This window comes from Bactrocera neohumeralis, chromosome 5, assembly GCF_024586455.1.
Source record: "Bactrocera neohumeralis isolate Rockhampton chromosome 5, APGP_CSIRO_Bneo_wtdbg2-racon-allhic-juicebox.fasta_v2, whole genome shotgun sequence".
Lineage (NCBI taxonomy): Eukaryota > Metazoa > Arthropoda > Insecta > Diptera > Tephritidae > Bactrocera > Bactrocera neohumeralis.
Genome location: NC_065922.1, coordinates 61,355,192 through 61,426,146, shown reverse-complemented (window position 1 = coordinate 61,426,146; position 70,955 = coordinate 61,355,192). Strand labels below are relative to the sequence as shown.

At 36.2% G+C, this 70,955-nt stretch overlaps 6 protein-coding genes and 1 long non-coding RNA gene across 9 annotated transcripts in view; 5 read left to right on the top strand and 2 right to left on the bottom strand.

Moving 5' to 3' along the window:
• The first annotated feature begins 11,825 nt into the window (after nucleotides 1-11,825).
• LOC126759397 (hypoxia up-regulated protein 1) lies at nucleotides 11,826-15,568 on the top strand. Its single transcript, XM_050474172.1, has 3 exons — nucleotides 11,826-11,972; nucleotides 12,094-12,563; nucleotides 12,664-15,568. The coding sequence occupies exons 2-3, from the start codon at nucleotides 12,172-12,174 to the stop codon at nucleotides 15,143-15,145; spliced, it is 2,874 nt and encodes a 957-aa protein (XP_050330129.1). The 5' UTR covers nucleotides 11,826-11,972; nucleotides 12,094-12,171; the 3' UTR covers nucleotides 15,146-15,568.
• A 490-nt stretch (nucleotides 15,569-16,058) lies between these two features.
• LOC126759513 (uncharacterized) lies at nucleotides 16,059-16,887 on the bottom strand. Its single transcript, XR_007667016.1, has 2 exons — nucleotides 16,798-16,887; nucleotides 16,059-16,643 (listed from the first exon to the last, which is right to left on the bottom strand). It is a non-coding gene; the product is annotated as an uncharacterized LOC126759513 (long non-coding RNA).
• A 104-nt stretch (nucleotides 16,888-16,991) lies between these two features.
• On the top strand, nucleotides 16,992-46,475 carry LOC126759442 (ubiquitin-conjugating enzyme E2 Q2). Of its 2 annotated transcripts, XM_050474256.1 has the most exons (10): nucleotides 16,992-17,259; nucleotides 17,546-17,910; nucleotides 18,005-18,358; nucleotides 39,058-39,174; nucleotides 39,499-39,762; nucleotides 39,830-39,904; nucleotides 43,503-43,794; nucleotides 43,863-44,011; nucleotides 44,091-44,169; nucleotides 44,238-46,475. In XM_050474256.1, the coding sequence occupies exons 3-10, from the start codon at nucleotides 18,197-18,199 to the stop codon at nucleotides 44,267-44,269; spliced, it is 1,170 nt and encodes a 389-aa protein (XP_050330213.1). In that variant the 5' UTR covers nucleotides 16,992-17,259; nucleotides 17,546-17,910; nucleotides 18,005-18,196; the 3' UTR covers nucleotides 44,270-46,475. The 2 variants fall into 2 exon arrangements, with proteins under 2 accessions (XP_050330213.1, XP_050330212.1); XM_050474255.1 differs by having other exon boundaries at nucleotides 16,992-17,195; nucleotides 17,546-18,358.
• A 1,527-nt stretch (nucleotides 46,476-48,002) lies between these two features.
• On the bottom strand, nucleotides 48,003-49,853 carry LOC126759425 (U3 small nucleolar RNA-associated protein 15 homolog). Its single transcript, XM_050474216.1, has 2 exons — nucleotides 49,645-49,853; nucleotides 48,003-49,580 (listed from the first exon to the last, which is right to left on the bottom strand). Exons 1-2 carry the CDS (start codon nucleotides 49,732-49,734, stop codon nucleotides 48,099-48,101), a joined length of 1,572 nt encoding a protein of 523 aa, XP_050330173.1. The 5' UTR covers nucleotides 49,735-49,853; the 3' UTR covers nucleotides 48,003-48,098.
• Nucleotides 49,854-51,728: 1,875 nt separating this feature from the next.
• On the top strand, nucleotides 51,729-52,271 carry LOC126759495 (protein kish-A). The gene is made up of 3 exons (XM_050474331.1): nucleotides 51,729-51,846; nucleotides 51,908-52,017; nucleotides 52,079-52,271. Exons 1-3 carry the CDS (start codon nucleotides 51,844-51,846, stop codon nucleotides 52,182-52,184), a joined length of 219 nt encoding a protein of 72 aa, XP_050330288.1. The 5' UTR covers nucleotides 51,729-51,843; the 3' UTR covers nucleotides 52,185-52,271.
• Nucleotides 52,272-64,693: 12,422 nt separating this feature from the next.
• LOC126759389 (uncharacterized) overlaps nucleotides 64,694-70,955 on the top strand; it is a 71,259-nt gene continuing 64,997 nt past the window's right edge. The window contains exons 1-2 of the mRNA XM_050474137.1: nucleotides 64,694-65,229; nucleotides 65,313-65,710. The gene's annotated coding sequence lies outside the window, so the exon portion shown is untranslated. The remainder of the gene's footprint in view (nucleotides 65,230-65,312; nucleotides 65,711-70,955) is intronic.
• LOC126759404 (6-phosphofructo-2-kinase/fructose-2,6-bisphosphatase 1) overlaps nucleotides 66,366-70,955 on the top strand; it is a 42,262-nt gene continuing 37,672 nt past the window's right edge. Inside the window, exon 1 of one of the 2 annotated variants that reach the window (XM_050474182.1) lies at nucleotides 66,366-66,505. The gene's annotated coding sequence lies outside the window, so the exon portion shown is untranslated. The remainder of the gene's footprint in view (nucleotides 66,506-70,955) is intronic. The other variant, XM_050474187.1, reaches the window with a different exon arrangement.

Below are 70,955 nucleotides of genomic sequence, written 5' to 3'. Positions count from 1 at the left end.
AGCTCGGATTACAGTCACTTAAAACTTATAAAGAATATGATATCAAATAAAGTTGAAGTTGTGGACAAGGGTCAAGTCCAGCACTTTTTAAGCATGGAGGTTGAGAGAGATGGTGAAACTGGAGCTATTGCCATTAGTCAGAAGGGACATATTAAAAGGTTATTGCGCCAGTACCAAATGGAAAATTGTCGACCGATCGCCATCCCTTTAGATCCAGGACACCAAGTTGTGTGTAATGACCAAAATTGTAAAAAAGCAGATCAGGTGCAGTATCAATCACTCATTGGGTCACTTATGTATCTAGTGTGCACGCGACCTGATATCTTGCACTCGGTTTGTAAGCTAGCACAGCGTAACAATGATCCACATGTAGAACACTTATCAGCGCGCAAAGCGCATTTTAAGGTTTTGCACCACACAAGATATGCAACTGAGGTATAACAAAACCGGTAAACCAATTGAGTGTTTTGTGGATTCCGACTGGGGTGGCGACACGGGTGATCGGAAATCGTATACTGGGTATGCAGTTATGTTAGCCGGAGGAGTGTTTTCATACGAATGTAAAAAGCAGACGACGGTTGCACTTAGCAGCACAGAAGCCGAATACATGGCGCTAGCATGCGTTGTTAAAGAAGCTGTTTACTTGAAGCAGCTATTAACTGAAATGGAACTCGAATGCCCGGATGCGATGATAGTGAACGGAGATAATTTAAGCGCGATGAATTTAGTCAAGAACCCCGTATACCACGCTCGAAGTAAACACATTGATATTAAATATCATTTTATAAGAAATATCTATCGAGGTGGCGAAATCAAACTTAATTACTGCAGCACTAGTAATATGATTGCAGACATATTTACTAAGAACCTAGCCAGACCTAATCATGAAAAATTTACTAAAATGTTGAACTTGAGTTAAATATATTTACTTGTAATGCTCAAATATGTTCGTTGAGGTGGCGTGTTGAAATGCAACCCTTTAGCAACTTACATTTTTGAGTAACCCTGATTTTTAGTTTTGTAAGAAACCCAAAAACCAGAACATTCTTTCACTTGCATTTTAACTTTTGAATAAACTACATCTTTTTGTCTTTTTGAGTTGAACATTCCATAGCGTTTTTTTTTTGGATTCGTACAGTGCAAAAAGTAAGATATCCAACAGACGAGCATAGCAATTTACAAAATATATCCTCTGTATATTCGCCCATTTAAAACAGTTTCTCTGGAGCTGGTATTAAAAGGTTGTCCTTTGCAGGACCATTTTGCTGCCTTGCCGTTTTTGCCTGTAATCCATGTGCTTTCCGGACGCTGGAGTTGCTCACTTAGTAGGGCGACATCAATGTACTCTTCTGTAATTGTCTGATCTGGCAAATCCTTTGCTGCTGCGCAATGATTTAAGTTTAACTGTTATCCTCATTTTCTTAGAGACTTCATCATCTCCAGGTACTTGGGGCAAGTCATGCTCAATACTGAGTGTTCCCATTGCAGAGCATGCAGCTCGGAACGTTTGTGCATACCTTTGTTAAATGTCCCGCTGCTCCACAACGTGTGCTTTGAGAAGATCTGTCTGTCGAACTTCAGCAATTACGCGCCACGTGACCCAGATGGAAACACTTATAGCATCTGGAAATAGGCGAATATTCTCGAAGGCGACAGATTGACCGCCCAATTTTTATTTTTCCCAGTTTGAGTGCGGCCTTGGCATCTTGTCCTATTTGTGTGCCACTATGAGTTTTTCGCAGACCTTTTACATTACAAGGGAAGCGGTGACAATCGGCGTTCGTTTGTTTGTGTCTTTCGGCACAGCTCGGATTTTCTACCAACAACACAAAGTTGTGACGCTTTGTTGTCGCGTCAGTCCTTTGACACATTGAAGTGCTGAACACATAGAGTGCGACAGACTGCAAGCGACATCTTTCAAATATTAAAATACACATGTTCTTAAGGACACAGTTATTTAGACAGCTGCACGACTACACGACTGCAGGCCGTCAGTTGTCGCTCTCGCTAACTTCAATATATTTTTATATTTGCCGGTGACAGTAGAGACAGTAGAGTTGACAGTAGAGAGGAGTGATGCCACTTATATGTAACATGTAAAATTATTCAAAGCTCTAACAAACCTGACGTTATTTTACAAATAAAAGCATAATATAGCTCTGTTATGTCATTTGTAATAACAATTGATAATTTAAAACAAATAAATTTACCTATTTACTTATTTTTTGCATAAAAAATTTCACTTTGAACAAAATATTAAAATTTCATTCAAGTGAAAGGTATTAGTATGGTCACAACGAAATTGTGTACATGCAAAATGGACAGCTATTACCCGAAACAGCCAAAAACGCTACTCCCTTCCTTCCTTTGCCTTCCTTAGCGAGCCAAATGTGTCAAAAGTTGAGCCCGTGACCCCCTGAAAACAAACTATTAAAAATAGTTTATATTTTTATAAATAATAGCATTCGACTCTGATTTTGAGTCAGTTTAAGAAAATTTCAAACATATTGAAGACAACTTTTATAATTACTACAGTATATCGAAATTGACAACCCTGCGTTGTGAGAGAGCTGACACGTTTCTACGGCAAAAATCCAAATGCCGTGGATTCCTACATTCCTACATTGCACTCCCATAAGATAGGTCGTATCAGCTGACATGGGCCACGGGTTTACGTTTTTGGCTGTTTCGGCTATTATGTCGCTTTACAGTTCACTGTCGTGCTGCCATGTCATGTCGCGCTCTATGTGTTCAGCACTAGACTCTTTGACGAAACGAGAGCTTCGGCCATTGGTTGTCCGTGACAATGGAGATTTCGCATGAAACAATAAAAGTACATGTTTACATACAAAGTTGTGTGTAGACAAATTTACAAACATCATGCGGATCGCTGTTTCAAATTTATTTACAAGCACACACAATTCCATTCAGACGTGAATATGCGTGACAGCTTGGTCTGTTAATATGTTATCAAAATTTTTAATTCCCAGCAAATAAATACATACATATATAAGTATATAACTTATCCAACCTAAATTAATTAATCATTTAGGTAATAATACAAACATGTTTTTATTATATGATTCAAAAGATGTTAAGAAATTCGTCAAGAAATAATTTAATTTGTAGGTATGTATATATGAAGTGCTATCTATAAATTATATGGAGAGTCGTTTGCGCATTTTAAATATAGGAATTTGTAAGCGTACATATCTAAACATTGAAATTAGCATAATCGTTCTCATTTTACACTGAAAATGTTTAATTCCGTTATTTTCGTGCCCCGATGTAAACTTTGGGGAAAGCAGCTAGTAATTTTCTGTGGTGAAACACGCTCATCCAAAACAGTACCCCTTCGAAAAATAAAATATCGTAAAACTGGCCCAGAGAAAGGTTATCATAGAGAAGGTTCACGGCGCGGAGAACGTAAAAATATTTTTGGCTAACTCGGTCGAGATGAGGGAGTTTAACCATTGCCAGCTCAGCAGGAGAAATCTTAACAGTTGCGCTTGAACAGAGCTGAGCATGGAATAAAAATTATGCTCAGAACTATATATTGCTATTACAGTCGTATATTAGCTCTTTTGCTTACATTTTTATACTTTTAATACATTTGAATTAAATTAATTTTCCAAAGCAATATTCGTAGTTAATCTGAACATAAGACCTATTTTTAATTATTTCTTGTATTTGATATATTCATACTTATGTGTATACTTCTTTACATATGTACAAACTATAATAATATATTAAAGAAATTAAATATATTACAATAGTGATAAATGTACATAAATATGTGCGTATGACATTCGCACACAAATAATGCATACACAACACACAAACTGATATGCGTTCACATGTAGATATGTCACCCGCAAAAATTACAAATATTGTTCTACAAAAACACCAATGGTTTCAAATAGCATCAGCGGCGTCACAAGTCAATAGGCACGGCAGCCAAATAGTCGATGCCAAAATTTTTAGAAAAACACTTAACTTCAACATTTTCATTCTTGAACGCAAGCGCACTTTCAACCGGCAAACTCGCTTCATTCATAAAAGCACATGGTGCCATCTCCCCGAGCATGCCCTTGCCTTGTCTTTTCGCGACGATGGCAAAGGCTAAAAATCATAAATTGAACAATTTCTGATATTTTTCTGGAAGGGAAAAGTGTCAATCGCGCAAACCCGCAAAACACAGAAGAAGTGACAAAAGTGGCAACATAGCAGTTGTCGATTTATAATATATGTCTGCTTCGATATGTATGCAGGCTCATACGTATATATTCATACATATTTACGCGAGTTTGTTGGCGAAGCTGTTAGAGCAGAGAACTTTAAACATACAGAAGGTGCAAATTGAATCAGAGAACTTAAAGCAGTGGCGTAGCCACTGTCTTATATCTTTCTTAAAAATAGTGATAGAATGCATAAAGATGCAATTTTCTAGCTTTGTCTAGCGACGTGTCACTCTCACAGTTACCCTATGCTTTGAATTTAACAAATACTTTTATTTCTCCAAATTTTCAAAAATGGTATTTAAAAACTCCAATTCAGGCAAAAATTCCTGCAAATTGTGTCAAAAATGTACAAGATATAGGGCGAAAATGGGTTTTTTCTATGGCTTTTTATAAGATGTCTTGTATATTTACTATCAATTTCCTCAAAAACCGTATCGTGAGAATTTTAGAACTTCCGAATTTGCGTGGCTTCTAGTTCCTAAATTTTATATACTTAATATCGAAGATATTTTGTAAAAATTCACTTTTGTTCGAACCACCTCATGAAACGTGTAGGTAGGTAGATAAAGGGGGCGGCAAAACATCCTTGGCACCGGGCGCCCGAAGTTGTAGCTACGCCACTGACTTAAACCATAGAGAAAGTGCAAATTCAGCAGCTAATAGAGCTGATAGAATTGTAGTTAAGGAATTCACCATTCTCGCTGCTATTTAGCAGAAATGAGCACGTTCAATGGCAAAAATATATGTAAAACGACAGAATTCATGCGAGAATGAGTAAAGAAAAATGCTTTGAAGAAAAATATACAAATTACACAGAGAATGTAAAAAAGCATTATCTGTGTCACATATGCGTGATTATTATGTATCATATGAACCATTTTTTCCGAAAAATGGTATAAATTTTATTTTTTTTTACAAATTCGGGAAAAATTAAATAAAAAATAATTTTAAATAAATTATTATTTCAAAAATTATATTAATTTCGACATTACAAAATGAAGATGTGCCAAATGTACTCAAATGTGCTCATTTAAACACGTCTTGGGTCATTCTTTTTATTTCTACAAAAAAAATTGATGACCTTCACATATGCCTATTCCCACTATTCCCTTATCATATCTACATTTGTACCAATAGAATTTCTATGGCATATACATATATTATTTCTTTGGCACATTTGTCTGTATGTTTACGAAGCAAATACGAGCCACATATGTACATATGTACAAACATTCATAAGGGAATAACAAATGCCGCACGCATTTCCGTTGTCACGGTCAACCAATGGCCGAAACTGACGTTTTATCAAAGAGTCAATCTGTCGAAGCACTGACGCGACGACAAAGCGTCACAACATTGTGTTGCTGGTAGAAAATCCAAGCTGTGCCGAAAAAAATAAACGAATGGCCGCCGATTGTTACCGCTTCCCTTGCTGCTCGAACAGCTTCGCCTACAAGCTAACGTAAATATGTATGTTTTTGTATGAGCTTGCATACACCTCGACGCTGATTTTTGCGAGCCACGGAAAAATATTTTAGAATTGACAAATATTATAAATCGACAACAGCTATGTTGCCATTTTTCTCACTTCTTTCTTAGAACAAACACCAGAAAGTTGTTCAATTTATGATTTTTAGCTTTTGCCATCACCGCGAAAAGTCGCTTATAGGCAAATGCATGCTCGGCGAGATGTTACGGCGTCTGTTTTTATGAATGAAGCGCGGTCGCTTGTGGAATATGCGCCTGCGTTTTTGAATGAAATCGTTTTTGTTGCAAAATTTACTATTCGTCAATTTCGCTGCCATATTGACTTGTGATGCTTCTGCTATTTGAGACAATTGTTGTTTTTGTAGAACAATCCTCCAATTTTTGTTGGTGACATATTCACATGTGTACGCATATGTACATATGTTTGTATGCTTATGCATTATTTGTGCTGTAATGTATACAAATATCTTCTTCTTCTTCTTAATTGGCGTAGACACCGCTTACGCGATTATAGCCGAGTTAACAACAGCGCGCCAGTCGTTTCTTCTTTTCGCTACGTGGTGCCAATTGGATATTCCAAGCGAAGTCAGGTCCTTCTCCACTTGGCCCTTCCAACGGAGTGGTGGTCTTCCTCTTCCTCTGCTTCCCCCGGCGGGTACTGCGTCGAATACTTGCAGAGCTGGAGTATTTTCGTCCATACGGACAACATGACCTAGCCAGCGTAGCTGCTGTCTTTTAATTCGCTGAACTATGTCAATGTCGTCGTATATCTCGTACAGCTCATCGTTCCATCAAATGCGATATTCGCCGTGGCCAATGCGCAAAGGACCATAAATCTTTCGCAGAACCTTTCTCTTGAAAACTCGTAACGTCGACTCATCAGTTGCTATCATCGTCCAAGCCTCTGCACCATACAGCAGGGCGGGAATTATGAGCGACTTAGAGAGTTTAGCTTTTGTTCGTCGAGAGAGGACTTTACTTTTCAATTGACTACTCAGTCCGAAGTAGCACCTCCAGCAGCACGTTGAAGAAGTCGCACAATAGGGAGTAGCCTTGTTGGAAATCTCGTTTGGTATCGAATGGCTCGGAGGGGTCCTTCCCGATCCTGACAGAGCTTTTGGTGTTGCTTAACGTCAGCTTACACAGCCGTATTAGTTTTGCGGGGATACCAAATTCGCGGCATAAAGGCAGCTCCTTTTCGTGCTGTCGAAAGCAGCTTTGAAATCGACGAAGAGGTGGTATGTGTCGATTCTCCTTTCACGGCTCTTTTCCAAGATTTGGCGCATGGGGAATATCTGGTCGGTTGTTGATTTGTCAGGTCTAAAGCCACACTGATAAGGTCCAATCAGTTTGTTGACGGTGGGCTTTAATCTTTCACACAATACGCTCGATAGAACCTTATATGCGATGTTGAGGAGGCTTATCCCACGGTAGTTGGCGCAGATTGTGGGGTCTCCTTTTTTATGGATTAGGCAGAGCACACTTAAATTCCAATCGTTGGGCATGCTTTCGTCCGACCATATTTTACAAAGAAGCTGATGCATACTCCTTATCAGTTCTTCGCCGCCGTGTTTGAATAGCTCGGTCGGTAATCCATCGGCCCCCGCCGCTTTGTTGTTCTTCAGGCGGGTAATTGCTATTCGAACTTCTTCGTGGTCGGGCAATGGAACGTCTGCTCCATCGTCATCGATTGGGGAATCGGGTTCGCCTTCTCCCGGCGTTGTGCGTTCACTGCCATTCAGCAGGCTGGAGAAGTGTTCCCTCCATAATTTAAGTATGCTCTGGGCATCGGTGACTAGATCACCTTTGGGGGTTCTACGTGTCGGGTCCCAAAACCAGCGCACAACCCTATGTAGGGGATGTTTCGCCTTCTCACTTTAGCTCGCCTTCAAACGGATGTTCTTAAGCTACCCAGACGATACTTGGTCAAAGACCGGAAGTTGTGAGCTGCTTGAGCCATGTGCAAAAGAATCGTTTCTGGCCACTCCCAAGTGAATGGCGATTAGAGAACCTTCCTCACTTGCGTGAACTTCTACACATGACTCTATCCTCCTACATATCGTCACCTAAAATGCAAATTAACGTATCATCAAAAAAATCGAAATTGAGTATCCTATTGATTACGATTCACTACTTCAAATTACATACATAATATTACATATGTCCAACATTTTCAGGTTCTGCGGTCATATATGAACCAGTTTAAACCAATATTAAATTTTTTTCACTCTTGTTCCGTTTTGTTTCGTGTTTCATTCACGCCACTGTAAATTTTCGAAAATGTTGTTACGTTATTTTGCATTTTAGGTGACGATATACAAATATATGTACATATAAGTATATATGAATGTATGAACATACAGATCAATGCGCGCACATGTAATACTATGTTGTGACCGACATTGAAAACATTTTGAGAATACATTTGTATGCCGTGGAATCTAAGTCGTTCGGACCGACAATGTGTGTTTTCGATGAGTTTTCACTGACAACTATCAATATCGACATTCTCTTGCTCTTGCAAGATTGCACGATGACACAAAATGCAAAATTCCTATACCGAAATATCCAAGGCCAAGAGAGCACCCATTGCAGAATCTAGTGATATATGGCGGCACGAAAATAAACGTGGGTTTTGGTCCGACATATTTATAGCCATTGCAAATAATTTTTTGCGTGCGTTTGTTGTTGTGCCGTTGCACCAAGAGGAAAATTCTGCAATTTCTGCACCGTGCAAGGTTTTGCAAGAGCAAGAGAATGCCCCTAATATGAGAATATGAAAGTGTAAACACAATGACTGCGACAGACTGCAGCAGCACGACAGTGAACTGAAAACGTCGTTGTTCATCTTACTACATGTACATTTTGAGAAGCAACAACAACACAATGGCCGGCATGTACACAAAACAACGCAGTTGTCCATTTTGTATGTACACAATTTCGTTGTGGCCATACTAATTCCTTTCACTTCATGGAAATTTTAATATTTTGTTCAAAATGAAATTTTTTATGCAAAAATAAGTAAATAGGTAAATATTTTTGCTTTAAATTATCAATTGTTATTACAAATGATATAATAGAGCTATAATATAGCTATTTTATGCTTTTATTTGTAAAATAACGTCAAGTTTGTTAGAGCTGTGAATAATTTTATATTTTACATATTAGTGGCATCACCACTCTACCTCCTCTTTCTATCTTCCATTCTACTGTCAACTCTACTGTCGTCCTACTGTCGTTGGCAAAAATAGGAGGATATTGAAGTTAGCGAGAACGACAACTGTCGGCCTGCAGTCGTGTAGTCGTGCAGCTGTCAAAATAACACTGCCCTTAAGAACGTGTGTATTTTAATATTTGACAGATGTAGTTTGCAGTCTGTCGCCCTCTATGTGTTCACCACATCAAGCGACAGCTGTTTTTGTATATGGAATGTAAACAAATATCAAGTGACCCTGCAAGACGGAGGTAACAGATTGCACAAACACATTGAAACATTTTTAGCTGTTCACTAACACTGTTACATTTTCTGGAATTTTCAATTGAATGGGAAAATACATAGTAAGATAGAGAAAAACTATCGACATTCTAAACATATTGTAATATTAACTTGCCCTTGCCCAATTTTTCAAGAAGAAGAAAACGAAAAGCGCAGTTTATTTTGGTTTTTAAAGAGGTAAGTTCGTTATTTCATTATTTGATATTTTATAATTAATTTCTTATATCCATTTATACTATATATGTTATTAATTTCTTTTATATAGAGTAAACGAAAAAGATTCTTCTTCTTAATTGGCGTAGACACCGCTTACGCGATTATAGCCGAGCTAACAACAGCGCGCCAGTCGTTTCTCCTTTTGGATATTCCAAGCGTAGCCAGGTCCTTCTCCACTTGGTCCTTCCAACGGAGTGGAGGTCTTCCTCTTCCTCCGCTTCCCCCGGCGGGTACAGCGTCGAATACTTTCAGAGCTGGAGCGAGTTCACTGTTTGTTTGATGACCATTATCGTCTTGCCCTCGTTCACTACTAGACCCATTTTCTGTGCTTCCTTGTCCAGCCTGGAGAAAGCAGAACTAACGGCGCGGATGTTGAGGCCGATGATATCAATATCGTCGGCGTACGCCAGCAGCAGCGTGTGTGTAATTAAAATTTTTAATATTACGGAAATCAGTTGGAGCGTTTGGATGCGTATAACAAAGACGCACCATTCAATTAGCCGCATCATCGGTGACTTGGAGGACGAGCATTACGTGGAGCTCGCTATTAGTTTAAGTAAATATTTGATTATTTTGATGTTATTATTAAATAAAGCGAAATAATAAAAAAACTGAATTTTATTTAAAAGAATTGAATTTGCTAGAAGTAACAAATGGGTAACAGATAATCTTGTTACTGCTTGTTCTTGCTAACATGCTTATATGTTACAGGTAACAAACTGATAACGAAAATAATAACACTAACAGATATTCGGGTAACAAATACTTTTTGTTATCCATAACACATAAAGCAATGCGCTAACAAAGAATTTGTTACCCGTAACATACTGTGAAGAGATTTGCTAACAAATGCATGTATTCTGTTAGAACAAGGCAGCATGCGATATTTGCCATTGGTTAGAGCGAGATAACCATTGAACATCAAATAGTGTTACTTTCGTTTGCTAACAGCTACCCGTCTTGCAGGGGACAATTTAGGGCCGGCAAAATATGTCTTCCAAAAACAGGGCAGGCACCGATTATAATGAGTGGAATGTAAGTTTTCAAGTAGTTTTCAGCGAAAACTGTGTTTTCGTTTGACAGATTTTAGATGGACGAAAACACAAGTTTTCGTGCGAAAACCAGTTTTTCCCACGAAAACATGTTTTCGTTGTCGGTCCGAACATAGTATATAATAAGGTATATTGATAAGTGATAAAATTGCGATTTGAATTTCTGAACGCGCACATGTTTATACATACATTCATATGAGCAGGTGCAGAGACATAAGATTAATATAATAGAAGATGTACATATGTACATACATGTGTATATATTGTTGTGATAAATTTAATTTATATTAGTAAGAAATATAATACAAAAATGTTTATTAGTATGGTATATTATGTAAAAATCAAAGAAAGTTATTAAATATGCAAGTCCAAATTGACTGTAAATATTACTATGCATGCATTCATACACAATTATACTCATATTATAATTATTTTTACATGCCAATATGGAAATGCCGACGGCAAAACGCAAAAGCATACATATTTACTTACATTGCGATTCCCTGGTTGAAAGGAAAAATTTAAGCATGAAAATATCACAATGCTGTTGTTGGGGGTATGTATGTCTCTTCATATTCTTGAGTATGTGAGAGAGCTGTATTTGTACACATTTTTCGCTGTTAAAAATGGAATATCAAAGAACTTATTTTTCTTCAATATTCCCTGATTGCGCATATATGCTATGGCATCATTTGCCGTACATAAGTATATTTTCTTTCTCTTCATAGTCACTGGTTGAATATGTCAGAGAACTGTAAACAATGTTAACATTTCACAGCGTAAATTCTGTGATTGTGAGGTGAATTCCTTACTTCAATTCTAACAAATGTTCGCTGTCGAACCTGCACCTTCTCTATGTTTTAAGTTCTCTGCATAAACCTTCTCTATAATACACGTTCTCTCGTGTAAGTGTATAAAAAGTGCATAATGATAATTCTTTCTTTCATAATTACTAGAAATCGAGAATTTTCATAATAAAATTTGCAAAATTTTTAACTTTAAATGAAAATATCTCGAAAATTAAAAGTTTGCGTCGGTTATAATTATATATTTTTTTAATCTCAGCCCTATCTAACCATACCACTTTTAACCCTGAAATCGTGGGATGGTATACTAAAGTTTCCCTAATATTATAATTTTTTTAATTCTCAAATATTTTTTTTACAATAAAAGAAAAAAGTTAAATACTACCTAATCTAATAAACCCAAAGTGAAATGAACAAATTTATTGTGAAAACCCATATTGCCAAATAAACTCTATTATCTGAAAAAAAACGATAGCAACTCTGCTTTTATAGAAAGCGGTAAACTCAGCTGAAAATACAACTGCTTTGGAACACGTCAGATATTTCAGCCGCTGTCATTTTGCTCAGAGATATCAGTTGGTATAAAAGTTGTGAAAGTTCTAGGATTTATTAGTATAAACTTCTTTATTTTGAGATTTTCAGTATTGAATATTTCAATAAAAAAAATAAAAAGGTAGCTTCAATAAAACCAATTAAATATTTTATCGTTTTTTTAATCTAACCTTACTTGTTTTTTATATCCTGCTCCTGCCAAAAAAATACTTATTGTAAATTTTGGTAAATCAACGAGATAGTTAGCCAGCTGGTGGAGAACTTAAGAATATACAGAATTTTTCCTACTAAGTATACGTAAACACCGGCAAGAAGACAACATGTTAGCCGACACAAGTATCAAAAATGATACTGCAAACCGACAGCGGAGTACCACGTCATTAACATGTATTTTACACTTATTTTTAACCGCCTGCCTGCTGGTATTGGCTAGCAGCCACATATCTGGCATCAATGCTGCGGCTGTAATGTCTGTTGATCTAGGAACAGAATGGATGAAAGTTGGTGTAGTTTCTGCCGGCGTACCAATGGAAATAGCGCTTAATAAGGAATCGAAACGTAAAACACCCGCTTTATTAGCATTTCGTGATGGTGTGCGCACATTTGGTGAAGATGGTATGACTGTCGGCATACGTGAACCTGCTGCAGCTTATGGCTATTTACTCGATTTGTTAGGCAAGACAATAGACAATCCAATTGTTGATTTGTACAGGTGGGTAAATTATGAAGTAAAGTAAATAAAATTATGGATATTCTATTAGAAGATTATTTTAAATTATATTTTTAATATTTCTATTATTATCAATTTATAGGAAACGTTTCCCTTATTATGAAATTATTGGGGATCCCGAGCGCAACACGGTAATTTTTAGAAAAAGTGATTCGGAGCAATTTTCTGTTGAAGAATTAATTGCGCAAATACTTGTTAAAGCTAAGGAGTTCGCACAGGAATCCACTTCTCAGGTTATAACTGAATGCGTTCTTACGGTTCCCGGGTATTTTGGACAGGCAGAACGTGAAGCTTTGTTGACTGCTGCTGAATTGGCTAATCTAAAAGTTTTGCAACTGATCAATGACTATACTGCAGTAGCCCTTAACTATGGAGTATTTCACCGGACAGAAATTAATGAGACTGCCCAATACTTTATTTTCTACGACATGGGGGCGTACAAAACATCGGCAGCCGTGGTCAGTTATCAGTTAATGAAGGACAAAGTAACAAAAGAAACGAATCCGGTTATACAGGTGTTAGGTGTGGGTTACGATCGCACTTTGGGTGGACTAGAGCTACAACTTCGTCTTCGTGACTATTTAGCTGCTGAATTCAATGCCATGAAGAAAACAGAGACTGATGTAACAACTAGCCCACGTGCACTTGCCAAACTATTCAAAGAGGCGGGCCGTGTTAAGAATGTTCTTTCAGCGAATAATGATCATTTTGCTCAAATAGAGAATTTACTAGAAGATATAGATTTTAAACTGCAAGTAACTCGTGAAAAATTAGAGGAACTCGGTGCAGATTTATGGCCAAGAGTTGTGAAACCACTTGAACAAGCTCTCTCCGCCTCAGGACTTTCCTTGGATACTATTTCTCAAGTTATAATTTTTGGTGGTGGTACACGTGTACCTAAAGTTCAAGAAATCCTAAAGCAAGCCATTAACCAAGATTTGGGTAAGAGCTTGAATGCTGACGAGGCCGCAACAATGGGAGCAGTATACAAAGCAGCAGATTTAGCTACTGGATTCAAAGTAAAAAAATTCATTGTAAAGGACGCTGTCATATTCCCAATTCAAGTTACTTTCGAACGCGATCCTGGTGATGGCAGTGCAGTGCGCCAAGTAAAGCGTGTACTCTTTAGCCAAATGAACTCTTATCCGCAGAAAAAAGTTATTACTTTCAACAAGCATACCGAAGACTTTGACTTTAATGTTCATTATGGCGACTTAAGTCATTTATCTGCCCAAGAAATTTCCTATATTGGTTCATTGAACATATCTCGCGTGGAATTGTTAAAAGTGAAGGAACTGATTGAGAAACACCAAAATGATGTAATTGAATCTAAGGGTATTAAGGCTTACTTTACCTTGGATGATTCAGGCATATTTCATTGTGCTGGTGTGGAATATGTTTATGAAAAACAAAAGGAAGACGAAGGAACATTAGCTAAGCTTGGCAGCACCATAAGCAAACTTTTCTCAAAAGATGATGCAAAAGACACCGAAAATAGTGAGGGCGAAGATGCTGAAAAGCTAGATCCTAAAAAAACTAAAGATGAAACAGCTGAAAAGAAGGATGAAAAAGATTCTAAAAGCGCCAATAAAACTGAGGAAACTAAATCAGACGACGAAAAAGACAAAAGTGTTAAAAATGCCACTATTAAATTAGTTACGATTAAAGAGCCTGTGGAACATAAAATAACACAACTCGTCACCATCCCCCTAACAGGTGACTCATATGAAAAATCTGTAGAAAAATTGTCGTCCATCAATGCTGCTGAATCCATCCGCAACCGCTTAGAGTCGGCTTTGAATGCACTTGAATCACATGTAATTGAAACACAACAAAAATTAGACGAAGAAGAGTATGCTTCTTGTGCTTCGTCAGAAGAAAAAGAAAAAATTCTTGAATTGTGCTCGACAATATCCGATTGGCTTTATGAGGATCATGAAAATCCTACTCCGGAAATGTATGAGGAACGTTTTAAAGAGTTGAAAAAACTTACAAATGTCTTTTTTTCACGTCATTGGGAACACTCAGAACGTCCAGAAGCATTAAAGGCACTGGATGGTATGATTGATGGCGCAAAGAAATTTCTTGACAGTGCTAAAAATTTAACCAAAGAATCAAATCCTGAGAAAGATGTATTCACACAAGTCGAAATCGAAACACTCAGCAAAGTGATAGGCGAAACCAGTGACTGGAAGAAGTCTGAAAACAAGGCTCAAGAGCAACTACAACGCCATGATGAAGTTCGCTTGACAGTTAAAGACATTACCGATAAAATGTCACTACTTGACCGCGAGGTAAAATATATGGTTAATAAACTAAAAATCTGGAAGCCGAAAGTAAAGCCAACTAAAAAAACTAAAAAAGACAACAAAACTGAAACCACCGAGAAAAATGGTGAAGAGGAGAGTACGTCTGGTGCCAATAATGAGGAACAAACAAAAGAGGAAGAACCTGAATCTGAAAACACAGTAAATGAGAAAGTAGATCAGACCGGAGATAAGGAAGATAAGACAACAGAAAAACCGCCAAATGCGGAAGAACACACTCCGCGCTCCGATTTGTAAGAGTTTGAGAGCTGAACAGTATGTGATAGTTCATATATAGTCCACTCATAACAGTAAGTTCACCTCGGAATTCGATATACCCATTTATATGTCTGTAAATACTTGTATATTGACACCCTAAAGTTGTCTCAAAACCTACATATGGCAGGTATACCCTACAATACAATATACAAGTATTTACAGACATATAAATGGGTATATCGAATTCCGAGATTCTTACCTAATTTAAGCTTAAATGACTGGACTAATATATATAGACACCAATTGCAGGTCTAATAGTGCTAAGTGAATGACTGCATCAAACTCAACAACTTTTTAGTATACAGCACTTTACAATTTATTATAAAAAAAAACAAAGTAAGCATTTTCCATTCCACCCCAAATCCGTTTAAAATGTCAAAATAGACGTATCTCTACAACTAAGCCAGATTGTTTACGTATTTCTAAAATGTATCTTAAATATCTTCTTAAACTCACCTGTCACTACAGATAACATTAAAAGATAGTTATCTGTGCTATTTTATAGACAGAAAGGGTTTGTGCACTATAAAACATAAAAAGCACATTTAGTTTAATTTTTATATTCTCCAATAGACATTGTACGTGCTATGTATCTAATTTATTATAAAATTAATGTTCAGAAAGAGAAAAATATATGTCTGGATAGTTATAAATACTTTTAGACCATTCTGTAATTTGAATTACAATAATTTATTTTGAATTATATGTTTATAGCAACAAATTTAAAAATATGTGTACATACAAAAAGATAAATCTGCAATTTTAATTGAGTTGGAAGGTCTTAAAATATATAAATATTAAAGTTCAATTTCATACTTGGGTTAGAAAGCTTCCAGGTCAATAGTGACGGATTGTATGTCCCAATATTTATTTATGGAAAACACTTTCAATATATACTTATTACCGAATTTATTATGTATTTAATATTTTCAAAAGTACAATAGATCTTAATTTTTTAATTAAAAATTGTCAGCTTTTGAAATAATTTGGGCGGAATTTAAAAGTTTTTCGCAGTGGTAACCCTATCGGCAGGTTTAAAAATTATATATTAATATAACAATTAAATAAAGTTTCGTGATAATTAACAGTTTAATCCAGACATGTTAATATAATTTTTAAGTCGCCATTCTATTACACATAATGTTATAAACTATTTATAATGGAATTGTCAGAATTAATAAAACTGTAGGTGTTATTCACTGCTTTACATACATTGTTGAAAAAGTCATAAAATATCACCAATGAAAAAATAATTCATCAATGTTGCCGTATTACTAATGCAACATGACTTTCCCAGGAGGCCAATCCATTGAAAAAATAGCACTCGTACACACCGTGCAATTCATAAAACCTTTGGCATGAACGATCGCTCGAACACAAGAGTTTCGTTTATAATTGTCAATTGAACCTTAAGCACCTCATAGAAACTTTAACTGGAATCTGTGGTAGAGCTACATGGTGGATCATAGTCATAGCACTGCAAAATATTTTTAATTATAATGAACAGTACATCATATAACATATTGATCTAGTAAAAAAATATTTCATATGTAAAATTATTATAAAAATATAATGTATTTCAAACTATTTTTTTTAGTAATAAGCTTTAAAAGGCAAAAAAACCAATGTACTTTTTCTTTTAAAGAAGGGAAATAGTAATTCTTCAATATGGTAAGGCCGAAGTTGCGTCGCAATTGTCGTCTCCGTATTCTCCTTTTGGTAATTTTTTGTCTTCCTTCTTTCACTTTGCTTCTTGTATTTGTTGGCGAAAGTGATTTTTCGGTTTGGTTAATTTTCACAGCTTTGTGAATCTTATGTGCTCTTATAAATAGAAACTTTGTTTGCGTGTGCGGATAATTGACTATGAAAAGCTTTTTCAGAAAAATATGTTAATTTAATTATAATAGAACTTTGAATTTCAATTGGTGAAGAAATATAGAAAAAAAAGATATAAAAAGTGTACGAACAATGGAAATAGGATCCCGTACGATGTGAGGGATAGATGTTGGGAGTCTGGTTAAGAGACATCGTAAGCGGTATTGCAGTGCGAAGGGATTGGTAGACCAATGTGGCCAATTCCAAGTTAATGCTCAGTAATTTCCTTCGATTCACTTCGATTTCTTCATTGCAATTTTCCCCTCTTGTCACAATGTACATTTCATGTCGTCGTTTATCGTTTCTTATACTTTCGTACTCTGGTGGTCGATTTTGAGTTCTTGTTTTATTAAATTCGCTTCATACAATTTTATGGCCAGAAAAAGTCGAATGTGCTTGTATTATCAAAATTACTAAATGGAACTATAAGTGAATTAAAAATTATTCTAGAAAAAGAGGAAAATTTATAATTTACGAAAAGTGTTAAATATTTGTAAATTTTAGTGTTTTCATGTGATTAGAATAAAAAAGTATTGAAAAAAAATTACATTTAAAAGTGAAATCCGCCCCAATTTTACCTGAAACAACGATTTCAAACGACTCTTACTGCGCAGTCGACAGAGATACAAGCGCTAAGGTTGACGCTGACGTTGCTTGTGACGACAGTTACGGTTTTGGTGAAAAAGTGCAGTGTACCTGAATGCCCTTTACACCCGTATTTTCAGTGGATCCCGCTGCTGCGTTCCTTCTTGCTTGAATTTGGCAACAGATTTGTGCTTTCGTTTCGTCGGCGCAAATCGAATCGTCAAAGGTACACTGCGTAATACTCGAGAAGCGAACATACACGAGCTTCCCAGCATCAGTAGTCAGTGCGTTTACAATTTAGAAGAAAATATAAAGCAAACATTAAATTTAAAACACCAATTAAAAGCGATGAAACAAAAGCAAACTAACTGTCTATAGTTTCAGCATCAGCTGAAATAACATCATCCAGATTCAAGACAACACCAATAAACAGTAGACGAAGAGTTTTAGCGGAAAGGAGTGTCTCCGACACCCCCCTTTGTGGTGTATTTCAAAGTCTATAGTTGGTATATCCAACTGAATTGCACAACGCGAGGTAAACGTGCACACGCTGACGCTGACAGTTTCGAGATGGCTTGTTTGAACACATTAAAATTGGAAATAAAAACACTGGAAAAAATATTTAACAAAAACCACGAGCGCTTTCAGATACTGAATTCCAGTGTCGACGAATTGACATGTCGCTTCATTGGCAAAAATGGCAAGCGATATGATATTCACGCAAATATTACGGTAAGTAATGTTCATCAATATAAGAATATACTTGGATAAACATACATACATAAGTGAATAAAAACGGTTGGGTTTTAGAATATGTAGCATCGCTCGGCACAATTCCTATTTCTTTGGCGCCGCGATTTGAAGGTACCGTTGGAAAGAGGAAGTCCTCCTGATTAAAAAATATGGGTTATAAGTACCGCAAACGCTTAGTTTACGAGATATTCGACCTTAAAGTTCAAAAATTCCCAAAATTCGAACATTTCAACAAGCTATTTTACCACATTACACACTTTACTCACGTTTTTCACTTCAAATAAATTAAAATAAACTATAAACTTTTAAATAAATCCACATTTTACACAGTTTTTTTACCAAAGAAATCTTTATTTTAACAATTACATTTTACACTCGTAGTGAACATCATGTTTGTGCTAAAAATTACGACGAAATGGAGCGCTGCCATGTGATAATAAGGAAATTCGCTGAAATTCCTTTTTTCCCAAAAAATTCCTCTATCCATTCATGTGGATATGTTCTTTATTTAATTTAATAAACAAATAAGTAATATTATATAAAAATATTATATATATATTGTCACCTAATATACAAAACAACGTATTATCAAAAATAAATGGAAAGCGCTGACAGATATAATCAAAATTTAACTATTTTATAACGAAAACTCAAATTTTGTTTCAATATCAGTGCAAGATATCCAAAAAATATAACCACTCTATAACGAAACTCAATATATAAAAAAAAGTAAAAGTTCAAAAATTCGCACTAATAACACATGGTATTTCTCTATGTTTCACTAAATGTTTTCACGTTTTTCCCTCTGTATATTTAATTATACACTCTAAACATTTCACTTTTATTGATTGTTTACAATTGTGAGGAAAACAAGCCTTGCCACATCTTAAACAGCAAATATGTAGGATTTTTAACAATTTTTCTTTGTTTGTTTTTTCGCGTGATTCTTTTTTCTATATCAACTATAAAAAAGTACTTTCTACATATGTATGTATATGTGTAATATGTGATTTAACCGTGGCCGAACGAATACCCGGGGTGACTGAAGTACTTTCGCATAGTACTCCTTTCTGCGTTAAAATAAAAAAAAATATATTGAGTTTTGTTATAAAGTGGTTATATTTTTTGGTTATCTTGAACTGATATTGAAACAAAATTTGAGTTTTCGTTATAAAATGGTTAAATTTTTGTTATTATATCTGTCAGCGCTTTCCATCTATTTTTGATAATACGTTTTTTTGTATATTAGGTGACAATATACATATGTAATATTATTATATAATATTACTATATAATATTACTTATTTGTTTATTAAATTAAATAAAGAACATATTCACATGAATGGATAGAGGAATTTTTGGGAAAAAAGGCATTTAGCGAATTTCCTTATTATCACATGGCAGCGCTCCATTTCGTCGTAATTTTTAGCACACACATGATGTTCACTACGAGAGTAAAATGTTATTTTTAAAATAAAGATTTCTTCGGTAAAAAGACTGTTAAAAGTGTAAAGTGTGGATTTATTTAAAAATTTATAGTTTAATTTAATTAATTTGAAATTAAAAATGTGAGTAAAGTGTGTTTAATGTGGTAAAATAGCTTGTTGAAATGTTCGAATTTTGGGAATTTTTGAACTTTAAGGTCGAATATCTCGTAAACTAAGCGTTTGCGGTACCTATAACCCCATATATTTTTTAATCAGGAGGACTTCCTCTTTCCAACGGTACCTTCAAATCGCGGCGCCAAAGAAATCGGAATTGTGCCGTGAAACTATTTTTAATTATCGAAACTATGCAAAAACTTTCGAAAATTCATACTCTGTTATTCCAAAGGTTTAACGTGGCGATCATCCCGCTGCTGTAATGGTTTGGTGTGGAGTCTCTTTGAAAGCTCTACATCTTTTCACTTCTGCTTTAGGAGGCGGGGTTAAAGAGTTAAACAATACTTTCTTCGATTGAGAGCATTGAATTTTCCAGCAAGATTCTGCTCCATCACATTTCTTCAAAGAAGAATTCCTGGTCTCAAAGCTGTAGATTAGTCGTCTGGAAGACCATATTTTCATCCACCGGATTACAGTTGGGGCCAGAGGCCTCACGAATACCTAACAGAAATTTGCAGAGTCTCAAAAAATGTTTGGATCGAGCAACGGCGTCAATGCTAGTAGAAAATAGACAGTTATGCGGAAGCAAAATAAGAATTTCGAATAAATTTATACATCGCACATTTAATGCATAATTAAATAAAATTAACTCTATTAAAAAATGTATTATATTTTCACTTTTATAACGGCCTGAAATAAGATTTTGCAAAATCTAAAAATATATCCCCGTTTGATCCTTGCAAATTGCAATAACTTGTTATAGCATCAACATCTTGGAATGTTGGAGCTTAAAATTGAATTATTTTTTTTTTATATTATTAATTCAGTTTGAACTCATATTATATTGGACTAAAGAGAATTTTCGTATTTAATGAAATAAAAATGAAAATTAGTTGCGTTTTGCTTTAAAATTAATATCACAAATCTTTTCCTCGATTTTAAAAAAATTTGCAGACGAATTAGTTAAAAGTATGTGGTGTAATTTTATATTCGAACAAAAACTCCAAATTTAGAACACAACGTTTATTTATTTAATTTTCAACCTAATTTTTAAATTTTCTAATAAGCAAATATACATTTTTTATAATCTCACCTTTTATTTAAAATTAAATTGTTGAAATAGACTAGTTCCCGAGATATTGCATTTTTAGTAGGAGGGTGTCGCGGAATTATACTCCTCCCGAAGCGGAGAAACATGAAAAAATTTACAAAGGCCATTCAATTAATTTTTAATTTTCACGGGAAAAAGTTAATATGAGAACTGTTATTTGATTGTAATATATTATTCTATATTGCGTCAGCCCTTTTTTCTGTCTATTGTAAAGTGTTGTATATTGAAAATATAAATACCCTATTGCAAAGTGTTGAATGTTGAAAATATAAATATAAATATTTTTCTGGAATTACGCTGTCGGCCGGATTAGCGGGCCTCTACTGTACTGGAATTACACTGTCGGCGAGACTTGTATTTGTAGTTTTTCTATGTGCTCATACCTGCAAAGAGGTTTAAGAATGGGAGAACCACTGAAGGAGAAAGGAGTGAGCTTTCTTACGGGTTAGCTCACGGAAGTTTGGTGGAGAAGCTATTAAAGTAGCAGTAGAGGCACCTTGATCTTACCTACCGTGCATTCCATATTAGTCTAACCAGACAGATCAAGAAATTGTAAGGTTAAAGAGGTTGAAAGGATGGGGTTTTCCGCTTTGCTATCACTAGCATGGAAATATCTCGCAGGAACAGCAGCTCTATCTCCATGCGATTTTTCTCGACTGTCCCGTCATTGCGAAATCAAAGTTAAATACCTTGGGTCAAAAACCACAATCATGTAGGTGTACCAGCCGGAATTCAAATTACAATCTTAGCAGGTTAGTAATGGGTTCAAGGTGTTTTGTCGCAACTAAACTTTAGGGAGTTTTTCTATGTGACACCAGAATATGAAAAATTAGTCTAATTAGCGAAGCGCTGAACTAAATCAAAATGACATTACATTTCCTTCACAGGAGATCAATCAATACCTTATTGGACTTAATTCCACTGAATGGCCTTCTATAAGTTAAACCAATACCAATAGCAGAGAAAAGGTCGAGTTACCTTTATAAAGCTGAATAAAGCTTGGACATTTGTGTTAATTTTGGATGTGTTAAAAAATCGTTTACATTACCTGTTCACCACATAGATAACAGGTGTGGGGTAACATAGCTTCAGTTTTTGTGATTGCATCTCATTGTTGCTAAGTTTCTCTACAACAATCATTCTCTTGAGTTCTGAAAAATGAAAATGTTACTGGCGGCCAAATTTAGAGAATACGATGGATGGATGCAGAAACAAATTGAAGTCCAATTTAAGAAGTTTTGATGGCGTATTCATTGATTAGTGACACGGTTGGCTTGGTGAAACAGCACTATATTCTTCTTCAAATAAAGCGGTTTTTTCGCAATTGTCCTTCAAGAGCTACAATAATGCTGCATTTTCCCATTAGAAGAAAGTCGATGAATATTATATCAAGCCCCAAAACACTGATGCCATAACCTTGCCAACCGACTTTTATGTCTTTCCACGCTTTGGGGTCGGTTCATCATGCGCAGTCCACTCATTGACTGTTGATTTGACCCCGGTGTGAAATTATCCGTTTATTAAAGCATTATTATTAGAATTATTAATTTACAATATTTTTCCAATACGTTCCTTTAATATCTTTAGAGTCGAAGCTCCCTCGAACAACTTCACTTTACGGGCATCTGAAGTTATTTTGGGAACTTTTTTGATGTTTTTGTCGGCAAAAGCCTCCCGGATTTTATCCTGCCAAAGGCTGTTTTTTCGACGATTTAACCGCGTTTGGATAGGTGAGTATTAAACGTCTTCGGTGGTCATTTCGCTTCGTTCAAATTTAGCAAACCACTTTTCAACGATTGATTTCCCTGGTGCAGAGTTCAAAAAATGTTGATCAACGCAAACCTTGCTTTAACATTATTTTTTTCCAAAAAAGCAATGCACACTAAATTCCTTTTAACCCAATTTTTGTAAAATAATATAAGTAGCTTCATCTAAAATGCTACATCTCATAAACTAATAGTTCGATAGCTGTCAATTTGTACACGGATTCTTCAAAGGTAGGGGCTGACTAAAAATCTTATGGATTTAATATTAGTAGTACAATCTACAGTCATGGACAGAGAGATAACACACTTTCAAAATAAGTTTTCAGATTTATTAAGTAAATCGTAACAATTTTTCTCGTTAGTGTATGGCTGACATCACCGCCGTCCAAGAAATGCCATGGACGGGACAAGGACTGAGACGAGTAGGTCCTTGTGGCATTTACTACAGTCGCCATATAAAGGAGCGCAAGTTTGGTGTGGTATTCGTGGTGGGAGAGAGACTCACTCCGGTGAATGAACGTCTAGTCACAATCCGCATCAAAGCGAGGTTCTTCAACATATCGCTGATTTGCGCCCCGCCCCGACGGAAAAGAAGGATGATGTGACCAAAGATGCCTTCTATGAGCGCTTGGAGCACACCTATGAGCGCTGCCCCCGCCACGGTGTTAAAATCATGCTTGGCGACTTAAACGCCAGGGTAGGCAAAGAAGGTATCTTTGCCACGACGGTCGGTAAATTCAGCCTCCACGAGGAAACATCCCCAAATGGGTTGACGCTGATTGACTTCGCCGGGGCCCGCAATATGGTTATCTGTAGTACTAGATTCCCGCATAATAAGATTCATCAAGCCACCGGGCTGTCTCCGGATCGAAAAACTGCCAACCAGATCGATCATGTTGTGATAGACGGAAGACACGTCTACAGTGTTTTAGATGTGCGTACGCTCCGCGGTCCTAACATCGACTCGGACCACTATCTTGTTGCAGCCAAGATTCACACCCGCCTCTGTGCAGCAAAACACGCACGCCAACAAACACAAGGAAGGTTTGACGTCGAGAAGCTGCAATCACAACAGACAGCCGAACGATTCTCTACTCGACTTGCACTCCTGGTCTCTGAGAGCACTCGTCAACAACTCGGTATAAGAGAACTGTGGGAAGGCATTTCAAGCTCCTTATATAACTTTTGTACAGACTAACAATGTCAAAACCAACAGATCGCAATGCAGTTGCTAATATCTTGAAGTCTTCTGATGAGGGTAAAGACTTTTCGGGCGTGAGTAGTGCTGATAAGCCTACAGATCGTGAGGAGTCTACTACTGAAAGCAGTGATGCTGAGCATATTGATCATCAAGGCGAGGATATAGGAGATAACTTACAAGAAGTAAATTCTGCACACAGTTTTCAGAATACCTCAACTATTTGGTCTGCACCCACCCACTGTGAGTTTTGTTCCAAGAAAACCTGTGAGCAGCCTTCGAATTCCAGATATAGGACAACGTTTTAAAACGATGCGTATTACGCAATGTACCAACGAACGAATAGAAATTTTTCGCAAATCTAAACCGGTGCATAAAAATACAAAGCTTACTGAAAAGCCAGAGGGACCATCTAAACTATTCTATATTGAAGACGTGTTGGATTGCCTGAAATCTCAATTTTTAAATTCAAGGATGGAAAGTGCATACCAGATTTTTTTTTAGACTAGTTATGATGTCTGTTGGAAATTCTTGGATAATTAGTTCTCAACTGGGACGAAGACAAAACCCACTCATTGATTTTATGATAGTTTTGGCTGAAAACATGATTAAAGAGGGAAAGAAGAAGGCATCTGTTCGTCGTAGTGATATATCTGGTCGAAAAAGAAAAATAGTCGCTGGGCACCTACTGGTACAAATTCGCAATCGGAGGCGTTGTGCTAGTTGCGCAGAACAAAAAAAGGAGAGGCGTACAAAAACAATGTGCGAAGAATGTCAGAATCCTCTATGCAAGGATTGTTTTGCACCTTATCATAAATAAATACTAATTTTCAAATACATATTTTCGTTCATTTCAAATTTATTTTATTTTATAGTCTAACATGGGATATGTACTTATTTCACTTGTGTTTACCTAAAATGTTCATTGTATTACAAATAAAACTAGCTTTCATATAAAAACCAGTTGAAATAATATGTAAGCATTGGGAGCATTAAGTACTGATCAGGATAAATGTGTCCCATCCAAAAATGCTGACGGGATATATTTGTCCCAACCCCTCCCTCCGCCCCTGATTCATTGAACTCGTTTTTTTAGCGGAAAATACGTTTTTACTAAGCCTGTTATCTCGATTGATTATGCGAAATATGTTTATTTACTTCAACGGCTTATCGGATCGAAAGGGTTAAAAGTGATCCAAATTTGATCGAAAATAAAAAAATCCGCAAAGCTAATGGAATTGAAACAACGGAAATTATTTATAGAGTTAACATCAGGCAAAGCAAGGCTGATTCTTTTAAATCATCCCGAGAGATTATGGCGAAAATAAACAATGAATTTGGGCTTAACGTATCCAGTAGACTTGTACGAGGACCTCTAAATGATGGTTAGTTGTATGTCCAAAAAAAACATAAGAGCACGGCTGGACTTTCCTAAAGAACATTTAGAAAAGAGCGTCAAATTTTGGAAAAGGGTTCTGTCGAGCAATGAAATTAAGGTGAACCATATCGGATCGGATGGAAAACCATTTGTCCATCGTCCCAGGTGTCAGGCGTAAAACTCCAGATACACTACAAAACTGTTAACCATGGCGGAACGTTTTCCTGTTACGGTGTTTCACCATTAGTAAGGATAGATGGCAGAATGGACCAATTTGCATACCTAAACATTCTCAAAATAACCATGGAACCATTCGATTTGGAATCGATGCCGGTGAATTGGATTTTTATGCCTGACAATGATCCAAAGCACGCAGCTTAAAGTGTGAAGAACTGGCTCCCTGCAGAAAGTATTGACGTCCTTAGCTATCCAGCCTAAAGTCCCGATGCAGACACGATTGAAAATTTATGGAGCGACGTTACGATACAGATTGCCAAGAAAATTTTCAAAAATGCCGAATAACTTTGGACTGGAATCAAGGAGGCATGGTACGCAATTCCACAAAGGAGATGTCAAATATTAGTGGAGAGCTTGCCCCGACGATGCCAGGCAATTTTGAAAAATTATGAGCACACAAAAAAGTATTGACGTTCTAAGTGCTTAAACGCTATAATACTTATTAGATTACTAATAAATTTATTTAATTTCCGCAGAACCGGCCTACCGTGCTATTTCTGTGTCCAGACCTAAACACGCAATGGAAAATTAATCATTTTTTAAAAGATGAAAAAATTGAATGAAACTTTTAAATTTTTTGTAAATAACTCACTTATTACTCACTTTATGTGATGCTATTGATTGTTAATATCAAAAATGTACATGTTTTTATTACATGGATTATGTACTTATACATCAGCCTACGAACTTTTCAGCCCACCTGTTACACGAAATGAGATCTGGACAACTGTAGTCAACATTATAAGTAATGTAAATGTAATATATTAACATAGGCTAAGTGAGCATGGCATGGAAAATACGTACTTTAAGTATATAAGAAGAAGATGGATACTAAGAATAAAATATTTCCAAGGAACCCTCTGTGTTCATGCGTTGTATTAATCTTTATGTATTTATATAGGTAAATCTATCTATATCTATATTTTCCCAATGTCAATTAATTGTAGCAATCATTTTCAAACCTTTGTGCCTCAAGTACAATTCCGACAATACAATTTTTGACTTCATTTGTAAATAATTATTATTTCGCTGTATTGATTACTTTATTGAAATATATTTTTATATAAACTCGTCGCCGGATTTCGCAGTATGGATATATGCATAGTTTCATATACATACATATATGTATGTATGCTAGCATGTACATACATACATATTAATTATATGATGCAGTGATAATAAAACGTCCCACTAAATATTATTTTACGCGTTAATTTCTTGGATTTGCTCTCTAGACTTAATTGTACTCTCTTTCTGCTACATAGCTCTGTTGCTAACGCTCCTTGACATTGCACTTTATTCTTTAGTCGCATGATATCTATACACAACCCATTCAGTCTGACCCGAAACCTCAATCTCTCGCCGCCTCACTGGTTACAGACTTTTGTAGGCTGCTTTTTATTGTTTTTAATTTTTACGACTTCTATTCCAATGCAGGCCTTTACACATCGATTTACACATAAGCAAAAAAAGGTGACATTGTCTACATTTTGGGTTATCCTTTACATGTTCTTGATACTAACTGCAAATCGTACCACCATTTTTAAATATATATTTATTCCAAACGTACATAATCTTTCAACTTACTCTATTTTACCCCTTCCTTGTAGGCCTTTATGGATTGTTTCAATGTATGTGTGCAGCCTTGCTGCTATTTTTTTATTTTGCCTCTACGTTCTTTTTGTGGGTGTTATTTACATGTTGTTTCTCTTAGCATGGTGTTTTTCGCTCGTCTTTTACAGTTAATATTCTCGCCAGATGTGTTATTTTTTTTGCAGCTTCTTACAGCCTTTATTGTTGCAGTGGCTTTTGTTTTTTGCGTTGCGGCGTTTAATAAATTATGATTCGTTGCACTTTCTGCCTCGGTCCGGTTCAATGCTCCAATAAAAGGTTAAATTACTTTGCACGTTTTTTACTTTTGTTTTTCCCTTGGTCTGGTCTGGTTTTGTGTGTGTCCTCATTCCTGCTCCAAAAAACAAAACACCATGTTCCATCTGAATTTTTAGTATATACTTAGACTCGTTTATAAATTTTAACTATAGTTTTTGAACATACATATGTACACACATATTTGCATAATTTAATACTCTTATTCATTCTCGTATACGAAGTATGTGTGTGGTGCTTTTTCAGTTTTTTATAACTGGAATTTTGTAATTTAAGAACAGCGTTTAAGTTATACGGTCAAATATGGTGGAATTCCTTACGCTTAATTAGTATGTTAGCTGAAATCTGAAATAACTGTTTTACTTACGATTAATTTTTAACGTAAGCATTCAGATAATTAAATTAAGAGGAATTTATCAATGCACAGTGATGAAGCAGTGTACAATATTTCCCCGAGTAGTGTACTGTTTGTTAAACAGTAGCTAGATTATTATCGTCAATTTCGCCTGGCCAAGATTAGGTATTTTACAGCACTAGAGCGAAAAGATGATATTGATATCATCGGCCTCAACACCCGCGCCGTTAGTTCTGCTTTCTCCAGACTGGACAAGGAAGCAAAAGAAATGGGTCTGGCAGTGAACGAGGGCAAGACAAAATATCTCCTGTCATCGCACTCGCGACTTGGCACTCACGTCACTGTTGACAGTTATAACTTTGAAGTCGTAGATAATTTCGTCTATCTTGGAACCAGCGTGAACACTACCAACAATGTCAGCCTTGAAATCCAACGCAGGATAACTATTGCCAACAGGTGCTACATCGGACTGAGTAGGCAATTGAGAAGCAAAGTCCTCTCTCGACAAACAAAAACCAAACTCTATAAGTCACTCATAATTCCCATCCTGCTATATGGTGCAGAGGCTTGGACGATGTCAACAACTGATGAGTCGACGTTGCGAGTTTTCGAGAGAAAAGTTCTGCGAAAGATTTATGGTCCTTTGCGCGTTGGCCACGGCGAATATCGCATTCGATGGAACGATGAGCTGTACGAGATATACGACGACATTGACATAGTTCAGCGAATTAAAAGACAGCGGCTACGCTGGCTAGGTCATGTTGTCCGAATGGAGAAAACACTCCAGCTCTGAAAGTATCCGACGCTGCACCCGCCAGGGGAAGCAGAGGAAGAGGAAGACCTCCACTCCGTTGGAAGGACCAAGTGGAAAAGGACCTGGCTACGCTTGGAATATACAATTGGCGCCACGTAGCGAAAAGAAGAAACGACTGGCGCGCTGTTGTTAACTCGGCTATAATCGCGTAAGCGGTGTCTACGCCAATTAAGAGGAAGAGCGAAAAATTATTAGTCAAAGGTTCCCATTGAATACAACATTATGACCGGCGTTCTTAGTGGTAGTTCGTTGTTTTGCTTTGTCACCTGTCCAGTAGCCTATGATCTCTCGGTTGACTTTGGCACTTAAAGTTCATGGGATCTCTCAACAAGCAAAGAGAGCAGTTTCGTATCATGGTATGAATCAAGTAACAGCTTTTAAAAAGACCAACTCCAAAAAAAGTATTGCTTTCTTGAAAACCATATGTCTAAAAAAAAGAGTCTTGATACAAAAATTACGTGCCACGGTTTTTGTCCAGAATATAATCTTAAACCACTGAACCGATTTTTATAATATTTAACACTCTGTGTCCAATATGATCAACTTAATTGATAAGATAATTTATATCTCAATTTATAGTCGAACAATTATATGTAATTGTTTGTTATTTGCTTATTATGTGATATAGGGTTACAGTAACATGCTAACAGTTGACGGTGTGAGGAAATTTATCCGCTATAGTAGACTATATTAAAAGCTTAGCATTTCCTAGGTATATGCTCCGAAAAATCGCATTAATAATTGCATCGCCACGCATTGCGTCTACTTTGCCAAATGATAGGCGAATGATACAACGGCTTTCAAATCGCAATTAAAAATGAATAACGAAATAATTGGAATAATAAATAGCGAAGAAAGCAAATTTTTGTCCGGTGATTTCAGACAGACCTTGTGATAAATCATGTTTGGTCATCAAAAAGATCGCCGAATATATTTTTGAAGTCAAATTTTCGGCTCGAATGTTTAATATAAAAATGGTTCTGTTGCAGCGTGTTTCAATGACGCCGTAAAAATCTATGTTACCATACAGAAGGCTACGATTTTCCATTGTTTTAACATTCGGCAGGTCTGTAAATAAGTCTAAATCTTATCAATCATTTTCAAATTTAGGCCATAAGCTCCGTCTTTTGCAAAGCTGGATTTACACTAGAGGCCTTTAGTGCTCGCGTACTAGACAGGTACGGTTAATATGTGTGTATTTTGATGACATGAGTAATGGGCACAATGATCGCTGAATTCGGCAATTTAAATTCGGAAGAAATTCGTAAAAGTTCAGAACGTTTAAAGAAAATTTACAACTCGTACATCGAGTTTTCATTGATTGACGAGTTGATGCACTTTCACGCCTATTGTTCTGAGAAAAGTTGGAACGAAATTCAACATACGACTGAAACTTTTACGGATGAACGAGTTATACTACTATGAGCAAAAAATAGTACGACTTTGTTTATAATTTTATAATTCTTAATTAATTCTTCAAAATCTATGTCGTCCCCGTCAAAGTAATCCCCTTTGGCTCCAATAAGCTTGTGTCAACGTTTTTTCCAATCATCGAAACAGAAATTAAAGTCAATTTCCGGAATAGCCTTCAATGCGCGTAGCGTTTCACGTTTAATGTATTCAATTGACTGTACTTCAGAAATACGAGCTTAAACTGATAAATATTTTGATGTGACATTTAGCACATAGTCACTGACAGTCATACCAACCTAGAAGATAAATATTTCGTCGAATGGGTTTTCGCACGATTAAGTCGGATTTGCTTGAACCCTTGGATTGAGAAAATAACATCAATCAGTTAGGGAAATCGTCAGCAATGATATATGTAGATGATTTTATTCGTCATTAAATTGTCAAATTTTAATTATTTTACATAATACGGAATGATTCACTACAAAAGTCCAATTCAGTATAATGACTGTGTCTAACAATTACCACGTAACACAGTGGGCGATTGGGCCTCGTTAGCGGCATTTAATTAATAACTTCTAAACGAAAAAAGATATCTTCAGACGGTTTTTTTTTCACAGCTCAGAAAAAAGTCATAGAATTTTTTAAGAAAAAAAAATTTTGTTTAAATTTATTTTTTTAATTTTTAAAATTTTTTTTAGTTTTTTTTATTTTTTTTTGATTAAAAATTATTTTTTACCTTCAATAAACAAATTTTATAAATCAAAATTATCTTCGGAATCAGAATCAGGCATATCTTCATTAAAAGCAAGCTCTTAACATCATCGTCCATAATAATATTTTTTGCAGTCGAAATTGAAGACCCATTTGACAATGAAGATATCAAAGGGTCAGACGAAACTAATAAAGCATTTATGATATCTTCCATTGTATTTTTCCTGGAATTTTTTCTTGTATTGCTCTCGCGTATGTTTCGATAGTCCTTGTTCCTGGCTTCAAGAGCTTCTTCGGACATAATACCAATCGGAAGGGAAAATAGTTTATTATATCTACTCCATGAATTAAAATTCTGTGAACAGACGATGGCATGTAAAACCAGGAGTATGCTTTAACAAAAATTTCGGCAGTTTCCAATGCGTAAGATCCGAATGCGTCGAATTTATGTCGTATCCACAAGCCAATGCTCGTAAGATTACGCTAAATCGATATATTAAATCATAGCTTACTCCTGTTATACGAGCAGCCAAATTTGGTTGTTGGAAAAACCTCCTTGCAGTGTTTCCGTTGTTCGTGCTGCCAGTACCAGCTATTGGTATATCCACCAACAAATGCATTTCTTCCCTTAGCTTCTGCTGAATACTTCTTTTATTTTGTTCAACGAGATCCTTGTCAGCACCACGAGCTTGCCACTTTTGTATTGGTATTCTATGTGGAAAACACACTCGAAAAACCTAATCCATGCGTGGAGACTTGATAAGCCATATTCAAATAGGTTTGCATTAATCGGAAAGCTTTTCACCAAATTTAGATCGTTCATATTTTTGGGAGTCGCGCTACAGATTCCGCATGTTTGCGAAGCCGATTCCGATATGACACTGAACGTTTTGCCATCAAGCATGGTCATATGAAATTGGTGATCAATTCTTAAGGTACTCACAAATGTTGGAAAAATATTTAATATTTGGCTCTTAATGTTTTGAATTTCTCTGCAAGACAAGTCTGAAGATTCTTTCTCGCAAAGTAATTTAATGGGTCGACAATATCGGGTAGAAGAAGGCCGATTGTTTTTCCATAAAACTGTCGATCCTTTCTGCACTATCAATGGTACCATACAAATTGAAAATAAATCTATCATCTCTCCATCGAAGTCATTAAATTTTTGCCTGTAAGTAGAATGGCGCACAACGCAGTTTGTCGTAGCAAGGATATATATCGGCGTTTTGCCCTTTAGCGGCTCTCTTTGATAAATTCCATGTGTACTTAGTATGTCCAATATCTACAAATAGTGCCAGTGCTTTTTCATTTGTAGGTAGCAGTTAATTGGGTGTTATTGTTATTTTCAATATGGTGAAGCTTGCAGCTACCAACAATGCTTCTGATGGCACATCTTCAGTAAGGCCAGATAATTTCATAACTTGCGTTTTTTTTTTGCAACACTCCGAAATATCTTTTTGTGGACGTCCAATAATTTCGGAAGATGATCTTTCAATCAATACTAACGGCGTATCTGGCCATTCCTGGCTTTTGTTTTCAAAAAAACCTTATTTCTTCTACAGTTTTTCCATTTTTCTACAAGCTTACTAGTAAAATTTCGCGGCTTTTTGCCAATCTCGTACTGCTCCTCCTGAGTATATTTAAGGTTTTTGAGAACAGTTCCAAATACAAAATTTTCCATGGTGAGAAACTTCTTGGTTGGAATCGCTTCTTCATGCCATACTAAAAAAAGTACCAGTTTTGCTACCGACATTGTTCCTAAAAAGTGCCATGATTTAAAGGTTAGCAGGTAATAGTAGTTCATATTACACATTTTGGACGTACAATGACTCATGCTTCCAGCTAAAAAAAGAGTTAGACCTAATCCGTGCGAATGTTGTAACTTCTACTCCACGAACGACAGGTGCACGCTAGTGCGGGCTAGTTGTTAATACATTTAATTACCACTACGTTTTATTAACAACACATTTACAGACCGGTCACAAACACTGATTTTTTATGTAATACATACCTTGAAGTTAATAAAAAGCCACACTTTTAATAAAAAAAAAGTAAAAATTGTAAATACTGCGGACAATGTCCTCGGTCTCCATTCTTATGCCTTAATCATTTTCAGCAAATACATTGTTTATATAATTTTTTTTGTTTACTTTTAGTATTATTTTTTTAAGTTGTGTTTTACTATGAAATTAAATATTTTTTCTTTCAAAATTAACTTACGTCTTTCTTAAAACTCCTTCCGTTAAGGCCCCAGCCCCTAAATTCTAGAGGCCTAGGAGTGTATCACCGGTGATACATTGGCACCTGGGAGTAGTTTTTTGCTGTGATCACCGGTGATACATTTGGCAGCCAACGTGTTAATGTTGCTTATGAATGGCTTTTTACGGTTATTACGACCATGGTAACCAGCATCATATAGCACTCGACAAATAGTTTGGGGGTCACAGGTTTTACGAGTCTCATTTTTAATTTCAGTACGCACTTTTGGTGCACTTTTCTTCGGATTAGCCTGAACCTCTGTCTTTTATTATCTTTTAGTCGTCCATCTTTCCTTATTTTTTGTATTCCCCTCTTTTTTGTATTTTTCTACTATTTTTTGTATACAGGGCTGCTCCATGATCAACATGTAATTGCAATTACCGATGAAATTTAATGAAAACTTTGGAAAATTATTATTAAAAAAAAAAAACAAGTACTAATTGTTTCAGAAACGTATAAACACTGTGTATTAATCGAAACTATACTGAAATGATAAATTGCATACATATTTATGTATGTATGTGACGTGATTTTCTCTTTTTACTGAGTAAATCTAACGGTTCCTAATAACCGAATATGTCAATGATATCTATCAGTCTGTCATATTATGTAAAAAACACAAAATATATATTTTTTATTTTGCAAATAATTTGACTTTTTTTAAGCCAATATATAGTGCATACTTATTTCTGTGATACACTATGTTAGTTATAACTTTAACCATTGTACCGAAACCTTTGCAAATAAAAAAGTTTCCGTATGAGAGTTTGATTTTGATCGGTCTGTTTGTACAGTAGTAATATAATATAGTGGTCTGATGTGAACAATTTGTTCGGAGATTATATCGTTGCCTTGAATACTAATACATGGCAAATTTTTTGAATATATCTTGTCAAATAAAAAAATTTTCCATATTTTGATCGATAAGTCTGCATGGCAGCTACACTCGGCGAAAAAAACCCACGCAGTCGACAATTTTCTAATTCCTATTTTGAACTGTCACTATTTGCTCAAAATTCACTATTTGTCTTATTTGGCTTTTTTACTATGTGACTACATTAGTTTACCGTTAGCCTCCGCACGTGTTTGTTTCAGTATTTGCGGTATTTTCATTTGAGTAAGTTGTGAAAATAAGTAAAGTTGAAGATGGTGTTGTCAACAGAAAATAAAGCAGAAATAGTAGCTTTATATAAAAATAAATTATCCAAACGTCAAATAGCTCGTGAAATGGGCATAAGTGATTGGAGAGTGCGCAATATAATTAAAAATTATACGAATTTCCGAAAAAGGTGAAATTTCGTCACGAACGACAAATTAAACGGATGTGCATTAGTGATCGCTTTCAACATGCTGGAACAATCAGTGCAACATTTTACGAAACCACTGGGGTAAAAATAACTACACGTTCAATGCAGAATGTCCTGAATAATCTTGGATTACGAGAGCGACGTCCAGCCAAAAAGCCACTTCTCATTGCACGACTGAAAAAACAGCGACTAGAGTTAGCAAAGTCACACAAAACTTAGACTACATCAGATTGGGGAAATGTTATTTTTTCGACGAATCCAAATTTAATTTATTTGGACCCGACAGAAATGCCGTCGTAGGAAGGGGCGCGTTTTTTGGAAAGCTGTATTTTGCCCACCGTAAAGCATTCGCCCTATTTAATGGTGTGGGGGGCTATAACCAAGTTTGATGTTGGGCAGCTTATTATTCTAAAAGGATCTCTGAATGCCGAAAAATTCATTGGAATTTTGAGAGAAGGCGTTTTGCCAACTATTGAACAGCTGACCGAACACACCCAAAAAGTTTATTTTCAGGATGATTCAGCCCCTTGCCATAGAGCCACAACGGTAACTAAAGCATAAAAATATTGAAATAAATTTTTCAATAATTCATTACAAACACTTAAAGTTTACAAAACAAAAAGATTTTTATGGAATTGAGTCTCTCACGTGGCCAAAAAACAGTCCAGATCTCAATCCAATTGAGAACTGCTGTCATTATATGGGCAAAATGATAAAAGAAAAGCGTCCAAAAAGTCTACAAGAAATGGAAAAAATTATTGAAACTGTGTGGAATGAAGAAATTAACAAAAATATCTCCAATGTTTGTTTGAATCCATGCCTAAACGAATAGCCGAGGTTATTAGGAGGAGGGGGGTCCATAACAAATTTTAGTTGGGGTTTGTTATGTGTGTGTATTTACATTTTTCACTAAAACAAGTTTTAAACTATATATTTTGTTATATATACTTAGTATGTTATGTTTTTTTTTATATAAACTTGAAACATGAACGAAATAAAAGTGGTTGACTCTCAATGAAAAATGTGTAACTTAGGACAACATGTATCTAAGTTTTGAGCTATTTAAAGCCACTCTGTAGAGTGCTTGGTTTTTTTTCTCCGAGTGTACATATGTATGTATGTACATATATGCTAAATCGACTCAGCTCGCCACGCTGCTCATTTATACTCTTACTTCTTTTTAATTGGCGTAGACACCGCTTACGCGATTATAGCCAAGTTAACAGCGCGCCAGTCGTTTCTTCTTTTCGCTACTTGGCGCCAATTGGATATTCCAAGCGAAGCCAGGTCCTTCTCCACTTGGTCCTTCCAACGGAGTGGAGGTCTTCCTCTTTCTCTGCTTCCCCCGTCGAATACTTTCAGAGCTGGAGTATTTTCGTCCATCCGGACAACATGACCTAGCCAGCATAGCCGTTATCTTTTAATTCGCTGAACTAAGTATGTCAATGTCGTCGTATATCTCACACAGCTCATCGTTCCATCGAATGCGATATTCGCCGTGGCCAATGCGCAAAGGACCATAAATCTTTCGCAGAATTTTTCTCTCGAAAACTCTCAACGTCGAATCAGTTTTGTCTCGTTCAAACTCGTAACGTCGGTTTTTGTTTGCCGAGAGAGGAGCTTTATCAGTTGCTGTTATCGTCCAAAGTAGCACCTGTTGGCAAGAGCAATCCTGCGTTGCATTTCCAGGCTGACATTGTTGGTGGTGTTTACGCTGGTTCCAAGATAGACGAAATTATCTACGACTTCAAAGTTATGACTATGAGAGCCACGAGTGCGACGAGTTTGTTTGATGACAGGATATTTCGTCTTTTTTCACTGCCAGGCCCATTTGTTTTACTCTTTGTTCAGCCTGGAGAAAGCAGAACTAACGGCGCGGGTGTTGAGGCCGATGATATCAATATCGTCGGCATACGCCAGCAGCTGTACACTCTTATAAAAGATTGTACCGGCTCGATTAAGTTCTGCTGCTCGAATAATTTTCTCCAGCAGCAGATTGAAGAAGTCGCACGATAGGGAGTCGCCTTGTCTGAAACCTCGTTTGGTATCGAACGGCTCGGAGAGGTCCTTCCCGACCCTGACGGAGCTTTTCGTGTTGCTCAACGTCAGTTTGCTCATTTATACATATTTATTTTTTTTTTTGACCTCACAATTTGCGAATGAATTGTACAATTATAATTCTTTCTCAACCGCATGAGACACCTTGCAAACCAGCATTGATTGTCTAAGTCACAAGTTAAAATTCAAAATTATAATTTGGGACAGGCAATCGAGTTTTGAAATTTTATGCAAAAATAAAATAATTAATTCCCCATTAATGTAAATATTTCAAAAATCACTGCCGCTATATCAGGCGTAGAAATTGATAAAAATCGGCTGATAGCCACGCCCTTTGTCCAAATTACGGCTAATAATGAAATTGGGACAGTATTTTCATGGTTAACTTTATACCATATACTTATGTATAGTATGTATACTGCGCTTCATCAGGACAGCACCCTTCGGCACTAATGAAGCTACAATTCTAAAATATTTGCGATTATTAACGAACAATTTTTATACCAAATAAAACCATAATTAGTACTTTATCTTTTTACCATATTTTTAATAGTACCTTTTCGAAATCAACAAAAAAATGTATAAAGTTAGGTTACATTTCATAGCACATTTTATAATTTGTATAAACTAATTTAAACTTTTGTATATTATTTTAATAATGAGTCAATCCCGCCTTGTTGAGAATGATTTCAAAGATCCGATTGGGTAGCAATTCGTACAATTTTCAATATAATTTATAATTCCTCTTTAGTGAAATACTGCAGGTCAGACTCGAAAACTTTGCGAGCTAACCATCCACACACCTTTTCTATTCCGTTGATGTTAGGTGAGTAAGGTGCCCACTGCATTAAATCGGCTTCTGTTCTTCAATCCTAGGCATAAATATCCGGACAGTGTGAATTTTGCAGTTCGCACGTAATTGCTCCAAATATGCTCACACAGCACATACAACTATGTAGTCGGTCCAACTTGTGTTCCTCCTTCCGAAGATCGTAGAAATAAATCGACTCTTACAAAATTTGTTTGTTCTTCTGAAATTACAACATAGCTCCAATCAGACTTTAAGGCCACATGCTTAGGTGCAAAATGCAATCGTGTTTATTTTCGGTGAACCTGAGGTGGTAGTTTTTTTGTTGAAAAAATGGTTTCAAATATGCAGCATTCGTTAGCACTCTTACTCACAGTAGATAAGCTCACTTAAACACCAATATCTGCGCGGATTTTGGCGGTCTAATCATTGGAGTTCGATGCTTTTGTCAGAGTTCTTGCTTTCTTTTTTCATGAAATATGAAAAAATTAGAAAACAAAAAATTATGTTCCATAACTGTAAGTTCATAATATCATATTTTCACAAATGAGTTATTTTTTAATAATATATAATATATTATAACTGGATTTTCAATAGGTACGGTACAAAAGTAGACCGACAGAGAAAACCAACGACGTCATATTTTTCCGCTCTTTTGACATTTTTCTTAAGTAAGGTTTGTTTGGCATTTCATCATGGAAAGATATACTATCCAATACCGAGTCAAAATTTTTAAAAATGACCAAAATTCGGGGTCAGTGGCCTTACCTTTAAGAGCGGGTTTTTCAATAAGAGCACTACAAAAGTTTTTTTTAATAAAACTAAAACGGTTTGAGATATCAATAAAATTCTTAATTTCTGTGAAAATACATTCATACGTACTAAATGAATCACCATTGCATCCTGAAAAAATTACGGTTTGGTTCGGTTTATGGGCCGGCGTCGTCATTGGGCCGTATTTCTTCCATGATGATCAAGACCGGCACGTTACTGTGAATGGGAATCGCTACCGCTCAATGATAACCGAATATTTTGGCCCGAATTGGATGATATGGACTTGGACAATATGTGGTTCTAACACGTCACAAGCCACACAGCGAATGTCGCAATCGATTTATTGGAAATCAAGTTTGGTGAACGTATTATTTCATGAAATGGCCCAGTCAATTGGCCGCCCCGGTCGTGCGATTTGACGTCGTTAGTCTATTTCCTGTGGGGCTACATCAATTGTATGATCTATGCCAACAAGCCAGCGACGTTTGATGAACTTTGTACGAATATCAAACGTGAAATTGCAGCAGTATCGGCTGATTTATGCTTGAAAATCGTCAAAAATTGGGTTCAGGGACTGGTCTTCTGGCAAGCGTACCCGTGGTGGCCATGCAAAAGAAATCGAGATCCATAAATAATGGAATCGAATGTACTTTCACAGGAATAAAGAATTTCATTGATATCCCAAACCGTTTTTGATCTATTTAAAAAAAAAACTTCTGTAGCGCTCTTATTGAAAAACCCTATATTTATCGTAAATCATAATGCACAATAGATAAAAAATAGGCTATAACACATTTATCAATCTTTTATAAAATACAAAGTGAATACAGTTGGCAAAAAATTCACCTTCTTTTCACACACATTGATAATAACAACTCATAACTTCACACACACGAGCTATTTTTATTATGCTATTCATAGTCGCTATGACTTTTATTTTTCGCTTACCTAATTAATATATAATTTTTTATGATTTATATCCTCTTTTTGCTTATTTTCAGGAAACGTATCCATCCTCGCCGCCCGTTTGGTTTGCAGAGAGTGAAGAGACAAGCGTAACAAATGCCGTACAAATACTTAGCAATACGAATGGACGTGATAATCATGTTATAAATCAGGTGAGTGAACTTTGTAGGGAATTTACACCGACCACCACTATCGCCTAGTTAAACATCATGGTCACAGCTGTACCACCGGCAAAGCAAATGGTTTTACATACACAAACATATAAATATGCTTGTATGTAGTGTGTAGCATATAGAGTAGCGACCATTAGTAATAGTCTAACAGCAAAATCAACACTATTGCGTTGGTGTTTAATCTACTTTTTTATTTAATCCGTGCGTTTGTTTGTTTTATCAGTTTGGCGTACTCTTCGCTTGACGCTTTTGTAATGAATTTATGCACCTGTTGTTTACCCTTGTTTCTTGGTTCGTCCGTAGGTTGGCATATTACTACGTGAACTGTGCCGCCTGCACAATGTCCCACTGCCACCCGATATCGATAACCTCACAATACCGTTTCAATTGCCACCCCCAAGTGCGTCACCATTGCATCAGCAGCCGGCAGCGCAGCATCAGATCGAGGACATCGATTCGGATCAAGATGATGTAGAAGATCTTATATGCGAGAGCGAGCAGGAGAGTGAGGGCGACGAGGATCTACCATTGGAAATGGACGACGGACGCAGCGCGAATAAAGTTGAGGTAATTTTACACAAATACAATAAAATATTTACATGAATGCACTTGACTGATTTTTTTTGTTTCGCAGAAGGATGAAATGGAAGTGGAACATCTGGCCACATTAGAAAGACTACGACAAAGTCAAAGACAAGACTATTTAAAGGTGAGTTGAATATATATGTACGAGTATAAGTATACACATGTATTTCTATACATACATACATATACAATGTTTGTTCCAAAGTAAACCGGACTTTTTGAATCTAGCGCCCCCTGGTGGCGCCATGTATATGTCGACTGGTGCGTTAGAATCTGCTATCTTTATCGATTGTTCAGTGAGATATCATTGATTTCATGACATTTCATTGATTGGAAGTGAAGTTATTGTGTTTTAAGTGTCAGTATGCTTGTATTATCGGTGCGAAAATGAGCTTCGAACAAAGAGCAAACATTAAATTTTGTTTTAAAATTGGTAAACCTTTTACCGAAACGTTTCAATTGATGAAACAAGTTTATGGCGATGATTGCTTATCCCGTAGCATAGTGCACGAGTGGTTTCAACGTTTTCAAAGTGGTCGTGAGGACATAAATGTCGATCAACATCAAAATCCGTGATCACCGGAAATTTCACTGTGCGTGAATTCATCAAAAATCAGCAGAAATCATCATTGAAATTCATGGAAATGGAAGTGAGCATCTCCAAAACATCGATTTATAGCATTTTGACCGAACATTTGGGCTTACAAAAAGTGTGTGCGCGGTTTGTTCCGCAAAAATTGCTCAGAATCCAACATTCGATCGAGGCTTGTGACCGATTATTTGACCAAAAAACACATTTCAACCATTAACTACTCCTCATATTTACCTAATATGGCACCGTGCGACTTCTTGTCCATGAAAGGAAAGCGTTATGCAGACGTAGAGGCCATTCAAAAGGCTTGCACCGGCATACTGGCCAACGACTAAAACACTCGTTCGACAGGCTTTTGGACCGTGCAAAAAGCTGTATTGAAGCAGAAAGAGACTATTTTTAATAAAGTAAATTGATTTTGCCGAAAAACTATTTGTTTTTTTTTTAAGTCCTGTTTACTTTGGAACATACCTTGTATGTACTTTGTTTGTTTAGCAAACCAGCAAATACGAGGATGTCTGCTAACGAATAAGATATAATTAACTATGCTATTAGTGCAGGAGTGCAGGGAAAGGCTGAACAGCCTTGCAGAACGTAACCAGGTACACCTAATTTGGGTGCCTGGTCACAGAGGTATAGCCGGTAATGAACTGGCGGATGAGCTAGCCCGCTCCGCAGCCTCCACCAAGATGGTGGGACCAGAACCCTTTATTGGGGTAGGTCCACACACCATAAAGGAGCTACTTCGCAAGGAAGAAGGAGTGGGCAGGGAGGAGCACTGGCGGCAAACGAGCGGTATGAGACATGCCAAGCTGCTAATGGGAGGATACAATTTGAGTAGGTTCAAGGTTAGAATAAACCTCCCCAGGAACAAACTCAATCTACTGGTCGCATGGTATACCGGCCACTGCAAGTTGAATAGGCACCTGTACAACATGGGCCTATCGTCTTGCGTTAACTGCCGGTTCTGCGACTTGGAGCCTGAAACCCCGGAGCACCTGCTGATTGACTGCACAGCAGTCTGTAGACGCAGGACTAAGGCCCTTGGATCAATGTTTCCAGATAGGGATCGCATAGCCTCACTAGCGCCAGGAAGTTTATTGAACTTCATCAATGCGCTGGGGCTAGGTGAGTCTATGTCAGTTAGGAGAGGGCACAATAGACCAAAGGTCGCGGTGCATTCCTCGTATTAAATCAATCAATCAATCAATGCTAAAAAGTGACTATAAAAGAGATTGAGAATATTTATAGAATAGCAGAGCAGCTTTGCCATATCCCAACGTCTGAATATAAATCGGCCTCCTTCCGTTACTGAAATCGTTTTCTTTTTATCGGTAGGACCTACTATACATTAAAACAACAAGTTTATAATATTTTTATAATTTAAAATGTAATTATAACATAGGTCAGTCAAACAAATTTTCTAAGGGGTTGGTCGCCGTTCACTTTTAGGAGAAGTTTCATATCCACTTTTCTTTTTAGTCGATTTGAAAATAGTTTGGTTTGTACCACTGCATAAATACTATTTACTTCCGATATAACGCCGAAATGAGGAGCTTAAGAATTATTTTATTTTACACTTGTGGTATTCTTCTAAGTAACATTACTTGCAATATAAGTTAAGACGATAGGAAAATGACAGCAATTGGTCCATTTGACTTCTAATATATAAAATATCGCACATACGATTAATTGTTAGAAATTGCGATTGTACATAGCTTAATGATCGACAACAATTAAACTTGTTTTTAGTTTGTTTGTTTCTCTCATCAAAATGCAAATCTGAAGAGTATTTTTCGCTGTCATTACCAGTGCATTATAATTTGCTACAAAGTTGATTCAGTTTGCCAATAAGAACGTTTAGCTATTATATGATATTAAACTTTTTCTAACCCTATTCTTTTTTGTTTTTGTATCAAAAATAATAATAGTTATGTTGTTTTCTAGTGAGTAATATACAACAATTGTTGTCTAATTAGTTACCTTTACAATTTATCCATAATGCGATGAAACAGGATCGTTTTGATTTCATAGACCCAGCTGTTTTAAGAACGGACGTTTTTTTTGTGACTTTTATTAGCTTCACCTGTTATATACATATATGTTTAAGACAGACTCATTTGGACTCGATTTTGACCCACTTTAAATGAACAAATTCAATATAATCTGATCAAGAATACCGGGATTAAACATTTTCCTTACACAATCTTTGTATGAGATCAAATGAGACAATGGTAGCGTATTAATAAATATAGTTTTAAACGCCTAAAAAGTACACTTTTACAAAATATCTAACAAAAGTATCAACCAGTAGAAACTTCTACTCCAGTTATTTTTTTTAAATGGACTTAATGATTACGATGAAAATTATCAGAAATTCAACCATATCAATTACCACATACAGTTGTGTTATTTTTTATCCAAAACGCGAAAATGCTAAAAACTTTTTTACTGGATCAGTAAAATGAAATATGAAATACCTAACAGTAGAGCAAAGCTACTTTATTGAAAACTAGACGTTTAGCCTGCAAGAATTTCTTTATTGGCCGTTAAGGCCATTAAAGTTAATGATTGTTCCGGTGAAACTTGGATACGTTTTGTGTTGGTAGTCGAAAATTTCTTAGGTAAAGGGGAGTTACCACTAAATTCTTGTGCAAAATATGCTGTCAAACTTTAAGGCTGTAAGAGCAAATATGAGTATCAGGTTACCCTATTTCGGATCATTTGGGGAAATTATACTGAGGAACTTGGTTCCACCAAGATTTAAAAGTTATAAAAAAATAACAATTACTGCTGGTCCTTAAACAAAGAAGAAGAGGAGAGGGAAACTCATAAAAGCCGTTGAATTTAATTATACAAAACAAAACTGACATTGGTGTTCATATATGTTATTTTTTTTCATGTTTTTCAATTTTTAATAAATATTTTATCAAACTAAAACGTAAGTTGTTTTTAGTTTTTTTTACTCTATTTATTAATGAGAATAAAGCTACAATAGTTTTTGTTTCTATTCACGTAGATGCTTCCTTGAACACCTCTTAATTTAATATACATACATACCTATAACTGCAAAGCTCTGGCTGCTTATTTCGAAGTACATTATAAGGATTTTTTTATCATTATATTGCAGGGTTCTGTTTCTGGTTCCGTTCAAGCAACCGATCGTCTCATGAAAGAGCTACGTGACATCTACCGTTCCGATTCCTTTAAGAGTAATATGTACTCCATAGAGTTAGTAAACGATTCGATATACGAGTGGAATATACGCCTGAAATCTGTTGATCCTGACAGCCCGCTACACAACGACTTGGTCATGCTCAAAGAGAAGGAAGGAAAAGACAGCATATTGCTGAATATTATTTTCAAAGAAACCTATCCATTTGAGCCGCCATTCGTACGAGTAGTGCATCCTATAATATCGGGTGTGTTGTATATATGAATTTCTAATAAACCATTGAACATTTGTTATTTTCATGTCACGCTTTTTTAGGTGGCTATGTACTCGTGGGCGGTGCCATATGTATGGAACTGCTGACAAAACAGGGCTGGAGCTCCGCTTACACTGTGGAAGCTGTCATCATGCAAATTGCCGCAACCCTCGTGAAGGGTAAAGCCAGAATACAATTTGGCGCTACAAAGGTAGGTTCCATATTATTATTATAAAGATTTCGCTATTTTTTTTTTTTTTTGTTGCGGAATTCCTAAATTCCATCTTTAGGCATTATCGCAGGGTCAGTACAGCTTGGCGCGTGCACAGCAGAGCTTTAAATCCCTGGTGCAAATACACGAGAAAAATGGTGAGCAATTGACATATTTTTTTCACCAACGAACGCGAATATTTAAATTTGACGTTTCTTTTTTGCAGGGTGGTTCACACCGCCAAAAGAAGATGGCTAAAAACGCATTAACGGCATCGTCTCTTTCTCTACCCTAAATAGCGAGTAATTCATGCATATTAATATACGTTTTTATCATTTCCTTCGTTAAAAAAACAAAAAAAAAGCAAAATAATTATATCTTATAAATATACTTAAATTATAGTTGATATAAAACGCAAACAAATCTATCCATGTATACATAAAAGGCACTAAACATATAAGAGAACTAGAAAAAGTTAGTAAAAACTTAAAGTATAAGCAAATAATTATAACAATGATCACATTTGGCAGGAAAGCGCAAATATTACTAGCATAGTTCTAAAACCACTTTGTAAATCAACACAATTGGAACAGTAGCATATTTACTTGGTAAATGACCACATGCGAAGCGTATGAGAATCCAATACTACACATTTGTATATGAACTGAAGGTTTTTGAACACAGGATATATTCGTTCACCATTCGTCAAAAGACCGTATGCTATTAATATATTTTACGTATGTACTTATGTAAATGCATGTCTAAACTAAATGTGTGTCTATTTTGGGTGTAAAAATAAGCGTCTACATTAATGAAAAACAACTATGCTAGGCCTTGTTGCAGTTGTGAAAAGAAAAATTTGAATAAATTAAATATTTAGTTGTATTTATGCAGATGTGTGAGCATATGTTTAGTTCCAATTACACTCAGCTAGAGGAGAGAATTTATGTTCCGCAAAATTTAACGCACTACCGTAGGTTAGGGGATGTATCTTATAATACCAAACGTTTGTGGAAATATTTATTTAAATAGTTGTAAAAATATAATAAATAAAGTAATTACAAAATGCCACATAATTTATATAGAAAATATTGCTTGTGAATAAATTTCGATTAAACGGAGTGACTACAGTTTAATTTACCAGTTGTACTTTTTCAAAACAGTTAATACTGAGCTAAAAAATTACAAAAAAGAAAACTCTAAACTGCTTTTAAACAATCGCATACAATTGAAGAGAACCTTTAAAGTTTTTGTTTTGATAAATTAAAAAGTTTACTTTTGCTATGAAATCGAAAATTGTCGAAAGACTTTTAAAAAATTTGATAGAACCTCAGCACATTCGGCTCCATGGAATTCTAAATGCTTCAAGTTTATATTGAGGCAAGATTAATCCCCTCCGTAGTATTCACTTAAGCTATTTGTGGATTATTACAATAAAAACTAGATACACATTATTGTATTATATTTTCCTTATAAGCAGTATTGCAAATACTCAATAATATTGGCAATAAGAAACAAAATTTAAAGTTTATTAAAATGTTTTTTTTTTTTTTTAGATTTTTGTCAAAATCAGGAGAATTTTATTTATTCGTATGTTATGTTTTCATTTCAATCAGTGGTCTCACATGTGTTATGTGCTATTTATGGTTTTCTCTTTTATGTTTCTTTTCCTACTAAATACAAATATCTCATTCAGAAGTCTAGTAAATAATCATAAATAACGTGTCCATATTAATCAAGTTTTTAAGTTTGCTAAGAACTACAATTAAATACGTACAACAATTGCAATACAAAAACAAGGAAGTTTAATCGTAATTGAAATATTTAATAATGATTAAATTAAAGTGATCCAAATTGCAACAATAAGAAATGTAAAAACCGTATAATCATAAAAAAAACATTATTTAAGTTTGTATTGTATATTCATCAAAATCACATTCATGCCATGTAAACAAACATACATGCTGACAAATGATTATGCGCTAGTAGTTATACTAAGAAGTTCTGTACGTACACCCACAATACATGTTGTTAAAAAGGCTAGTTGTAAGATCGCTATCATTTAAGTATTTATAAATTACTTGAAATGATAAACGAACTTTATATTCAGTTTAGGTTAAATATCAACAAAATAATGGGCTTACAACTACATAGGTAGCTACGTATACTATGTACCATATGCATATGCTAAGAATTTGTAGCGTGTAGTGTATGTTAAGATACACATACATATAGTATATATTGTATTTTAAAATGTCGAAGTAAATATAATAACTACCTATATAATACATTGAATACCCACATATAAATAATATAGCTGCATTATTATTAATATTACAAATATATTTTACAGTATATGATATGTGAATTATTTCATTGATAAAAATATAAATGCAACATTATTTAAGTTAAAGTACATGAACGTGAATAAATTACGGAACGGATTATCCAACTTTCAAACGCATCTATGTATATTTCATTCCTTACCTCTTTCAACACAATGTAAATTCTTCCAACATATTAAAGAGTTTCGCCGGTATTGTAAGGGCAAACGACATCTGTCAAATATTAAAATACACACGTTCTTAAGGACACAGTTATTTTGACAGCTGCACGACTACACGACTGCAGGCCGACAGTTTTCGCTCTCGCTAACTTCAATATATTTTTATACAATATTTGCCAACGACAGTTGAGTTGAAAGTGTAAACACAATGACTGCGACAGACTGCAAACTACATCTGTCAAATATTAAAATACACACGTTCTTAAGGGCAGTGTTATTTTGACAGCTGCACGACTACACGACTGCAGGCCGACAGTTGTCGTTCTCGCTAACTTCAATATCCTCCTATTTTTGCCAACGACAGTAGAGTTGACAGTAGAATGGAAGATAGAAAGAGGAGGTAGAGTGGTGATGCCACTAATATGTAAAATGTAAAATTATTCACAGCTCTAACAAACTTGACGTTATTTTACAAATAAAAGCATAAAATAGCTATATTATAGCTCTATTATATCATTTGTAATAACAATTGATAATTTAAAGCAAAAATATTGACCTATTTACATATTTTTTGCATAAAAAATTTCACTTTGAACAAAATATTAAAATTTCATTGAAGTGAAAGGAATAAGTATGGCCGCAACGAAATTGTGTACATGCAAAATGGAGAGCTGTGTTGTCTTGTGTACATGCCGGCCATTGCTATGTCGCTGCCTTCTTACAAATGTTCATGTAGTAGGATTCACGACGCCATTTTCAGTTCACTGTCGTGCTGCTGTAGTCTGTCGCGCTCATTGTGTTCAGCACCTGAAGGAACAGTTCTATATATATTCTTATGGAAGGCATACACGCACCAATTATTGTACCAATTTGATCGAATTGTACAACTGATTGTTACGTATATGGGGCAATTGTATGAGTTGTACCAACTGATTGGATGGAAATCAAATTTTTTTGATATTTTGTCAAGTTGGTTGTGTTAGTTGGATCGTGTTTGGGTTGGTCGTGCGATTTCAAACGATTTCCCCATGGCCTGCGCCAGCCAAAATTTAAACTGGGAAAATATGAGTTCAACAAGTTTTGACTTATAAATATTAGAGAAAAAATTCACTGCTCCCCGACACCTATACCAAATGGTGATAGCCTCTTCTGCGAATTGTCGGTTCTGGGACATGGACCCGGAAACTACATAGCAACTGCTTCTAAGACTTTCATATTAATGTAAGGAGCACATTGCCTCGTTGGCGCCTAACACAATGCATGAATTTATATTGTTTTAAGAGGAAGTTCCCTCCCTATGGTATTTACAGTTTTCAATTCAATTGAGGTATACAAAATTGGTTTCATAGATTTTCAATAGAGATAGAGAGACATTTTTGGAGCAAAGCATTTTTCTTCGAGAACGACGTTGGTTTAATGTCCTTAATGTTGCTGCCAAGATGCCTTATCAAAGTTCCCCATATTTTTAGAAATAAAACTAATCAATTGTTTTAAAATACTTATCTCTATTTCTAAGTTTGAGTGTCTGTCGGTACTTAATTTACACACAATATATTTACACTATTTGATGACATTCTAATGCTATACTGTCAGAATTGACGACTCCTTTGCTTGAGCAGACTGTTTTAGTTGATCATTATCGGCTTTCACAAAACGTATCATCTCATCAATGCTATCAGAACCTTCTGTAGCAGTTTGAAGTAATTCTAAACACCCCTGTAGTTCTAGTAAATCGTAGGTTAGGTTGACTTCTCGACGTAACACTCCAGCTAATCTTATAAAATCTTTGCCTAATACACCAGTGAATTCATGAAACTTCGATCCATAAACATCCAACAATATCATTGCAACATCAATCATGACGCGCATAAATCGCTGTTCTCCAATGTAATTACATATGAATGATATCATCCGTGAGAGAAATTCATGGCTTCGTCCGGCTAATGCACGATGTAAGCCTTTGCGATGTATGAGCTCTTGCATAACACTAATTGTCACTTCAGGATTACGTCGTACAAAACATGTCTTCATTACAGTGTCCAAACATTTTACATACTCGTACCTTCGCAACAAGTTATCATATCTTTGTAATTTTTGAAAGTCGCCAGTACGGATTTCATGATCTACTTTAACTGAAGTTAAGGGTGGAGGTTTGTTAGTTGACCTCTTAGTTATTTCGTCCTTATTACGATCTATTTCCATATTTTGGATTGAAATTAGACCGTCAACCATGCCAGCAACAACCGTCTGATCCCCCGGTGCTACACCAAGACTCAGTACAGCATTTGGGAAATCAAGCGTATGTACAGTTTGATAAGTGGCAACATCATAGATCTTAACATGGCGATCCAAACTGCCTGATAACAAACGTTTGCCATTGGAACCAAGACGCAGACTTGTTATTGTTTTATGGTGCTGTGAAATTTTCGTGAGTAGTCGACATCCTGCAAAAGCATCCCAAACACACATTTCTGTACCGCCGGCGCTGATAAAAATACCACCCGTAGGGAGAAAAAGCAATGATTCAACAGGACTGCCATGATCGATACTGTATGAAATTTGTTGCGTACGAGTGTCGTACATCTTTATTTTACCATCATAACCACCTGATATTAATGTATCTGGTGACATGGGATTTATTGCTCCGGCTCTTATGTAGTCTTCATGTTCAGCAAACGTCAATGTAGCCTTCTCAGATGCAATATCCCATAACTTTACAGTACGATCATCTGAAAAACTTGCAATATGCAGCAAATCTTGTGTAAACTGCGCGCGATGTACTGGACCTCTGTGTCCCTTAAACAACCGCAAAACATTTTTGCTAGAGGGATCAAAAAGTTTTACCAAACCTTGCTCATCACCTGCCACAAGTAAACGACCATCTTGGCGAAAAGTTCCTCCGTAAGCAGTTTCTTGAAATCGTGATAAATTCTTTACAACCAATTTCGTAATGGGATTGTAAATTTGTACGCGTACAGAACAAGTCACAGCAAAATAATGCGGCTCAATAGGACTGAAGTCTACATAGTCGATCGCACCAAACTCTTTCACAAGTGTAGGCACCTAAGAAAGCAAAAACAACACTCTTGTTTAATATTCGATTGTTTATTGTAAACAGCAATCTTACACTCAATTGTTTCCAGTATATAGTATCAGGCGTGACAATTTTACCAGTTTTGAGGTACTTTTTAGTGTTCAATCGTTTAAACTGAGACATTTTTGATTTTTAATAGATCACTATTAATTCAATTTGTTAATAAATCCACCGAACAAATAAATTAATACAATGTTTTGACTTTTTGCTGCACGTGTAGTCTGTTCACATTTCGCGTTGCCACTTAATAAATATCGGGTGATTTTTTAAGAGCTTGATAACTTTTTTAAAAAAAAAACGCATAAAATTTGCAAAATCTCATCGGTTCTTTATTTGAAACGTTAGATTGGTTCATGACATTTACTTTTTGAAGATAATTTCATTTAAATGTTGACCGCGGCTGCGTCTTAGGTGGTCCATTCGGAAAGTCCAATTTTGGGCAACTTTTTCGAGCATTTCGGCCGGAATAGCCCGAATTTCTTCGGAAATGTTGTCTTCCAAAGCTGGAATAGTTGCTGGCTTATTTCTGTAGACTTTAGACTTGACGTAGCCCCACAAAAAATAGTCTAAAGGCGTTAAATCGCATTGGTGGCCAACTTACGGGTCCATTTCTTGAGATGAATTGTTCTCCGAAGTTTTCCCTCAAAATGGCCATAGAATCGCGAGCTGTGTGGCATGTAGCGCCATCTTGTTGAAACCACATGAGTCAACATTTAAATGAAATTATCTTCAAAAAGTAAATGTCATGAACCACTCTAACGTTTCAAATAAAGAACCGATGAGATTTTGCAAATTTTATGCGTTTTTTTTTTTAAAAAAAGTTATCAAGCTCTTAAAAAATCACCCGATATATAAATAAATAATACCGGGGTAAATGTTCAGGAAAACGGCTTTTCGGAAAACGTGCACCAATTTTCACGGGAAATGTCTAAAAATACTCGTTTTTAGTTCTATTTTACGAATATGTTAGGCGCGTGCTTTTAAAAACAAGATTTTTTTTGTTTTAATAGAAAAACATCGTATTTCCCGAAATGAAAAATTCACTTTTGCACTTTACACGTCTTTAGATGTTAAAAATATGTTTTCTATCAATTATATACACATTATTATTGATGTTGGTTAGTTAATTAATAAGAGAAATTGTTTTTTTTTTTTTTTATTTTCATAAAAAAAAATGAAAAACTTTATAATCACTTTACTTCAACGAAAATGGCAAGGTTATGTTCGAAATTATGGCATCACTGTTGTAAATTCGAATGGGTTCATGAACTGATCGTTTTGAATTATCGATACTCTCGATATTCGAGACTGATCGAGAAATGATAAAAATGAGAAATACATAATAGAAAAATTTATAATTCATTATTATTGCAGAAAGAAGAAAATAATAATGAATTATAAATTGTTCTATTATGTATTTCTCATTTTTACCAATTCTTTTTCAGACTCGAATATTGAGAATATCGATATTTTAATTTCTTTTATATTTCCAATTATTATTATTTTCCTATTATGTATTTCTCATTTTTACCAATTTTCGCTCAGACTCGAATATTGAGAATATCGATATTTTAATTTCTTTTTATTTTTCCAATTATTATTATTTTTCTTTTATGTATTTCTCTCTTTTACCAATTCTCTTTCAGACTCGAATATTGAGAGTATCGATATTTCGAACCCGATCACCGTTTGTATCACTAGTGCTCAATTGAATTTCGAACAGTGATGCCATTTATAGCGTAAATATCGTGCAAAATCGTAATATTTTTTTATTGTTTTTATTGCAAAAAACAGAAAAATACATAACGCGCCATATATATTCGTAAATTGGAATTAAAAACACGAATTTTAAGGCATTTCCCGTGAAAAGTGGTGTACGTTTTCGGAAAAGCCGCTCTCCTGAACCTTTACCAAAACACGAATTTTAAGACATTTCCCGTGAAAATTGGTGCATGTTTTCGGAAAAGCCGCTCTCCTGAACATATACCATTTTTTCACAAGTGAATGCCTAAGGACAAAAAGATTAATAACATTTAAAATATTTTTTTTTACTAACATTGTTTAGACCACGGTACAAGGGTTTAGACATTATTGTGAATGCATTATGCCTCTCTGTTGTGTTTTAATTTGACATTTCGGTAACTAAACAAATGGAATTATTATTGATGCACGTCATCTTTGAGAGAATAATATATTGGTATTACAACGTTTATTAAGAAATATAAAATCAAAATGGTAAGTAAAGAGGAAAATATTTTATTACGTTACTCCGAGTTAATTAAATCTGTTTCCATAGAGTGCATTATTCAACTTTCAAAGTTTGCTATCAGTGATTTTACTTCTCATTTGCACTTGTGCATATTTGCGATCTCTATTTCCTAGCATTATGGACCGCAATAAGACGGGGTAAGTTAAACTCATGCAAAGTTTAAGGAGTAGTAAATGTAAAAAAAATATTTTATTGCAGCTTGCTTGGTGTTTTTTGGAAGTTGGCAAGAATAGGAGAACGAAAGTCGCCTTATGTTGCCGTGGCATGCGTGGTTATGGCAATCTCCATATTGTTTTGGACGTGATACTAGCAATATAATTCTTTTCGTTTAACTGTTGAGTCGAGATTTGTTAGGAATAAAAATAATTTTTTGTAATTTTGTGGCATATAACATGATTTATATTAAATTTGGACTAAGTGTTTGTGTGACAAGGATTAAGATATGTCAATAACTAATTCAGGTTAGGACTATGGTCGGCTGCGATTTAGAATAGCATTTCGAGGTTAAAATGGGTATGTACAGATAGAGGAGTTGCTCCAGATCAGGAATATATATATATATATAGTTGCCGCTGACTTATGGTTTTTGAGATATTTGCATTTAAAGTTCAAAAAATCAACTATTTAAAATGCGTGTTTCTCCGATTTATATCCACTAACACTTCACTAATTCCTTTCTAATCATTTATTTTATTTTAACTATATACATATATAAAAGAAAGTTTTTTTAGTTACACCTTTTATAGCTCAAGAACGGCTAAACCGATTTGGCTGAAAATTGGTGGGGAGGTAGCTTACAACCAGAGTAAGGACATAGGATACTTTTAATATCTTTATGTCAAAATTTAATACAACTCATAAATACAAAAATTATATTTCAAATCATAAGCATTTGTTCAAAATTCATGTTTGTATGAATCATTTGAATATATCCGTACATTTTTAAACAGATTCTTCCTCAAAAATAATAGAATTGCTAAGCATTTGAAATAGTAGGAAAGAACTGCAACCAAATACGCAGTGAAATAGATTATAACTTCCTCAGTAATCAGTCGTTGGAGGATGGAGTCATGTGTAGAAGTTCACGCAAGTGAGGAAAGTTCTCTGATCGCCATTCACTTGGGAGTGGCCAGAAACGATTCTTTTACACATGGCTCAAGCAGCTCACTACTTCCGGTCTTTGACCAAGTATCCTCTGGGTAGCCTAAGAACATCCGTTCGAAGGCGAGCTAAAGTGAGAAGGCGAAACATTCCCTACAAGGGTTGTGCGCTGGGTTTGGGACCCGCCACGTAAAAAACACCCCCAGTGAAGAGCTACAACCAGCCTCGGATGAGAGACCCCCCTTTTGATGACGACCATGGCAAACGAAATAAGGACTACGAATTGAGGGCATGCACCTGGAATGTCCGGTCCCTTAATTGGGAAGGTGCCGCTGCCCAGCTGGTTGATGTCCTCGTAAAGACAAAGGCTGACATCACCGCCGTCCAAGAAATGCGATGGACGGGACAAGGACAGAGACGAGTAGGTCCTTGTGACATTTACTACAGTGGCCATATAAAGGAGCGCAAGTTTGGTGTAGGATTCGTGGTGGGAGAGAGACTCCGTCGCCGAGTACTATCATTCACTGCGGTGAATGAACGTCTAGCCACAATCCGCATCAAAGCGAGGTTCTTCAACATATCGCTGATTTGCGCCCACGCCCCGACGGAAGAGAAGGACGATGTGACCAAAGATGCCTTCTATGAGCGCTTGGAGCGCGCTTATGAGAGCTGCCCCCGCCACGATGTCAAAATCGTGCTTGGCGACCTTAACGCCAGGGTGGGCAAAGAAGGTATATTTGGCACTACGGTCGGTAAATTCAGCCTCCACGACGAAACATCCCCAAATGGGTTGAGGCTGATTGACTTCGCCGGGGCCCGAAATATGGTTATCTGTAGTACTAGATTCCAGCATAAGAAGATTCATCAAGCTACCTGGCTGTCTCCGGATCGAAAAACTACCAACCAGATCGATCATGTTGTGATAGACGGAAGACACGTCTCCAGTGTTTTAGATGTGCGTGCGCTCCGAGGTCCTAACATCGACTCGGACCACTATCTTGTTGCAGCTAAGATCCGCACCCGCCTCTGTGCAGCAAAAAACGCGCGCCACCAAACACAAGGAAGGTTCGACGTCGAGAAGCTGCAATCACAACAGACAGCCGAACGATTTTCTACTCGGCTTGCACTCCTGCTCTCTGAGAGCACTCGTCAACAACTCGGTATAAGGGAACTGTGGGACGGCATTTCAAACTCCTTACGTACAGCTGCAACCGAAACCATTGGTTTTCGGAAAGTGCAAAAGAACAGCTGGTACGACGAGGAGTGCCGTGAGTTGAACGACGATCGGTGCGGGATGGGATAGATACCGAGACGCATTTGTAGACAGAAGAAGAAAGAGGCTGAAATGCGTGAGTACGAAGAGCTTGATAAGCTGGCCGACAGGGGTAATGCTCGAAAATTCTACGAAAAAATGCGGCGGCTTACGGAAGGTTTCAAGACCGGAGCGTATTCCTGTAGAACCCCCAAAGGTGATCTAGTCACTGATGCCCAGAGCATACTTAAATTATGGAGGGAACACTTCTCCAGCCTGCTGAATGGCAGTGAACGCACAACACCAGGAGAAGGAGAACCCGATTCCCCAATCGATGACGATGGAGCAGACGTTCCATTACCCGACCATGAAGAAGTTCGAATAGCAATTGCCCGCCTGAAGAACAACAAAGCGGCAGGGGCCGACGGATTGCCAGCCGAGCTATTCAAACACGGCGGCGAAGAACTGATAAGGAGCATGCATCAGCTTCTTTGTAAAATATGGTCGGACGAAAGCATGCCCAACGATTGGAATTTAAGTGTGCTATGCCCAATCCATAAAAAAGGAGACCCCACAATCTGCGCCAACTACCGTGGGATTAGCCTCCTCAACATCGCATATAAGGTTCTATCGAGCGTATTGTGTGAAAGATTAAAGCCCACCGTCAACAAACTGATTGGACCTTATCAGTGTGGCTTCAGACCTGGCAAATCAACAACCGACCAGATATTCACCATGCGCCAAATCTTGGAAAAGACCCGTGAAAGGAGAATCGACACACACCACCTCTTCGTCGATTTCAAAGCTGCTTTCGACAGCACGAAAAGGAGCTGCCTTTATGCCGCGATGTCTGAATTTGGTATCCCCGCAAAACTAATACGGCTGTGTAAACTGACGTTGAGTAACACCAAAAGCTCCGTCAGGATCGGGAAGGACCTCTCCGAGCCGTTCGATACCAAACGAGGTTTCAGACAAGGCGATTCCCTATCGTGCGACTTTTTCAACCTGCTTTTGGAGAAAATAGTTCGAGCCGCAGAACTAAATTAGAGAAGGTACCATCTTCTATAAGAGTGTACAGCTACTGGCGTATGCCGATGATATTGATATCATCGGCCTCAACACCCGCGCCGTTAGTTCTGCTTTCTCCAGGCTGGACAAGGAAGCACAGAAAATGGGTCTGGCAGTGAACGAGGGCAAGACGAAATATCTCCTGTCATCAAACAAACAGTCGTCGCATTCGCGACTTGGCACTCACGTCACTGTTGACAGTCATAACTTTGAAGTCGTAGATAATTTCGTCTATCTTGGAACCAGCGTAAACACCACCAACAATGTCAGCCTAGAAATCCAACGCAGGATAACTCTTGCCAACAGGTGCTACTTCGGACTGAGTAGGCAATTGAGAAGCAAAGTCCTCTCTCGACAAACAAAAACCAAACTCTATAAGTCACTCATAATTCCCGTCCTGCTGTATGGTGCAGAGTCTTGGACGATGTCAACAACGGATGAGTCGACGTTGCGAGTTTTCGAGAGAAAAGTTCTGCGAAAGATTTATGGTCCTTTGCGCGTTAGCCACGGCGAATACCGCATTCGATGGAACGATGAGCTGTACGAGATATACGACGACATCGACATAGTTCAGCGAATTAAAAGACAGCGGCTACGCTGGCTAGGTCATGTTGTCCGGATGGACGAAAACACTCCAGCTCTGAAAATATTCGACGCAGTACCCGCCGGGGGAAGCAGAGGAAGAGGAAGACCTCCACTCCGTTGGAAGGACCAAGTGGAGAAGGACCTGGCTTCGCTTGGAATATCCAATTGGCGCCACGTAGCGAGAAGAAGAAACGACTGGCGCGCTGTTGTTAACTCGGCTATAATCGCTTAAGCGGTTTCTACGCCAATTAAGAAGAAGAATCAGTCGTTGAGTGTGTATTATACCACGTGCATTTCAAAAGACTGATGTCATAATCTTTCCAGACGACTTTTTCGTCTTTCCTCGCCTGAGAACTGGTTCATCATGTGCAGTCCACTACAATGACTGTCGATTGGACTCCAGTGGGAAATAATAATAATTATTACGATTAAAGAGCAGTTATTCGTTGTTTTTGTTGGCTTATGAACTTGGGAGGCACCCACCTTGCACAGAGCTTTCGCCTCTTTATTCTCTCTTGGTGCTCATTTCGCCTGATTCCCGCTTAGCAAATATCTTTTCAACGGTGGGTTTCCCTGAGCCCAAATTCAACAGTATTTTACCCTAAAAAGCAATGCTTTATTAACACACGAAATGCTTTATGATCAATTTTTTTGTAAACTAACACAAGTTGTTCACAAAAATGCTATAACTCATTAACTAATAGTTATAATCCAACTAATAGAAATCATATAGATGGTAGTAGTAGTATTATCTATGTATCAGCCACAGTGAAACGTGGACGGGTCCTCTAGTAGTTATATATACTTATACATGTATATAGTGATATATATATATATATACATATATGTATATTTTCTTGATCTGGTGTCATGCTGTCTGTAGCTCCTATGACCGTAGGAATCCTTCATTGGCCACTTGTGGCGAAAACGCAACACATTTTAATGTCTTAAGGAACATAACGAACTTTTCTCCAATCAGTTTCTGCTGGGCTATTCTCGGAGCAGCATTTACTGCCTCACCTGATTCGGCTGCTTAGGGAAAGCCTCTCAATGGCGTACATCCCTGAAGTATGGAGGACATCGAAGGTGATCTTCATACCCAAGGTGGGTAGGAAAGACTACTCATTGGCGAAATCCTTCAGGCCAATCAGTCTAACGTCTTTCCTACCAAAAACCATGGAGAAGATCGTGGACCATGAAATAAGGTGGACTGTGCTGAAGAGAGCACCCCTGCATGCGGCTCAGCATGCCTACAGAGCAGGTAGATCCACCAATACTGCTCTGTACCAGATAACCTCTGAAATAGAGAGTTCACTGGAGCATGGAGAGGTGATGCTTTGCGCGTTCTTGGACATCGAAGATGCCTTTTACAACACGTCTCATAAAAGTGTAGCCAAGGCACTGGAGAAAAGAAATGTGGCAGCACCGGTGCGCAGATGATTCGAAGCCGTGTTGCGTACCAGAGTTGCTGAGGTGTGTTTTCACCCCTGCTATGGAGCCTAGTCGTGGACGACCTGTTAGTACTGCTAACGAACAATGGGATTCGCTGCCAAGGGTATGCGGACGACATTGTAATTATAGCAAAGGGCAAATACGAAGACACTCTCTGTGACCTAATACAAAGAGGTCTAAACCTGGTTGTGGTGTAAAGAGGTTGAATTGAGCATCAATCCCTCCAAGACGACCTTAGTCCCGTTTACGAGACGCAGGTCTTTACCCAGTCTCAGGAATCTTACACTTGGGGGGCAGAGAGATAGGAATGACCAGCAGTGTCAAATACCTAGGTTTGATGCTAGATTCTACTTTGCGGTGGAAGCAGCATGTAAACCTGACCCTGGTCAAGGCAACAAAAGCTTTAATGGTGTGCAACCGGCTGGCGGGCAAGTCCTGGGGCTGTAAGCCAAGGATCCTCAGGTGGTTGTACACCATGATAGTGCGACCAATAATCACATACGGGGCGGTGGCCTGGCCTCAATAGCGTCGCAGACTTCGGTTAAGACCAAGCTATCGAAGCTGCAGCGGCTAGCCTGTGTCTGCATGACGGGCGCAATGCGCACCTGTCCAACGGCAGCACTGGAGGTTCTGACGGAGCTTACCCCGCTTCACTTGGTTATTGGTCAGGTAGCCAAGCACACAATTCTGCAAATAACGGCAGAGGGGTGGGGCAAAGGTAGGGTAATCTCGTCCCAGAGGATGGAAAAGATAAGTGGCGATGTACCATCAGCCCTCCTCCTGAGGGACAGCACCACCAAAACAGTTATCTTCAAGAAGAAGTTTAAGGTCACCCTCGGCAGCAAAGACGAGTGGAATGATTCCAATCTCGAACTGATGCTGAGGAAATCGAAAATGTCGGAGGGAATCGGTGCAGGGATCGCGGGTCCACGCTCTAGGCTCTCCATACCCATGGGAGAGTTCCCAAGCATTTTCCAGGCAGAAGTCTTTGCCATAAGTCGGTGTATAGAAATAAACCTCCATCGCAACTATCGTAATGAGAGAATAGCCATTCTCAGCGACAGTCAAGCGGCGCTAAATGCGATCTCTTCTTACGAAATCAAATCGCTATTAGTGCAAGAGTGCAGGGAAAGGCTGAACAGCCTTGCAGAACGTAACCAGGTACACCTAATCTGGGTGCCTGGTCACAGAGGTATAGCCGGTAATGAACTGGCGGATGAGCTAGCCCGCTCCGCAGCCTCCACCAAGATGGTGGGACCAGAGCCCTTTATTGGGGTAGGTCCACATACCATAAAGGAGCTACTTCGAAAGGAAGAAGGAGTGGGCAGGGAGGAGCATTGGCGGCAAACGCGCGGTATGAGACATGCCAAGTTGCTAATGGGAGGATACAATTTGAGTAGGTTCAAGGTTACAATAAACCTCCCCAGGAACAAACTCAGGCTACTGGTCGCATGGTATACCGGCCACTGCAAGCTGAATAGGCACCTGTACAACATGGGCCTATCCTCTAGCGTTAACTGCCGGTTCTGCGACTTGGAGCCTGAAACCCCGGAGCACCTGCTGATTGACTCCGCAGCAGTCTGTAGACGCAGGACTAAGGCCCTAGGATCAATGTTTCCGGATAGGGATCGCATAGCCTCACTAGCGCCCGGAAGTCTATTGAACTTCATCAATGCGCTGGGGCTAGGTGAGTCTATGTAAGTTAGGAGAGGGCACAATAGACCAAAGGTCGCGGTGCATTCCTCATATTGAATCAATCAATCAAGAGGTCTTTCCTTGACTACGTCGACGACATTAGACAGTACGCCGACCAGATTTCGGATGTAACTCACTTCAGTCAGTCACCAACAACCATTCACAGTGGAGCTATTAACACCTTCACTGATTCCCTTTCAGTGAATGACCCCGACATACCGTATACTATGTCCAGCATGCACAGAGTTCCCGCATGACCTTGACCACCTCATTCAGTGGCGTAGCTACAACTTCGGGCGCCCGGGGCCAAGGATGTTCTGTCGCCCCCCTTTATCTACCTACATACCTACAAGTTTCATGAGGTGATTCGAACAAAAGTGAAGTTTTACAAAATATCTTCGATATTAAGTATATAAAATTTAGGAACTAGAAGCCACGCAAATTCTGAAGTTCCAAAATTCTCACAATATGGTTTTTGAGGAAATTGATAGTAAATTTACAAGACATCTTATTAAAAGACATACATAGAAAAAACCCATTTTCGCCCTATATCTTGTACACTTTTGACACAATTTGCAGGAATTTTTGCCCGAATTAATTTTTGAAAATTTGGAGAAATAAAAGTATTTGTTACATTCAAAGCTTAAAGTAACTGTGAGAGTGACACGTCGCTAGACAAAGCTAGAAAAGTGCATCTTTAAATTTTATCACTATTTTTAAGAAAGATGTAAGCCAAAAGATATAAGACAAATTCAAAGACTGAAGAGTATTCGAGTAAAAATTAATATTTTTCATTGTTATTCAGATTATTTCATTGTGAGTGTACAACTCTTTATCTTTTATAATAAATTTTGTAAAAAAATGTGTTGAAGTTTTTTTCTGAATATTAAAAGACAGCGAAGATCGTTTTGCCGCCCCCCAAGACGTTGCGCCCGGGGCAGCTTATAGGGAGATTATTAATACTTCCTATACTAAGGTGATTCGTAGCCTCATCCTGCTTAAAAATGTAAACTCATATGCAGAATTTAAATAAATAATACTTCAATCCCACGAAAAACTTTTACACCCAGGCATACAAAATATGACCAAATTATTTAAAGAAAATCATTATTTCCCAAAGAGCCAGTTATTAATTCAAAGCAATATAAATGAATGCAATGTGTGTAACTTGATCAACACAGAACACAGAGGCACCAAAATGCCATTTAACATAACCCCAGGCCAGAATATTGTCGCGATAAATTCGTAGTAGACATCTATTCGTCTGAAGGAAAACATTACCTTAGCTGCATAGACACCTAGTCGAAATTCGCCACTCTTGAACAAATTAAAACAAAGGATTGGATAGAATGCAAAAATGCACTTATGCGTATTTTTAACCAACTGGGCAAACCCATACTGTTAAAAGCAGATAGGGACGGTGAATTCTCCAGTCTTTCTCTTAAGCGATGGCATTGAATTACAACTAAATACCACAAAGACGGGAGTGGCAGATGTTGAGAGATTAGATTAGAAAATCCATTTAAAGAAAATAAAAATGTTGAACAAACTGACCCTGACCATTACAAAATAACTAACCGAAATATAATAACTAACTATTACAAAACACAGTTTAAAAAACAAGAAAAAAATTGATGAAATCCTAATTCCACAGGTTCCTGGGGAACATTGACGATAATATTCCTATTATTCACCATAGGCCATGCCCAACAAATTCAATTAAACAACATTGATACCGATCACGGTTATCTCCTTTTTTCTAGCAAACCAGTTCAAATGCCATCAACTTAACAGAAATCACTGCAATAACGACATATTTTGGCAATAAAATTGAAAACAGTACAGACACATCTCGGATAAAATATTTATACAATAAACTAATAAAAGAATTAAGTGGAATAACTTTGAATAGGGAACAAAGACAAAAACGAGGCCTTCTTAACATTGTAGGCTTCGCTTTCAAATATCTTTTCGGTACACTTGACGAATCTGATCGAGAAATAATTCAGAAGAAATTAAACGCGGTCGCTGAAAATTCAATTACAAGGCATGGCTTTAACGACGTAATAAAATGCGTTAACATTAATTGTTTTGAAAATAATAGAAACAGTATTGATACACTCGTTAACGAACTCATGCAATTTATTGAATATTTTGAAGACTTGGGAATGGGCATGCAGCTTTCGCGACTGGGACTGTTTAACCCAAATTTATTAAATTACGACAAACTAAACAACGTTAACAGCCAAAACATACTACTAATAAAAACATCCACCTGGATTAATCATAAAAGTAATGAATTACTAATAATATCACATATCCCTATTCATTGCGAATAAATCAATACAATTCAAGTAATTCTCTATCCCGATCATAATGATTATCAGTTATATTACTCAAACACACAATCATACTTTGAATAGGACAATAAAGTTTATAACCAAGAGAGTAAAGAAATAAACAGCGAGTGCATTACAAATATAATTAGACGTAAGAACCCAATTTGTAATATTATACCGGTTTCCACATATGAAATTATTAAATATATAGAACCAAATGTAATTATTACGTAGAACTTAACTGAAACCACCATCAAACAAGATTGTCAAAATTTAAATAACGACTTAAAGATAAATGTAAACAAAATTATAAAAGTAATTCAATGTAAAGTAGAAATTGAAAACATCATTTTAAGCGAAAATTATTTAAAACCAAAAATTGACTTAACACCATTGTATCCACCACTAAACCTAACTAAAATGTTAAAATATGTGTTAAAGGAATGTGTTGTCTCTTCGAAATTTTTATATAAATGAAAACTGGTCTGTCAAACTGCTGAAGTGATAGTTCATTGCTTTCAATATACGGCATACTAATTAGTATTCCATATATTGCATTCCATAAGCAATATGGAGTCTCCACAGGCAATACGCACAGCAATACAGTTAGTATACAATAAATGGATAATATAATTTTAATATAGACCTATATGGCCCTATACAGCATTTGAATTAAATGAATGTTTTCGAAGATATCACAGATTTAAAAATTGCGGGATGTAGCGTTTGCGGCGGTACCGGCCGGCCGGGACGCTTAGAGCGTACCTATAAATAGCGCGTCGGAGGCCGTGGTTCTCCCTATAGCACTTTGAATTTAGCAGCAATCGGACGCGTTTATTATCGGAGTTCTCTAGCGAGAAATATTTACCCCACTTTGCACAGAGCTTTTACCTCTTAAGGGCACCCACTGCCTTCATTGTCCGCTATGCTCATTTCGCCTCTTTTCAATTTAGCAAATCTCTTTTCAACGGTTGATTTCTCTGGTGCAGAGCCCAAATTCAACAGTATTTTCCCTAAAAAAGAAATGCTTTATTAACATACGAAATGCTTTTATAATCCATTTTTTTGTAAACTAACACAAGTTGCTTCACAAAAATGCCATATCTCGTTAACTAATAGTTATAATCTAACTAATAGAAATCATATACAAGGTGTGTTCCAAAGTAAACAGGACTTTTTGAATCTAGCGCCCCTTGGTGGCGCCATCTATATGTCGACTAGTGCGTTAGAATCTGCTATCTTTATCGATTGTCCAGTGAGAATTTCATGACATTTCATTGATTGGAAGTGAAATTAATGCGTGTTAAGTGTCAGTATGTTTGTGTTATCGGTGCGAATATGACCTTCGAACAAAGAGCCAACATTAAATTTTGTTTTAAAATTGGTATAACTTTTACCGAAACGTTTCAATTGATGAAACAAGTATATGACAATGATTGCCTATTCCGTAGCAGAGCGCACGATTGGTTTCAACGTTTTCAAAGTGGTCGTGAGGACATAAATGTCGATCAACATGTGGGCCAATCAAAATCCGTTATCACTGGAATTTCAATCGAAAAAATATGTCACAAGCACCCCACGCTTTTCTCACAATAATGCAGGAATTTTTCCTTCATTATTATTGTTAGTTTATACGAAGAATTATTTTTCCCTTTTTAGTTTGATATGCTTTAAAAGCGTGTTTTTATAAAATATTTATAATTTTTAATATACATAAATATGAACTATGACCAATACTTCATGGTTAAGTAAATCGATAATTAGACAGCATTTAATATCTACTCGTAACCTTTCATTGACTAATTGTTATATTAATTGTGACCAAGTTCTATTGACGACTTTACGAATTATTACTTCTTAATCGAATCATTTCTTCTAAAGCTTCACTGTTACAATCTATTTTTTCTTTCTATTCTTCGCCATTAGATTCGGTGACAATTTTTGAAAAGCTAACATCGACGTGAGAGCAGTTGCTCTTCGGAGGCGTTTTGAAAACTGGTATCTGAATTTTTTTACTACAAAAATTCTATTATAAGTATTAATTTTTTTATTACCTAAAAGTCACATGTTTTACATTATTTGATATTATTTCTTCTGGTGCGCGGTTATATTGTATGTATACATACATATATCTATATAAAGTATACTTTCTTTAAGGATATTCATATATTTCAGTATATACATACATATGCTATTCAAATGTCACCAAAACTAGTTTTATATAGATGTTGCATACTTTTAAGCGCATCTTTTTGGTGAGCTGCTTAAAATTATTATCGCCTTCCTACAGTGTCGCTCAAATATTCTAGGTTTCAGTACCACTTAAGAAAGTTACAAACAGACATACATACATACAAGTGAAGCTAATAAAAGCGTATTAAAAAGTGAGCGACACAACATGGCAGCACGACAGTGAACTGTAAATGGCGTTGTAAATCCTACTACGTGAACATTTGTAAGAAGGCAGCGACATAACAACACATCCATTTTGCATGTACACAATTTCGTTGTGGCCATACTAATACCTTTCACTTCAATGAAATTTTAATATTTTGTTCAAAGTGAAATTTTTTATGGAAAAAATAAGTAAATAGATAAATTTATTTGTTTTAAATTATCAATTGGTATTACAAATGATATAACAGAGCTATTTTATGCTTTTATTTGTAAAATAACGTCAGGTTTATTAGAGCTTTGAATAATTTTACATTTAACATATTAGTGGCATCACTCTTCTCTACTGTTAACTCTACTGTCGTCGGCAAATATAAAAATATATTGAAGTTAGCGAGAGCGACAGCTGACGGCCTGCAGTCGTGTAGTCGTGCAGCTTTCAAAATAACTGTGTCCTTAAGAACGTGTGTATTTTAATATTTGACAGATGTCGTTTGCAGTCTGTCGCGCTCATTGTGTTCAGCACTTCAGTGATAAAGAGATACCGTTACCGACGGAAATTTTCATGGCTTACTACAAATGAATTTTTAGTTTTGTTCTTATGTATCCCTGTCATTATTTTTCTTATATAATGTAACTGTATCTGAAGTGCATATTTTCCCCATAGTTTTTTAAAAGTGCAAATATGATTTTTATATCGTGGCTAATTCAATAGTTCATCATATTAAATTTTCGCCGTGCTTATGTCTTTTTTGATCTTAAGGCTTTCCTTAGTACATATTTTTACAAATATAAATACATTTTTATTTAGTTAAGAAAATATGAGAAGTTATTATAGTAAAGTAAAGATTTTTTTTACATATATTTAAAATAAATGTTCACAATAGACTATTTGGATGTGTAACCTTGCATCTACAAAATTAGTGGTCTCCAAACGTAAAATGAAAATATTAGTCGTCCCTTTCATCAACAAAATGCAATTAGAAAAAGCGGTAAATTAAGTACATAACTGACTTGCATTAGTTTCATTCATGAAAAAATTACAAGCAGTTCACTAAAACGTAGTTTTTATTCAATGGAGCCCGTAATGCATAAATTGACAACTATTGTGGAAATAATCACTTTATTTGCTCAGCAGTATTTATAACTTAGGCAACATTGATATCCCGACAAACTACCGAATACGAAATGCATCGACATCAACGAGTGGGCGTGCGAAGTGCTGTCCTGCTTATGCACGTTGTTATGTTCTCCCCTGGCGGGTCGTTGAGCCGATGAACGCGTTTTGACAGCACTGCTCTAGTATAGAAAAGTTTCATATTTCGTGTTGGTCGTCAACAAATTTTCACAATGTAAAGACTTTAATATCTCCTATAAATTACATTGAAAATCGGCTAATGTGATTGAATAATATATTTGAAATGATTATTGTCTAAAGACAATAGAAAAAAGCGGATTTGGTGGTAATTAATAAACAAATATATGATTTCTAAATGTAACTAAAATCATGTCAGCAAGTTTTCATTTGATTGTTTTTTTTTGTAAGTTAAATGAATGAAGCTCTAAAGAAAAGATTGGGCTCACACTGGCGCAAGTCGAGTTGAATCTGTATTACGTTCTATTGTGTTCGATAAGTGCACATAAGCCTGGTGGTGACAAGCACATTTGGAGATTACAAAAGTTTATAAAATTCATTGAGATCAAAATATTTATAAAAGTGAAGTAATTGAAAAGTGAATTGTGTACATGCATGGCGATAAATTAAGTAAACGAAAATTTTTTGTATGCGCACATGAAAAGACTAGTGCAGTATTGAAGTTTATTGTGAATGAGAACTGTGAAAGCGATGCGTTCTACCATTGAATGAACCCCTCTAGAGTTAATCAAAATATACATACATATATGCTTCGTCAATGACAGATTTTGGATATTTGGTAGCTTGTGGTAAGTTCAGATATTTGTAATTGACAATATAAATGATATTTTAAAAGGCAAAAATAGTTGTATAAATCTCACGAATTCCTTTGAAAAATATTCAATGGGTTGACTAAGGTTAATGTGCATATTATTTGTGCTCCATCTCATTACCGATACGTGTGTTTATTACATGATATCAACTTCCACATAATGTGGATACTCTGAAATTAAGGAGTTCACGTCGTGAATTAATAAAAATAATTGTTTTAAAAGGAGCAACTGTCAGAGGTGAGGAAGATGGTAGTAATTTAAGTACATTTCATAACAACAGTTTAAAAATCAATATTTCGATGGAGGGAGGTGTCATTTAATCAATGCTAAGTTTATATTTTGTTGAGTGCTTTAAAATGTTAGCAACTTTGCGATGAATTCTCTACATACTTCAGTTATTATTTTTATACTGCAATGAAATAATTTATCTCTACTAGATGTTCTCATACGTTTGCAAATGCATCACTGTCCTTTTTGACCTGACCATTAATTGCCCATTCACAATTTATACATTTTTGTGTTTGATTTTGTCTCTTTCGTGTGCGAGGTACAAAATAATAAAGTTCGAAAGAGATAGTAATAGGATTTTTGATTTGCTTCTCGCCATTTCCTTTTAGTATTAGGAATTATTTTTCGTCTTGAGTTGAAGGAACGTTTATCTTACATTAATAAGAAAGTAGTTTTACGTTGAAATAAAGCTGAGAAATAGTACGAATATTTCAAATTAAGTGGCTTAGAGAAAGTGCAGTAGCGGTTTGATCTAAAATAAAGGTGAGACTTTGTTTTATTAGTTTTAGTTCTCTCATTGAATAGAAGAAAAATTTTTCATGCTTGTTTCTTCTTCCTTTGGGTTAATATTTTTCCTGTTTTTTGGCATGTCAACCCATGTAGGTAATGCAGTTATTCAGTCAGCCATCTGACTTCCCTGGACTAATCAGTGTATATGGTGTTTTGAACACGTTTCTTTGGTTTAGACCAGTTGTTGCTTTCTTGGTGCAATAGAAAATATGTATATAGTAAGCTTGCCCGTAATGGCGAACCAGTGGTAAAAACAAGAATGAAAAAGCAATTTTGTTTTGATCGTCCCTTGCTTACAACTCAATGTTGTCAAAGCAGTGTGTTTTATATAGGGTGTCAAAAAAATATTATCTAAGATTTTAGTAAAAATGTTAATTAACGTTTTTAATATAAAAATGTTGGAAAATAACTTTCCATGTTTAGTTGCGATAACGGATGTACAGTGTGCGACAAAACTAAGACATGGAATCTACATTTTCAATATTTAACTAAATAAAATCATAAAGTAAGCATTAACTGATGTTTTATTTAATTGTATTAATAGTTCATGTATTCTGTTTTTTTTTTTTTTTTAATTAGTAAAAATTAAACAAATTGTTAAAAAAATATAAATTCCGTATATGAAGAACTCCAAAAATCTGGTTCGACAAAATTAAAGCATATAACCAAGAATTCACAATAATGCTCTGAAAACAAAGCGACACGGCATGACAGCACGGCAGTGAGCTGTAAATGGCGTCGTGAATCCAGCTACATGAACATTTGTAAGAAGGCAGCGACATAACAATGGCCGGCATGTACACAAAACAACACAACTGTGCAATTTGTATGTACACAATTTCTTTGTTGCCATACTAATACCTTTCACTTCAATGCTATTTTAATATTTTGTTCAAAGTGAAATTTTTTATGCAAAATATATGTAAATGGGTAAATTTATTTGTTTTCAATTATCAATTGTTATTACAAATGATATAACAGAACTATTTTATGCTTTTATTTGTAAAATAATATGTGTTCAGCACATGATTGTTTGTCTAACGGTTTTTAATGATCAGCAAATGTGTAGTTATTAGCTAATTTAAAAATATTAGTGCATATTCGGTTGCAGCATGGAAAAGATGATACGAAACTTTCGCATTGGCACTAATTTTTCTCTCAAAAGCATTCCCTGATTATTTGACAATTTCATTAAACTTTGCGAACATAAATTTTTATGTAAATTAGGTAATGATTTTGCACTTTAACATTTATATATGCATTTTCAAAGTGTTTACTATAGTGTTTTGTATAATTTAGCGAAAATTTCAATAATAAAGAAGTGTGTGGTCAGAATATATCCAATATATCTGTAAATTATATTTTAAGTTATAGCAATTAAGTATGTATATACTATATATGGATTGAATACATTTCTCTTGAATATGTGATGTTTTTTATGAATTGTTTTGTTTTTCTGTTTATTACTTATTTTAAATAGTTACATTAATTCTTCAAAATGTATTTACATATCTGCGTACTTAATAGTACTAGCATACAAATTGTAATATTTTTTATGAATTGTTTTGTTTTTTCATGTTTATAATAGGTTGTCAAAAAAGTCTTGCGGTATTTTCGCTAGTTGGCGCTGAAAGCGCGTAGTTCTTGTTTTATTCGTCGCATCGGTTCATGCTATACCTTTTTGGAAAGCTCATTTCACGTGCTAACACTTGTTTGATTGATTGTCGTTTCTTTTAAGTCATTCGTGAGTTATAGCGTCGCAAACATGGAGCAAAATAAAGAGAAAATACGTCATATTTTACAGTACTACTACGATAAAGGTTTATGGACCCGATACCGTTTCCATTTCCACCGCACAACGATGGTTTCAACGTTTTCGTTCTGGTGTAGAGGTGGTCGAAGATGCGCCACGCTCCGGAAGGCTTGTCGTCGAAAATTGCGATAAAATCGCTGAATTGGTCGAAAGAGACCGGCATAGGAGCAGCTGTAGCATCGGTCAAGAGCTGGGCATGAGTCATCAAAAATTCATTTCAATTTCAATAAAAAAAAAATTCAATAAAAATACCGCAAGACTTTTTTGACAACCCATTGTATATAGCAGTGTGAAAATTGCAAAATTCCCAAAAGTTAATATAAAAAAAGGCCTAATCTAATATTTTTCAGCAGTGGCATCATTGGCAAATGTTATAAAAAATGCGAGTTTTGACAGCTCTTTCTCGAATCAAAGAGTTTGGTATCATATAATCCATGGTTGAGGTTGGTTGTATGTTAAAGTGTTAAATACAGTGAGTTCAAAAGTGTTCACGTATAGTTAAAAATAGTGCATTGCTGCTGATCTTTAGAAAAATAAACATTCAAATAAAATTTTGGTTTACGAAAAGTAAAGTATATTTAATCAAAAGCTTTTTAACATAAACAAGCACTTCATTTAATAATCTCTTGTGGCTATAGTAGATATAAAGTAATACAATTCATGTGAACATTATTTGAACTTAGAGGTAAAGTGGCATTTTCAACGAATTTCAAATGGTATTGTTTCATACTCTAGTGCCTGAAAACGACAATAACACTTTTTTAGCTTCGCGTTTTTAGCTGCGTCAGTCATGATAAAACGCCGCAAAGTCCTTTCTGTTTCAGGAGTGACTTTTTAGGCCTGCCTAAATTTTTTGGTAGTGTGTTAATATTGTCTTGCTTTCTTATTTTGCTGATGGCACCAATTGAAAATTTATGTTTTCGGGCAATCTCTCAAACTGAAACCCCCTCCTGCAAGTCCGAACATACAGCTTTTTGAAAAATGAGGTTCCGTTTTTTAGTCCTGTCTGAAAAATAACCAGGTTTGATAAACTACCAATTTTTCGACCTTTAATTTTTGTTACAAACCTAAGTAAATGTGAAATCCTTCGCACAATAAAATTATTAAAAAGTGATAACAACTATTTTGTAACAACGGAATTAGTTACATACTGCGTCACATCAGCTCAGAAAGTGTTCACGTGCACTTACGGATTTGAACTATATTTATTCAAATTTAAATAAACATGGAAATCTACCGAAGTGGGCTTTGAAAACTAAAATGTCGATGCCATATAACGGCAAAAAATGTTTATTGAGGTATTGTCATATTTGGATGAAATTCAATGAAAAAAGTAAAATTTGCACTACGTGAACACTTTTGAACTCACTGTATATCAATTGCTCGAATTATGTATTCTCATTTTAGGGAAAAAATTGTTAAAGATTTTAAGAAAGAATCGGTTATGAATATTACAAAAAAGTTTGGATAAACCATACAGTTTTTTGCCCAACATTGAGCCGATTTCGCACATCAGGCTCTTTAGTTAATAATGCATAGAGGTGGAAGGCCGTGGGAAAAAAACCGAGCGAGAAAATAACGCAGCCATTCGGCCAATATAAAATTACCCTTTTATATCTGCGACATCTATTGTAAGGCAATTACGGTTAAATATATCACAGAGATTCATACAACGTCCAGCTCTACAAAGTATATTTTCATGCTTGTAGCACAAAAAACCGTATATTTCTTTGAACGGACTGGCGCGACTGGAATATGAGAGGATGCACATAAATTGGACGATTACGAAATGGTATTGTACATTTTCCCAACGAATCGAAATTTAATATGAAAGATTCAGATAGGTTGAAGCTGGAACGCAGACCGAAGGAACACCGCTTCAGTCCACGTTATACGGCAGACACGGTGGTGGCAATGTACTAGTGTTGCCATATGCTGAAGAAAAAATGACTTTAAACTGGAGTTTTCAACATAACAACGAGCAGAAACACACAGCTATTTGAGTAAAACAGTGGTTTGTTGATAACAGGATTAAGGTTTTGAAGTGGTCTGCACAATCATCAGATCTCAATTACTTAGAAAACCTATCGGAAATTGTAGATCAAAAAATCAGACACGAGTATTGTAAAAATGAGGACGCTTTATTCATACAAGTAAAAAAGCATTTCCTGCGACATAAAATATTGGGTAGTCTAAAAAGTCTTCTCATATTTCTAATAAAACTTCAACTTATTTTTTATATTTATACAAATAAATGTGTAACCATTTTGGTGGACCACTTTTGCTATTTTTTCCGCTAGAGACATTATTCCATCACTGTAAGACTTTCATCAGTGTAAATCAAAATTCCGAAATTTAAAGACGAGCGAAATCATTGTTGTGCTACACGAACTGATACAGCATCATCTCCGTAAACTTTACAAATTTCATTGGTGGCTTGTGTGGCATTTTTCCCTTTTTTTATACAAAAATATGGCGAGTTTCTTCATTATTTTCCCTCATTTTTGAATAGCTGTAAATTTTTTTCAACTTTCCCCGCATTTAAAATCTCCCCTTTCTAACACTATATAGTATGACACAATGTGATTGGTAGCACTGGAGATATACGAC

Bases quoted from the DNA above. Each gene is read 5' to 3' on its own strand.
- LOC126759425 (XM_050474216.1), bottom strand. From the start codon at position 49,734: ATGTCTCAGTTTAAACGATTGAACACTAAAAAGTACCTCAAAACTGGT. The intron at 49,581-49,644 runs GTAAGATTGCTG...TTGCTTTCTTAG, and splicing joins TATACTGGAAACAATTGAGT to GTGCCTACACTTGTGAAAGA.
- LOC126759495 (XM_050474331.1), top strand. The intron at 52,018-52,078 runs GTAAGTTAAACT...ATTTTATTGCAG, and splicing joins ATGGACCGCAATAAGACGGG to CTTGCTTGGTGTTTTTTGGA.
- LOC126759397 (XM_050474172.1), top strand. From the start codon at position 12,172: ATGTTAGCCGACACAAGTATCAAAAATGATACTGCAAACCGACAGCGG. The intron at 12,564-12,663 runs GTGGGTAAATTA...ATCAATTTATAG, and splicing joins CCAATTGTTGATTTGTACAG to GAAACGTTTCCCTTATTATG.
- LOC126759442 (XM_050474255.1), top strand. From the start codon at position 18,197: ATGGCTTGTTTGAACACATTAAAATTGGAAATAAAAACACTGGAAAAA. The intron at 39,763-39,829 runs GTAATTTTACAC...TTTGTTTCGCAG, and splicing joins GCAGCGCGAATAAAGTTGAG to AAGGATGAAATGGAAGTGGA. The intron at 39,905-43,502 runs GTGAGTTGAATA...ATTATATTGCAG, and splicing joins AAAGACAAGACTATTTAAAG to GGTTCTGTTTCTGGTTCCGT.